The sequence below is a fragment of the Dromiciops gliroides genome, chromosome 5 (assembly GCF_019393635.1).
Source record: "Dromiciops gliroides isolate mDroGli1 chromosome 5, mDroGli1.pri, whole genome shotgun sequence".
Lineage (NCBI taxonomy): Eukaryota > Metazoa > Chordata > Mammalia > Microbiotheria > Microbiotheriidae > Dromiciops > Dromiciops gliroides.
In genome coordinates, this window is record NC_057865.1 from 93,349,284 (window position 1) to 93,421,372 (window position 72,089).

At 38.8% G+C, this 72,089-nt stretch overlaps 2 protein-coding genes across 9 annotated transcripts; both read left to right on the forward strand.

Annotated features, from left to right (window-relative positions):
- Positions 1 to 3,820: 3,820 nt before the first annotated feature.
- LOC122729951 (GTPase IMAP family member 4-like) lies at positions 3,821 to 13,268 on the forward strand. 3 transcript variants are annotated; one of them, XM_043969102.1, is made up of 4 exons: positions 3,821 to 4,044; positions 4,865 to 4,959; positions 8,298 to 8,370; positions 11,039 to 13,268. In XM_043969102.1, exons 3-4 carry the CDS (start codon positions 8,313 to 8,315, stop codon positions 11,968 to 11,970), a joined length of 990 nt encoding a protein of 329 aa, XP_043825037.1. In that variant the 5' UTR covers positions 3,821 to 4,044; positions 4,865 to 4,959; positions 8,298 to 8,312; the 3' UTR covers positions 11,971 to 13,268. The 3 variants fall into 3 exon arrangements, with proteins under 3 accessions (XP_043825037.1, XP_043825036.1, XP_043825038.1); XM_043969101.1 differs by lacking the exon at positions 4,865 to 4,959 and having other exon boundaries at positions 3,823 to 4,044; XM_043969103.1 differs by lacking the exons at positions 3,821 to 4,044; positions 4,865 to 4,959 and adding an exon at positions 6,019 to 6,110.
- Positions 13,269 to 30,028: 16,760 nt separating this feature from the next.
- On the forward strand, positions 30,029 to 56,503 carry LOC122727431 (GTPase IMAP family member 4-like). Of its 6 annotated transcripts, none has more exons than XR_006353140.1 (4): positions 30,040 to 30,105; positions 36,671 to 36,743; positions 43,453 to 43,530; positions 56,118 to 56,503. XR_006353140.1 is itself a non-coding variant. In XM_043964960.1 (3 exons), the coding sequence occupies exons 2-3, from the start codon at positions 36,686 to 36,688 to the stop codon at positions 41,563 to 41,565; spliced, it is 990 nt and encodes a 329-aa protein (XP_043820895.1). In that variant the 5' UTR covers positions 30,029 to 30,105; positions 36,671 to 36,685; the 3' UTR covers positions 41,566 to 42,488. The 6 variants fall into 6 exon arrangements, 2 of the variants coding, with proteins under 2 accessions (XP_043820895.1, XP_043820896.1); XR_006353141.1 differs by lacking the exon at positions 56,118 to 56,503 and adding an exon at positions 48,335 to 48,540; XR_006353142.1 differs by having other exon boundaries at positions 30,066 to 30,133.
- Positions 56,504 to 72,089: the final 15,586 nt, after the last annotated feature.

Sequence of the window (72,089 nt, forward strand, 5' to 3'; positions counted from 1 at the left end):
ATATTGAATTTTATTATATTGGCTCAGCTGACCTGGAAAATAGATCCAGGAGAGATAATCTGAAAATTATTGGACTACCATATCAAATTATTGGACTAACCATGATCAAGGAAAGAGCTTAGACATCATCCACAAAATTGTCAGGGAAAATTGCCTTTTTATTCTGGAAGCAGAAGGTAAAATAGAAATTTAAAGAATCTACCAATCACCTCCTGAAAGAGATCCCAAAATGAAAATTTCCAGGAATAATATAGCCAAATTCCAGAGCTCCCAGGTCAAGGAGAAAATATTGCAAGCAACCAGAAAGAAACAATTCAAGTATTCTGGAGCCACAGTCAGGATAACACAAGATTTATCAGCTTCTACATTAAAGGACTGTAGGGCATGGAATATGATATTCTGGAGGGCAAAGGAATTGGGATTACAACCAAGAATCGCCTATCCAGAAAAACTGATCATAATCTTTCAGGGGAAAAAATGGGACTTCAATAAAAAAGAGGGCTTTCAGGTATTCGTGATGAAAAGACCTGAACTGAATAGAAAATTTGACTTTCAAATACAAGACCCTAGAGAAGCATAAAAAGGTAAACAGGAAAAAGAAATTAAGAGGGATGTTAAAAGATTAAACTGTTTACATTCCTACATGGGAAGATGATACATCTAAATCATAAGACCTTTTTTTTTTTTTGTGGTGCAATGAGGGTTAAGTGACTTACCCAAGGTCACATAGCTAGTAAGTGTGAAGTGTCTGAGACCCAATTTGAACTCAGGTCCTCCTGAATCCAGGTCTGGTACTTTATCCACTGCACCACCTAGCTGCCCCCTCCCCCCTTTTTTCTCATAAGAACTTTCTTAGTATTAAGGTAGATGATAGAAATAAGTTTAGACAGAGGGCATAGGTAGGAATTGATTATGAAGGGATGATATCTGTAAAGCATTTATTTTTTGTTTGTCTTTTTTTGGTGGGTTGGTTGGAATTGTTTGACATGCCCAGGGTGAGTGTCTTGTGTCTGAGGCTAGATTTGTGCTCAAGTCCTCCTGGGTCTAGGGTGGATGCTCTGTCCACTGTCACCTAGCTGTCTGATGATTACATCTTTAGGGTAAAATTGAGAGGTGAGAGGATTGCCCTGGGGGAGGGGGATGAGGAAAAAAAAAAGAAACATGTGATTAATTGAAAGCCGTGGTAAAAAAGAGACTGACATCCTCTTTTGAGAAATTATCAAGGAGCTAGCTATAGAAATAAAAAGAATCTATTTATCACCTACAGAAAGTGATCCCAGCAACAAAATGATCCAAGAAAATGCTGAAGGACTTATTTTTTTCTTTTCTTTCTTTTTAAAAATTTTTTTTCCAGTTACATGTAAAACATGTAGTTTTCAACATTGATTTTTATAAGATTTAAATTTCCAAATTTTTCTCTCTCCCTCCCTTTCCTCCCCCCTCCACAAGACAGCAACCAATCTGATATAGATTATATATATACAATCCATAAATACTCTTTTTTATTTTTTAGTCTGTGTTCAGTCAATATCAGTTCTTTCTCTGGAGGTGGATAGTATGCTTCATCATTAGACCTTTGGGATTGTCTTGGATCATTGTATTGTTGAGAGTAGTTAAGTCATTCACAATTGCTCATAGAACAATACTGGTGTCACTGTGCACAATGTCCTCCTGATTCTGCTCACTTCACTATACATCAGTTCATATGAGTCTTTCCAGGTTTTTCTGAAGTCATCCTGCTTGTCATTTCTTATAGCACAGTAACATTCCATTACAATCATATACCACAGCTTGTTCAGTCATTTCCCAATTGATGGACATTCCTTTTGCTTTCCAATTCTTAGCCACCACAAAGAGTTGCTATAAATATTTTTTTGTACACTTTTTTCCCTTTTCTATTTTTCACAGTTACTATTGTTAACTCTTTCCCTCCATCCTATTCTCTCCACATATTTACTCTATTTTCTATCTTCTTTCACCCTATCCTTCCTCAAAAATGTTTTGCTTCTGACTGCCCCTGCCCCCACTCTGCCCTCCCTTCTTGCACCCCTCCCTCCTTATCCACTTCTCCTACTTTCCTGCAAGGTTAGATAGATTACTCCACCCAATTGGTCTTGTATGTTATTCCCTCCTTGAGCCAATTCTGATGAGATTAAGGTCTTTGAGCCTATTCAGATGAGTGTTAGGCTCATTTATTTCCCTGCTTCTCCCCCATTTCTTCCTCCACTTCATAAGTCCTTTCCTGTTTCTTTCATGTGGGATTTCACTCCATTCTACCTTTCTCCTCATAAAGTTTTTCTTACATGTAATTGGGGGAAAGAAATTACTAAATAAAAAGAAGTGAAAAAAACAAAAGAGTTTTTAAAGTACAGAGGGAGATGGGGAGGTGGGGAGGGGGGAAATACCATGAATGTTACTCTCACTAGAATTGACTTCAAGAGAAAGTAACATATAAACTCAATTGGGTATAGAAATCTATCTTACCCTACAGGAACTTAGGAGGGGAAGGGGATAAAAGAAGTGGTGGACTGATAGAAGGGAGGGAAGATTTGGGGAGGCAGTAGTCAGAAGCAAAATCCTTTTGATATTAGACAAGGTGGAAGGTAAAAGAGAGAGTAGGAAAACTAGGGTTGGCATAGGATGGAGGAAAATAGTAATTCTAACTGTGAAAAAAAATTTTACAGCAAGTTTCCCTGATAAAGGCCCCATTTTTTCAAATATATATATAGAACTGAGTTGGGGCAGTTAGGTGGTGCAGTGGATGAAGAACTGGCCCTGGATTCAGGAGGACCTGAGTTCAAATCCAGCCTCAGACACATGACACTTACTAGCTGTGTGACCCTGGGCAAGTCACTTAACCCTCATTGCCCTGCCCCCTTGCCCCCCCCCAAAAGGATGTATTTCCTAAATGATAGATGGTCAAAGCATATGAACAGGTATTTTTCACACAAAGTAATCAAAGGTATTTATAGCTATGAAAAACGTGCTCTAAGTCACTATTGATTAGAAAAATGCAAATTGAAACATCTCTGATGTACTAACCCACTCTTATTAGATCAGATAATATGACAGAAAAGGAAAATAACAATTTCTGGAGGGGATGTGGGAAAAATGAGGCATTGTTTGTAGAGTTGTGAACAGATTCAATCATTCTGGAGAGAAATTTGGAACTATATCCAATAGCCTATAAAATCATGTATACTCTTTGGCCTAGCAATACTACTACTAGGTTTATATCCCAAAGAGATTTTTTTTAAAAGGAAAAGGACCTATATATGCCAAAATTTTTTATAGCAGCTTTTTTAGTGGTATAAAAGAAATGTATATTGAGGGGATGTCCATCAATTTGGGAATGGCTAAGCAAATTGGTATGTGATTGTGATGGAATACTCTTGTATCATCAGAAATGATGAGCAGGATGCTCACAGAAAAATATGGACAGACTTAACACAAGCTGAAGCCTCTTTGTCCTTAGTTTTGCCTCCTTAATTCGGGTGAAAGCCCAAATGAAGAATTCTCCTTTCAATAGGATAGGGCAAGAGAAGAGGGAAAGGTCGCTTATCAGAAGATTTTAGTGGGAGGGGGAAAAGGAGCTTAAAAATCATGGTGAGGGAGCAAGCAGGAAAATGGTACAAAGGTACAAAGTGAGACAGAGAGGGAAAGAGAGCGGTCAAAGGTCTATTTAGTTCACAGATCTAATAATCGAGAATTGGTTACATCTTAGTCCAGAGGAGTGTTTTGTGCCTGGTAAATATCTCTTTCTCCTGCTTCCTAAACTCAGGAACCCACTTGGCTCAAAGCGGGTCATTAGGCAGGAGCACACCCAGTCAGATGACTTAAACATCTCTTTCTCTTTATCCACCCATTTTCAGGAAATGGGAGGTTCTTAAATCAGACAGCTTTCATTTTCTATCTGCTTTCTGTAGCTCATACACACTCAGGCTCCAGGCACTCCACACCAATATTGACTTTAAAGTTCAGCTCTGTGAATAGGAGAGAGAAGGCCGTTCATTTTGGTAAAGCGACAGTGCCCGGATTCGCCAGGTGAGGGGGGGGGGTGGCAGCACTTCTGCGGGAGGGTGGGCTCCCTCCACTATCCAGGGAGCAGAACTGCCCCTCTCAGACAGTCAGCTTTGTTTCTCTGCTTCCTTATCTTTGGCTCCTGCTGTATGTTGTCAAGGCCTTGTGATGGCTGAGTCCCTACTCCCTCCCAGGGGCTCAAGGTCACCTCCTAGAGGACAGTCCCTTCTCAGGTGAATGATTGTCCTTTTGTGATTTGTCAATTTTATGAGTGAGGCCTGTTCTTGAGGGGAGGTGGATGAGAGAAGAGGAAACCAGCACTTGATCAGAAAATCTGAAGGAAGGAACCAATCAACCCCTGTCTATAGAGCCAGGTCAGGGTCATTACTGATTTAAGGTTTGGGTCACTAGTAAAGAAACAGGGAAACATAGACAAAGCTATGACCCCAAAATGGGCAGCCAGCCTCACCCTCAATCAGAGAAGGTGGTGTCCTCATGTGTTGTAGTTGAAAGACAAGCCTCAGTTTCCCCAAAATGTCCCCCCTTGCTTTTTCCTGTCCAAAGTACTTGTTCTGAATATCTAATGCTATCATACATTCATTTCTTTGGGGTAAGCATTAGTTTCTCCAGGTGTCCTCTTGCTACATTCTCTTCCTATAGGAACATTCACTTATCCTTTACCAAAGGAATGTATGATAAGAGGTTTGCTTGGGGTCCTTTAGACCCCAAGATGTAACATTGCAAACCATCTGCTATGTTATGAATTAGGACTGTCTTAGATTCTTTCTAGCTGTGGTGGTATTCAGGAGATTGTTTCAATAACCTATCTCTATCCTTCCCCCAGAGACCGGTGGGAGCCCTGGGATTAGGTAAAGCCTGTTCTGCCCAAGGCCAAGGGAAAAGCTGAGAGCACCTGCTCTGATTTGCTCACCAAATTTGGTATGGTAGACTAATCTCTGGTTTAAGGCAAATTCATTCCTTCAGTCCCTGATTTACTCTTCTACTGTTTTGGCATATTAAGGGTTAAATTCAAACAAAATGAGGGCTGTTTCCTCTTTAGTTTTTTTTTTTTTTTAAGTGATACATGCCTTCATTCCCTAATTAGTTTTTCCTTGAAATACAAAACCAGGCTGTATATAGGCTGGCAGCTTAGAGGCTTCTAGGTGAACTTATTACCTTCTTTCAATTGCCCTTTTTTCATAGATCTTTATATTTGTAAACAAACAGCCTGCTAGCCACAACTACTTTGTTCATTCTATCTTTTATACAAAAGCAGAAAAAGCAAAAAAAAAAAAAAGACACACACCACATGAATATAATCTATTTGGCAGCATGGGACTGAACTAGATGTTTCTTAAGGCTGCCTTCAGCCCAAAGGGCATTACCACTGCTCTCTGAAAACCCCAACACTTTTCCCAGGTGAAAAGAGTGTTTTTTTCTACTCTTAATAGAAAAGAAGGAAGGAATTTTGTAACTTCAAATTTACTTATAATGGCTTTTTAGCAACTAAGTTTTCCTCAGTAACCAGTCTTCCTTGATTACACATGGCCTCTAGCCAAAGAATTTCAAACCAAGGAAAATATTTTTAATCTGTGCTGAAACACAGCAAACTATTTAACACTTTTTAAAAAGTGACCCTGTAAACTGAGGCAAGCCTCTCTTAAATGGAATTTAGATCTCTCATTCCCCAAAGGGAAAGATCAGAGAATGCAAACACCAGTTCTCTAGAGAATGGGCAAAGGTCAGTTCTTGAATTTTAAACCCACTTCTTCCCAAAAGGGAAGGAAAACCAGAGAAGGACAATGCCTGTAAAGTTAAAGACAGGTGTTTATTAAGCAGGGAAGAAAATAAAAATTTAACATGCTGAAATGGTACTATCCAGCCTATGCTGAATAGGACACCAGGTAATAGATTGTGTGGGTTTATATACATTTTAAACAAAGGCAGTTAAAGATTTTTTTGGGGGGGGGTGAGGTAGACTTAGGCAGGGGATTCCATTCTCAAGGGGAAGGGGAGTGAGGAATTCCATGGCTTGAGAAGATAGCCTATAATACAAAAATCAGAGAGCATCCTTGGTGATATGCATCCAGGTAAGTTTTTAGTATGATATTTTTGTGTCCATTTTCAAGAGTGTTGAATGTAGCCATCAGAGGGGCTACCTGTCTCTGATGTCATGGTTGAAGTCAGGCCCCAAACTTCTGGTATTGTGAAGCTTCTTCTAGTTGCACATAGAACCCACTGTTTTAACCAGATATCATTACTCTGTAGTCCTCTCTATGGACCTTCGATTATTATACAAAACAATTTATGTAACAGTTTACAAGATTGTGCCTTCCATGAGATTTCCTCCCTATTGAAATATATTTAAACCCTGCCACATCTGATCTTTTGGACACCCTACTGCTTTGGTCCTACAATGGTGCCTGGGAATGAAATTCCCATGCCTCAGTTAAAGACCCTAGTTTCTGATACTCTGGTAGTTCTTTTTATTTCAGGTTTCCAAGAGGAATCTTGGTTTTTACCTTGTCCTGGTAAATAAGTCAAATGTGATTTATTAGCACACCAATGCAGTAAGCGGCAAAGATTACAAACTGCCACAGTTTTTATAGACAGGAGTAAACAACTTCCACATAAAGGCAAAAAAAAAAAAAGTTGATTGTATATGTATAAGGAAATGGGTTTTATGTTACCTCAGCTTTTCCCCATGTCTGAGTATGCATACCCAAGATTTATTGACAGATTGCCATTTCCTGCAGACTGGCTGCCCATAATGCACATAGGTCAAGAAAGGTTTAAACATGGAGTCGCTTAGGTTAAATTTGCGCACTCACAAAACCTTACTCCCCCAAAGACCAAAGTCAAAACATGAGCATTGGAAACCTACTCTTAAATTCCCAAAGTTTTAATAGGGTTTTGATATGTTATAGGATGAATACCTCCTCTCTGAGTTCCTGTTATGGGTAACTACTGCCAAAAGTATATTTACCATAATGCAGAAATTATGCAGGTAAAAACCTGGGTTTTATTATTATGTTCAAGCATAGGTTCAGGCCTCAAAGAATTCCTGAACCCCAATTAGGACTCTAAGAAGCTTTCTCTGTCAGAGTGACAGAGAAATACTTTTATTTAACATATTATAATTCTGTACATTCTTCTTGGGTCATAAAAGTTAAAGAGAAGATAGATTCATAATCTCATACTTGCTTCAGTGCTATGAAAGTTGAAAAAACTTAGTTACACATTACAATTCGAAGTGTTTTGACCTTAGAATACTGTACTATCTATAAGCAATGAGTGTCATTTCATATTTAGTCTGACCCAAAAGAGGGAAATGAAAGGCAGTGTGGAATTGTGGGTAGAGATCTGTCTTCAGAAATGGAGTACGAGGGAAAAAGGAGACAAGGAATGCTGGCAGAAGGATACAAGACCCGTCTCTGACTATGTGATCCTGGGCAAGTCACTTAACTTTTCAGTGCCTCAGGAACATTTCTTTTTTTTTTTTAGTGAGGCAATTGGGGGTAAGTGACTTGCCCAGGGTCACACAGCTAGTAAGTATTAAGGGTCTGAGGCCGGATTTGAACTCAGGTCCTCCTGAATCCAGGGCCAGTGCTCTATCCACTGCGCCACCTAGCTGCCCCTGTAATGTATTTTTCAAATGTCTGTTGACTGTCTCCCCATGACTGTCTCCCTATGTCTCAAATGTCTCACCGTGTCCAAATGTCTGTCTGACTCTTCCCACAGCTGTGGGAAATGTGGAAAGTGTGACTCAGCAGCAGAGAAACAGCAAAAAGTTTTGTAGTAAAAGAAGGTGCCCTTGGTTTTCTAGGAAAACAGGAGTAAAAGGGAGGGATTGTTTATAGGCTGGCATTCCTAGTTTCTGGGCAGGCAGCAAAAATGATTCCATGTCTTAGGTATGACAAGAATGTAAATACAGGGTACACTAACACCCCCAGTGATGGTTTTTAAAAGAGGGTGATTGGGATAAAAGCACAGACCTGAGAAGATGACAGTGGATTGATTCTATTTAACCCGAATAGCAAAAATTCTTTTTGTCATTACTTAATTCCGGGCATAACCTATTTAATGTCTTATATAAAGGAACCAAAATTGTTAAATATGTATTTAGTTTATTCTCCTTTAAGTAGTCAATCAAAGGCTATATTCCTACACAAAACAAAACAAAACTGAGGCTAGCAGAGTCTCCTGGCCCTGAATCAGAGTTTCTTTTCACTTTAGCACAATTGACAATGACTTGGGTTATAATTCTTTTTCTACAGAAGTTGCACTCTCTAATGGCAGAAGCCTATGGTGGAGAAATTTTTGACAACATGAGCAAAGAGATGAGCTATGGTAAGCAGACACGCAGGACTTTCCTGGAGAGGGTTGGAGTGGGAGGTGACTGAGATCAGATGAGGTTCTTATTTTCTTTTGGTTACTGGGATTTTGACCCTTTCTAAGTAGGAAAAATCTGTGCTGAGCCGTCTTCTCCATTTGCATGACCTTCTCTCAGTTTTTCTTATTTATTTTCTTCTATATTCTCTCATTCTTTCTTTAATTCATTCTTTTTTCCCCCATTTGTGTGTTTATCCAGTCCCCTGGATATCCCAACAACTAACAGGAAGGGAGGGGGTAAGAGTCTCTTTACTTCCTCCTATAATGGACTCTTCTGGACAAGGTTGGCCATAGCCAGGACATCCAAGGTTGCCACTCTGTGTCTATCCTAATCCATTCATTCTGACAGGATACTGGGCTTGTGTAGTGTAATGCGGGAAGAAGATATAAGAAAGTGACTGATACTGTGACCAATACATCCTTTGTGGGAAAATGTTCCCTCGTTGTTTGAGGATAGGGCTATAATTAGGTTAGCTCAGCTGATGACATTCTGGAGGTAGCCTTCCCTCTTATACATAACCCCACACATCAATCCTCCCATAGTGTTAACCCCTGAAGGGGAAAGAAGGGCAGTGGAAATACCAACAGTGTTAAGCTGAGGGCCAATAGAGGATAGGAGAGGAGAGCAATGGGATGGGTCACCACATCCACCTAATTAGGTTGTCCTGTGTGCTGGTACCCTCCAATTTTCATTTATTATTATTTCATTTATTATATATTTAATTTATTACTTGTTAGCTGTTTTCTTCCCAGAGGAAAAAATTCCTCATTTTGTCTGTTCTGAGGGCTTAATAATTTAATTTCCATAACACCCAGAGGTCCACTAACCAAGGTTACTACTATTTACAAACTTAGATTCTCCTGCAAATTGCAGACAGCTCTTTATCCCTGAGTAGATTCTTAGAGCATCTGTTGCTCACTAGCCCTAACCATCTCTTCTCATTTTAATTCACTTTTCCTTTTGGCTTTTGCCAACCAATAAAAGCCCTCATCAATACCTAGTCATTGAACCAATGTTGGATGTAATGTTCCAGAATCTGGCTTTTTTTTTTTAGGTTTTTGTCATGCTTACTCAGGTTTGCTTAGATATGGCTTCTTTATGAAAGTATTTTCCACTCATGCATGCAATTATTCATGCATACACACATAATAGTTAATTTTTATATTAGGCTTTCAAGGTGTGCAAAGCACTTTTCACAGGTTTTCTCAATTGGTCTTTATAGCACTCCTTTGAGGTAGGTAATATTAGTCACAATTTGACTGAAAATTAAGGCTAAAAGAGGATAGATGACTTGTGTAGTACCACAAAGCTAGGAAGTAACTGAGGAAAGATTCAATTTCAGATCTTACTGACTCCAGGTCCAGAATTCTATCTATCATATCACTTAGCTGCCTCTCTACAGAAACTACTTCTGGGTATATATCTGTTCCAATTAACAAAGGATTCATGGTATGTATAAAACCATAACCCTAGGTACCAGGCATGTAAGACAAGTATCTAAAGGATGGTAGAGACAAAGAGCACTATATAAGTTCTGAGGACAAAAAGTTCACCATGGGCTGGGGTCATTTGGGAAAACTTTAAGGAAGGGCTAAGCCCTGAAAGGGGTCGAAATTCTATAGAAATAAAGAATACTCTGGCATTCCTTGTGTGGAGAATGGAGTAAACAAAGGCTCAGCAATGAGAATGCTGGCAGTGATTCTTAGTAACAGTGAAGAGACCAACCTGAGTAGCATATGGAAGATGATCTATGAAAGAGTGAGTTATAAGATTAGAAAAGTAGACTGGGGCGGAATGGTGGAGAGCCTAGAATGTCAGCCTAAGTACTGAGTATTTATCCCTTATAATAAAGTGCCATGAGAAGCCACCTAAAATTGTAGAAGATGGAAGTGATATGATGGATATAGTGTTTTGGGAAGATGAATCTAAATAGTGAATGGAAACAGAGATTAGAGGTGGGAGGGCACTGAGTTGTCTAATCCAACCTCCTCATTTTACATGTGAGGAAACCAGTGCTCATATAAGTGAGGTGACTTCCCAAAGATCACACAGGTGATAAGAAGCAAAGCCAGCGTTAGAACCCAGGTACTCTGATTCTCAATCCAGGACTTTTTCCATGGCATCACCCTCCCTCTGTAGATTGAGAAAAAAAGATTAGACCCCATTTATAATAATATTGTAGTAATCCAGGTCTAAAGTAGGGTATAAGAAATGTGAATAAAAAGTTAAGGAGAGAAGAAAGAAACATATAAGTTCATTGACAAGACTATATATTATTTATGTATGTAACTCTCTTCAGGCCTTGCCCATAGCAGACACTCAATAAAGAGTTTTGTTAAATTGAATTAAAGACAACAGGGGTTGTAAAGATAAATAAGGTTAGTTCTAGAAGTATTTGAGTGATATAGGATGGACAGACCAAAAAAAAAAAAAAAGACTTAATACTAGGTGCCAACCATCAGTAAGGTGACTTTCTCAGCCAGAGAAGGACCCAATGCCAGAGTACATGTGATGAAGGCTGAAGCTAAGAGCAGAGACATGGCTAGACTGAGCTGGAAGGGGAACTGAAAGGATCACAGTTGAAGGTAGAGCTTAACCATGTCACTCTCATTACCCACATCTCAGGTGATGGAAACCAAGAGCCCAGCAAAAAGCAACTGAGACTTGTCCTGGTGGGTAAAACAGGAGCTGGGAAAAGTGCAACAGGAAACAGCATCCTTGGGGAAAGAGTATTTGAGTCAAAACTAGCACCAAAGTCAGTGACCAAGAATTGTAAGAAAAGAAGCAGATTGTGGAATGAGAAAGAAATCGTAGTTGTGGATACTCCTGGGATTTTTGACACTGATGTGTCTGATGTGGACACTTCAAGGGAGATCAATCGCTGCCTCATTATGTCCTCCCCTGGGCCTCATGCCATCATCCTGGTGGTCCCACTTAGTCGTTACACCAAGGAGGAGCAAGATGCAGTAAAGAAGATCTTGGGAATTTTTGGTTCCAAAGCCAAGAAATATGTCATCCTTTTATTCACCCGGAAGGATGATTTGGAAGGTACTGATTTGAATCAATACTTATGTGAAACTACAGATGGAGCTTTGAAAGACCTGATAGACCAGTTTGATGGAAGGTACTGTGCATTCAACAACCGGGCAACTGGAAGGGAACAGGAGGCCCAGGTAACAGAGCTCCTGAGCTTGGTTGAGCAAGTGGTACAGAGGAATGGAGACTCTTGCTACACAAATGAGATGTATCAACTTGCTGAGGAGAAGATTCAGCAAAAAACTGAAGCATTGAGAAGATCCTATAGGCAAGACCTGGAAAGACTGAAAAAGGAAATTAGACAACAATATGAACAGGAAATCAGAAACTTGAAGGATGAATTGGAGAAGGCAGAAAGAGAAAAGAAAATGTATAAGGCTCTGGCAGAAAAAGACACTTTCTATGAAAACAAGCAAAGAGATGCCAGAGATGAGGTTGTGAGCCAAGGTTTTTACTTTGAAATCATCATGAAAATCGTAGGAGTAGCTTCTGAGGTCATTAAACTTATATTTAAGGATTAAGGAGCTTAGTAAAAATTATCTTAGGCTTTCTTTTACTCTTGCAGCTTCTTTTTTTCTCTGTGGGCTATTGTTGAATACTCAAGCATCACATGTCCATCCATCCTATTATTTAAAAGCAAATATTTTAATCTGAAAAGAAAGGAAGAAATTATTTTCTCATTTTCAGAAAAGGAAATTCTAAGTCTTTCTGAAATGGAACCTTCCCCTACATGATCCAGAGTAGGAAAAAAGGAACAAAAGTCAAACATGTAGTAGGGTTTCAATATCTCTCCACCCTCTCCTCTCTAGAAAGGGAATGGATTCTCTTTTGTTGGCTCTTATTTCCATTTCATTTATTATTTTTCTCAAGGACCATATAATAGCTAATAGCTAACATTTTTGCAGGACGTTAGGGTTTGCAAAACACTTTACACAATGTTACTTACAAACATGTAGTTATATATAAATCAATTGTCATTAGATTTGATCCTCATAACAACACTGTAAGATAGATACTATTATTATCAATATTTTTTCTATAAGGAACCAGTTTGAGAATCAAAATGTCTTTCTTATAACCACAGGGTTAGTAAGTATCTGAGGCATGATTTGAACTCGACTTCCTTTCTCCAAGTCTGACACTATACCACCTGCTTGCCAGTTTTACATTGGCCATCATGTCCTTGTTATTCATCTTGACCAAATGGTATTTGTGGAGGGATGAGATGAAACCCTATTATATTTGTTTCTTAATCGTAAACTGGAATTGCCCATAGGTTTTCTGCTTCATAATGATCCATTCTCTCTCCTGATCTGTTCATTGAAATTGTCAGAATTCTATATCTTTCACTGCATGTTGCTAGTCATTATGATGACAGTTCATTTATGTAGCTCTTTAATGTTTACAAAGCCTTTCCTCACAGCAAACCTTTGCAAATCATATTGTATGCATTAGTCCTATTTTACAGGTGAGAAAGTTTTCTCATAAATAATAACTGCTTTTTCCCATTGTCATAAAAGTTGTTAGTGTCAGGGTGAGACATAAACCTGGGTCTCTTCTAATCTCAAGTCGTATGTTCTTTTACTATACCAAATCAACTTTCCATTAAATAACTGTGTACCAAATGTCTCAGAATTCAATCTGTCTTGTGCTAATCATATTCAGAATATAATGATGGGGAAAGTGGAATGTCAGATCCATATTAACTCATAGACAGTGAAAGACTTTGACCCAACTGATGAGGCAGTGTTGTTTAATGTGTTCATTTCACCCTGCTAGGTGAAGTGCATGTTCTTAATAAAAGTTGACATTTCTGGTTTTTCTAGGCATTATTTATATTCTTCATAGACATGGTGAGTGGAGAGGGAAACAACATGACTATAGTCATTGGGCAAATGAAGGCAGGTTTCTTTTTAAAATTTACTTTAGGGGTGTGTGCGTATGTGTGAATTCATTTCTACCCCATTGTAGGGACCTGTTCTATTTAGTTCTTCATAATTTATTCCTAGATTTTCTTAAGTACTCTACTCTTTCATATCAAGAGAAACCAAATGCTTTGCCAAAAATGTAGATTGAGGGGCAGCTAGGTGGCACAGTGGATAAAGCACCAGCCCTGGATTCACGAGGACCTGAGTTCAAATCTGTCCTCAGACACTTGACACTTACTAGCTGTGTGACCCTGGGCAAGTCACTTAACCCTCATTGCCTGCCGTACCACCCCCCCCAAAGTAGATGGATGTATGTGGAATGGGGCAAAAGATGTCACCTTTGCACTTCACCACCTTGCTTCACATATAGATACTCCTCAGATCAGCAAGATACATGGCACGAGTATAGAAATAGATAGGCTTGCTTGGAGAATGATCACTATCACTTTCATACAATCATCCAACTTGGGTCCTTGCTTCCCAGAAGAGCTTTGTTTGTTTCCAAAATCCATGTAGTTTACATCTTCCTGATGGAGAGAGAGAACCTTCAAGATCAGAGAGAATTCTCTGTAAAGTTTTCTGAGATCCCTGATATCACTTCAAGTTCTCAACTGACCTCCCAGGGACATTTTCAACTTCAACTGATAACAAATTGTAGGGGTCTGATAATACACACCTTTACAACTCCCAAAAATGTCTTGGACAAAGTCCTTGATGTTACACTATGCAGTTAGAGTATGCTACCCATGTTATAACTACAGATAATTCTCTGTGTGAGCTACATACAATCCTTGGTTTAATGTCACCACAGTCTATATGCCTACCTGTTATACTTGCTTCAGGCCTGGAGATCAGGTCCCTTAAAGATACCCATTGACCTATCAGGGCTACCCAGAGATGCTACCCCTAGCCTTCCAGAGCCAGTAGGGGATCAGGAGAATAGCTCCAAAGTCTATATGTGCTACATATGGCACCTTGTCTCTGGAGGTGGATAGTATGCTTCATTAATCCTTTGGGTTTGTCTTGGATCATTGTATTACTGACAATAGCTAAGTCAGTTCTTCATCAAACAATATTGCTGTTACTGTGTATAACATTCTCCTGGTCCTGCTCACTTTACTTTATATCAATTCATGTAAGTCTTTCCAGGTTTTTCTGAAATCACTCTGCTTGGCATTTCTTATCGCACAATATTTTTCCACCCCAATCATAAACCACAGCTTGTTTAGCCATTTCTCAATTGATGGGAATCCCTTTGACATCCAAAGTTTAGCCACCACAAAAATAGCTGCTATAAATATTTTTGTACAAATGGGTCTTTTCCTTTTTTTGTGCCTTTGGGATAAAGACTTAGCAGTGGTACTGCTGGGTATAAGGGTATGCACAGTTTTATAGCCTTTTGGGCATAGTTCCAAATTTCCTTCCAGAATGACTGGATCACTTCACAACTCCACCAACAATGCATTAGTGTCCCAGTTTCCCCACATCCCCTCCAACATTTATTATTTTCTTATTTTGTCATATTATGTAATCTTATGTGTGGGGTGTGTATTTTTTAAAAATAAAAGTAGTAGTACAAAAATATTTATAGCAACGCTTTATGGTAGCTAAAAATTAGAAATTGAAATGATGCCCATCTATTGGGGAATTGCTGAATAAGCAGTGGTATACAATTGTGATGGAATATTATTTTACTATAAAAATGACAAGTTGGATGATTTTAGAAAACCCTGGAAACTCATTACATGATTCATTACACAAACTGAGACAAAGTGAAGCAAACAGAAAACAAGAGTACATTATTTACAGTAACAGTAATATTTTGTGATGATCAACTGTGAAAGACTTAGATATTATTAGCAATACAATGAGCCAAGACAATCCCAGAGACTCATCATGAAACATGCTTTCTGCCTCCAGAGAAAGAAGTGATGTTTTCTAGATGGAGACTGAAGCAAACTGTTTTTCACTTTTTAATTTTCCTTCATTCTTTTTTTTTCATTGAGTATTCTTATACAAAATGAGTAATATAGAAATGTTTTACATGAATGCATGTGTCTAACCTATACCAGAATGCTTGTCACCCCAGGGAAGAAGGAGGGAAGAAAGGATGGGATGGATAGAATTGGGAACATACAACTTAAAAAAATCAAACAAATATTAAGAATTGTTTTGACACGTAATGGGGGCGGTAAATATTATTAAAAAATAAAGGTAAATAACCAAAAATAAATTCTAATCTGACTGTTAAGTTGTTAAATGCAAAAGGCACCTAAAGTTGGGGGAACATAATCAGTAGGGGCTGGAGCTAATGGCGGAGAGACTAGACACTTCTTTAAAGGTACTAGAGAAATGTGGAGTTAGAGTAATGTATAGAGAGGCAGAGCCAAGATGGCGGAGAGGAAGCAGCAAGCTGCCTGAGCTCTCCTTCTGTTCCCTCAAAAAGAACATTAAATCAAGCCTCTGGAGGGATTCAGAAACTACAGAACCTGCAAGAAGACAGATAGACACAGTCCTCCAACCAGAGATAATTTAGAAGACTTCAGGAAAAGGTCGGTCTGACTCGGGCAAAAGGGAGGCCCGGTGCAGGGCAGCAACCCAGCGCCGAGGGGGTTGGGGCAAATCGGCGGGAGCTGTGGGCCACGCCGAACAACTGAGGTTCCTGGAACCTGGTTCAAAAACCTGGTGGACAAGAAGGATGGTGGAAAACCTACCTGCACCGGCCGGGAGGGCCACGAACAGGTCAGGCGGGATCAGACACCGAGATTGGGCGCCTGGCTGGCCGAGTGCAGTCAGACAGGAAGTGCAGGGTGGGGGATCTCCACACACCTCAAAGGCCTCAGAGTAAAAAGCCAGTCACACAGCACCTACACCCCTGCACAAGAAGCCCCAAACAGGGACCCTGGTGCCCCCAGAGCAGACCTCAACTTACAAAATAAATAAATAAGCTGCAATAATGAGTAAGAAGCAAAAAAGAGCCCTCTCCATTGAGAGCTTCTGTATCAATAGGGAAGAAGCCAACACAAACACAGATGAGGACAAAAGCCTCAAATTGCCTACATCTGAAGCCTCACGAGGGAAGGTGAATTGGTCGCAAGAACAAAAAGCCTTCCTGGAAGAGCTCAAAAAGGATTTTAAAAATCAATTGCAAGAGGTAGAAGAAAAAATGGGGAGAGAAATGAAAGCAAAACAAGAAAACTATGAAAAAAGAATCAGCAGCTTGGAAAAGGAAGCACATAATTTCACTGAAGAAAACAAAGCCTTAAAAAATTCATTTGGCAAAATGGAAAAAAAGGTGCATAATCTCACTGAAGAAAACAATACCTTAAAAAATTCATCTGGCCAAATGGAAAAAAAGGTGCATAATCTCATTGAAGAAAACACTGCCTTAAAAAATTCACTAGGCTAAATGGAAAAAAAGGTGCATAATCTCACTGAAGAAAACAATGCCTTAAAAACTAAAATGGGACAGTTGGAAGATAAGGAATCCACGAGACACTGGGAATCAGTCAAGCAGAATCAAAAAAATGAAAAAATAGAAGAAAATGTGAAATACCTCATTGGAAAGACAACTGATCTGGAAAACAGATCGAGGACAGACAATTTGAGAATCATTGGACTGCCTGAAAGTCATGACCAGAAAAAGAATCTAGATACCATATTCCAGGAAATTATTAAGGAGAACTGCCCTGATATCATAGAATCAGAGGATAAAATCATCATTGAAAGAGTTCACCAATCACCTCCTGAAAGAGACCCCAAAAGGAAAACTCCAAGGAATATTGTAGCCAAATTCCAGAATTATCAGGTGAAGGAGAAAATACTCCAAGCAGCCAGAAAGAAGCAATTTAAATATCATGGAGCCACAGTCAGGATTGCTCAGGACCTGGCAGCTTCAACATTAAAGGACCGCAAGGCTTGGAATATGATATTCCAGAAGGCAAAGGAGCTTGGATTGCAGCCGAGAATCTATTACCCAGCAAAAATGTGCATTTTCTTTCAGGGGAAAAGATGGACATTTAATGACATTGGGGACTTTCAATCTTTCCTGGTGCAAAGACCAGAACTGAATAGAAAATTTGATCTCAACATACAAGACTCAAGAGAAGTTTAAAAAGGTAAACAGAGGGGGAACAAAAAAAGGTTACCCTATTAGGTTAAACTGTTTATATCCCTACACAGGAAGATAATACTCATAACTCTTAAGAACACTAAATGTATTTGGGCAGAGAGAAGGACTTTACATAGAGGGTATAAATATAAATTGTCTTTGATGTGATGATACAAAAAAGAATTAAGGGCTTAAAAAGGGAGTCTATGGGGAGGAGAGGAAAGGGGAGGTGGAATGGGATGAATTATATCATATGAAGAGGTAAAAAAAAACTTATTACAAAAGAGGGAAAGAAAGGAGGGGGAACATTGTTTCAACCCTATTCTCATTAGATTTGATTCAAAGAGGGAATAACATATACGTTCATTGGGATAAAGAAACTTAACTCATTCTTTAGGGAAGCAAAAGGGGAAGGGAAAGGGGGGGGCTGATAGAAAGGAGGACAAAAGCAAGGGAGAAAAGGGTAAAGAAAAGAGAGGGGGGTGACAAAAAGGGAGGGCAGATTGGGGGAGGCAGGGGTAAGAAGTAAAATGTTGGTGAGGGGGAATAGGGTGAAAGAAGGGGGGAAATGTACAAAGGGGGTAAACAGAATGGAGGGGAATAGACAGTCAGTAATAATAACTGTGAATGTGAATGGGATGAACTCTGCTATAAAATGGAAGTGAATTGCAGAGTGGATTAAAAACCAGAATCCTACAATATGCTGTTTACAAGAAACACATTTGAAGCAGAGAGATACACACAAAGTCAAGGTAAAAGGCTGGAGCAGAATATATATATTATGCCTCAGCTAAAGTAAAAAAAGCAGGGGTAGCAATCCTTATCTCAGACAAAGTGCAGGCAAAAATAGATCTCATTAAAAGAGATAAGGAAGGAAATTACATCTTGCTTAAAGGTACTATAGATAATGAAGTAATATCAATATTAAATATGTATGCACCAAGTGGTATAGCATCCAAGTTCTTAGAGGAGAAGTTAAATGAGTTACAAGAGGAATTAGACAGTACTATTATACTAGTGGGGGATCTGAATCTCCCCCTCTCAGAATTAGATAAATCTAGCCAAAAAATAAATAAGAAAGAAGTGAAAGAGGTGAATAGATTACTAGAAAAGTTAGACATGATAGATGTCTGGAGAAAATTGAATGGGGATAGAAAGGAATATACCTTTTTCTCAGCAGTACATGGCACATTTTCAAAAATTGACCATGTATTAGGGCACAAAAACATCATAGTCAAATGTAGAAAGGCAGAAATAGTAAATGCATCCTTTTCAGATCATGATGCAATAAAAATTACATGTAAGAAAGAGCCAGGGAAAAGTAGAATGAAAATCAATTGGAAACTAAATAATTTCATACTAAAGAATGAATGGGGGGGCAGGTAGGTGGCGCAGTGGATAGAGCACCGGCCCTGGAATCAGGAGTACCTGAGTTCAAATCCGGCCTCAGACACTTATACTTACTAGCTGTGTGACCCTGGGCAAGTCACTTAACCCCAATTGCCTCACTAAAAAAAAAAAAAAAAGAATGAATGGGCCAAACAAGAAATCATAGAAACAATCAATAACTTTATCCAAGAGAATGACAATAATGAGACAACATACCAAAATCTGTGGGATACAGCCAAAGCAGTGCTTAGGGGAAAATTTATAGCTCTAAATGCTTACATGAATAAAAAAGAGAAAGAGGAGATTAATGAATTGGGCATGCAACTTAAAAAGCTAGAAAAAGAACAAATTAGAAATCCCCAATTAGACACTAAATTAGAGATCCTGAAAATTAAAGGAGAAATTAATAAGATTGAGAGCAAAAAAACTATAGAATTAATCAATAAAACTAAGAGCTGGTTTTATGAAAAAAAAACAATGAAATAGATAAAATATTGGTTAATTTGATTAAAAAAAAGAAAGAAGAAAACCAAATTACCAGTATCAAAAATGAAAAGGGTGATGTTACCACCAATGAAGTGGAAATCAAATCAATAATTAGGAATTATTTTGCCCAACTGTATGCCAATAAATGTGACAATTTAAATGAAATGGATGAATATTTACAAAAATACAAACTGCCCAGGTTAACTGAAGAAGAAATAAAATCCTTAAATAAACCCATAGTAGAAACAGAAATTGAACAAGCCATTAATGAACTCCCTAAGAAAAAATCCCCAGGGCCAGATGGGTTTACGGGTGAATTTTACCAAACATTTAAAGAACTTTTAATTCCAATATTATACAAATTATTTGGAAAAACAGGTGAAGAAGGAGTTCTACCAAATTTGTTTTATGACACAAATATGATGGTGATACCAAAACCAGGCAAAGCAAAAACAGAGAAAGAAAATTATAGACCAATTTCCCTAATGAATATTGATGCTAAAATCTTAAATAAGATATTAGCAAGGAGATTACAGCAAGTGATCACCAGGATAATACACTATGACCAAGTGGGATTTATACCAGGAATGCAGGGCTGGTTCAATATTAGGAAAACTATTAACATAATCAACCACATCAATATGAAAACCAACCAAAATCAAATGATTATCTCAATAGATGCAGAGAAAGCTTTTGACAAAGTACAACACCCATTCCTAATAAAAACACTAGAGAGTTAGGAATAGGTGGAGCTTTCCTTAGAATAATAAACAGTATCTACCTAAAGGCATCAGCAAGTATTACATGCAATGGAGATAAATTAGAGGCCTTCCCAATAAGATCAGGGGTGAAACAGGGATGTCCATTATCACCCCTATTATTTAATATTGTCCTAGAAATGTTAGCTTCAGCAATCAGAGAAGAGAAAGGAATTAAAGGAATTAGGATAGGCAAGGAGGAAACAAAACTATCACTCTTTGCAGATGATATGATGGTATACTTAAGGAATCCTCGAGAATCAAGTCAAAAATTACTTGAAACAATTAACAACTTTAGTAAAGTAGCAGGATATAAAATAAATCCACACAAATCATCAGCATTTCTATACATGACCAACAAAGTCCAGCAGCAAGAGATAGAAAGAGAAATTCCATTTAAAGTAATGGTAGATAATATAAAATACTTGGGAGTCTACTTGCCAAGACAAACCCAGGAACTCTATGAACACAACTACCAAACACTCTTCACACAAATCAAATCAGATCTAAATAATTGGAAAGATATCAATTGCTCATGGATAGGCAGAGCTAATATAGTAAAAATGACAATACTGCCTAAATTAATCTACTTATTCAGTGCCATACCAATCAGACTACCTAAAAATTATTTTATAGAGCTAGAAAAAATAATAACAAAATTCATCTGGAAAAACAAAAAATCAAGAATATCCAGGGAAATAATGAAAAAAAATTCACAGGAAGGTGGGTTAGCGGTACCAAACCTGGAGCTTTACTATAAAGCGGCAGTCATCAAAACTATCTGGTACTGGCTAAAAAATAGAGTGGTAGATCAATGGAATAGGCTAGGCTCAGGAAATGCAGTAGTAAATGACACTAGTAATGTAGTGTTTGATAAACCCAAAGACTCCAGCTTCTGGGATAGGAACTCAGTATTTGACAAAAACTGCTGGGAAAACTGGAAGATAGTATGGTAGAAATTAGGCATAGACCAACATCTGACACCTTATACTAAAATAAGGTCAAAATGGATACACGATTTAGACATAAGAGGTGATACCATAGGTAGATTAGGAGAGAAAGGAATAGTCTACCTATCAGATCTTTGGAAAGGAAAACAGTTTATGACCAAACAAGAGATAGAGTATGTTATAAAATGCAAAATGGATGATTTTGATTATATTAAATTAAAAAATTTTTTGTACAAACAGAAGCAATGCATCCAAAATTAGAAGGGAGGCAGAAAGCTGGGAAACAATTTTTGAGGCCAGTACTTCTGATAAAGGCCTCATCTCTAAAATATATAGGGAACTAAATCAAATTTATAAGAATCCAAGTCATTCCCCAATTGAGAAATGGTCAAAGGATATGAACAGGCAGTTTTCTGATGAAGAAACCAAAGCTATCTATTCCCATATGAAAAAATGCTCTAAATCTCTAATGATTAGAGAGATGCAAATTAAAGCAACTCTGAGGTACCACCTGACACCTATCAGATTGGCTAAAATGACAAAAAAGGAAAATAATAAATGTTGGAGAAGCTGTGCGAAAATTGGAACACTAATTCATTGTTGGTGGAACTGTGAACTGATCCAACCATTCTGGAGAGCAATTTGGAATTATGCCCAAAGGTCAATAAAGCTGTGCATACCCTTTGACCCAGCAATCCCACTTTTAGGTCTTTTTCCCAAAGAAATCATGGAAAGGGGAAAGGGACCCACATGTACAAAAATATTTATAGCTACTCTTTACGTGGTGGCAAGGAATTGGAAGTTGAAGGGGTGCCCATCAATTGGGGAATGGCTGGACAAGTTTTGGTATATGAATACAATGGAATACTATTGTGCTGTAAGAAATGATGAGCAGGAGGAGTTCAGAGAAACCTGGAGGGTCTTATGTGAGCTGATGATGAGTGAGATGAGCAGAACCAGAAGAACATTGTACACAGTATCATCAACATTGAGTGTTGATCTACTGTGATGGACTATATTCTTCTCACCAATGCAATGGTACAGAAGAGTTCCAGGGAACTCATGATAGAAGAGGATCTCCAAATCCAAGGAAAAAAAAAAAGAACTGTGGAGTATAGATGCTGAATGAACCATACTATTTCTTTTGTTTTGGGTGCTGTTGTTTTTTTTTTTTCTATTTTGAGGTTTTGCATCATTGCTCTGATTTTTTCTCTTATAACAGGACTAATGCAGAAATAGGATTAATGTTATTATGTGTATATATATATATGTGTGTATCTATATCTATATCTATATCTATATAGATATATAGATATAACCTATATCAGATTACCTGCTGTCTAGGGGAAGGGGGAGAGAGGGGAGGGAGGGAGAAAAATCTGAAATTGTAAAGCTTGTATAAACAAAAGTTGAGAACTATCTTTACATGTAAAGGAAAAAATAAAGTACCTTATATGTAAAATAAAAAAAAATATTAAAAAAAAAGAGTAATGTATAACATGCTTGGCCTTCAGGGAATAGGAGTTAGTCTTCTAGTCATAATTACTTGAGACAGTTCAGAATATCATGGGAGGGGGGAATCACTGCTGTACTTATAACTTTGCATAGTGTGGGTACCTTTATTATCTGCTCTGATTCTAACAGTAGTCAGCTCAGTAAAGAGAAAAGAATAATGGATTTGGGACCAAAAGATCTGGGGTTGAATCTTTACTCTCCAGTTTATTACACTTACACTGAGGCCTCTTTTATAAAATGAGGGAGTTGGGCAAAATTTTCTTTATGGTGGCTTTTGACTTAATCCTATTATCCCTATGATAGGCAGAGCAGAGAATACTGTCTGCGTATCAATAACTAGGTTGGTGTGCTTGGGGCTTTACCCGACAGCATAAAAATTTAGAAGGCACATTTAACCATTAAGCTCCTTCCATGACATAGAAGTCATCATAGCAACTAACATTCTTTCTGTTCAACAGAATTTGTCTTTGTTACTTATATTATTTTCATTGCAAAAATTATAAAGTTAGGGGGAACTAGGTGGCACAGCAGATAAAGCACCAGCCCTGGATTCAGGAGGACCTGAGTTCAAATACAGCCTCAGACACTTGACACTAACTGGCTGTGTGACCCTGGTCAAGTTACTTAACCCCCATTGCCTTGCCAAAAAAAAAAGAATTATAAAGTTAATTTAAGAATGTATCATTCTGGGGGTAGCTAGGTGGCACAGTGGATAAAGCACTGGCCCTGAATTCAGAAGGACCTGAGTTCAAATCCAATCTCAGACACATGTCACTTACTAGCTGTGTGACCCTGGGCAAGTCACTTAACCCTCATTGCCCTGTACCCCCCCAAAATGCATTCTTAGCTTCCCTTAGTCTCATTCATGTTACTTGTTTTGCAAGTCAAAATAATTAGCAATATCTCTAATTATCCTTGTTTTCACACATCAGGAAACAGATCCAACAAAGTTAAATGATGTGCCAAAAGTCATTGATAAAGTCAGGATTAGAATTCAAGGCCCCTTCCCAGTCTTATAATTTTTTGCACTATGTCATATTCTCTAAAATTTGGGAAGGGGGTCTGAGTGTTAGTAGTCTGGAATCAGCTAGTCTTCTATGCATAATTACCTGGGACAGCTCAGAATCTTATGTTGGGGGCTATTGCTCCCCTTTCCTCCTCCATATTGCCTCCCCCTTCCCATTCTCTCATTTCCAGCATTCCAACCACTTATTCTACTTTGTATTTTTAGAGTCCATGGACTGTTCCTCTTTGCTTTCGTACCAACCCCTGTCTTTCCCTGGTTTTAATTCCCTGCAGCCAGAGTGAGAATTCCAGAGAAGTAACAACCAGAGAAGAGTGTGTGTGTGTTCTCTGTTTACATGAAGGTCTTGGCTTCTACCTCTCCCTAGATTACTCTTGGCACAGAATAGCTTTCGTTTTCTTCTCAGTCAAATGATTTCTTTTATAACAGAGTATTAAGCAACAGTCCCTGAGAGGAAAAAGAAAGATGCTGATTCAGGACAGCAGAGGACAGTGGGTCAGTTGTTTTTCTGATGAGATATCACATTATCTTAAATTTTTTATTCTTTTGATTATTTTAGTATTTCCTGGTCTCTCATGGAGTCTTTTGTTTCCACTTGCCCAATTCTAATTTCAAAGGAATTATTTTCTTCAGTAAAATTTTGTGCCTTTTTCCCATTTGGTTACTTCCATGTTTATTTTTCAGGAATTCTTCTCTTCAGTGAACATCTGTGTCTCTTTTACTATTAACCCAATTCTGTTTTGTAAGATGTTATTTTCTTCCATATTTTTGTGACTTTTTTTATTAAGATGTTAATTCTCTCTCTCTCTCTCTCTCTCTCTCTCTCTCTCTCTCTCTCTCTCTCTCTCTCTCTCTGGTGAGGCAATTGGGCTTAAGTGACTTGCCCAGGGTCACACACCTAGTAAGTGTCAAGTGTCTGAGGCTGGATTTGAACTCAGGTCCTCCTAAATTCAGGGCCGGTGCTCTATCCACTATACCACCTAGCTGCTCCTAATTCTCTTTTCATAATTTTCTTATATCACTTTCATTTCTTTACCCCAATTTTCCCTCTACCACTATCTCTTTAACTGCCCTGAGAAATTTTGGGGGGTTGGATTCAATTAGCATGTATCTTTGAGGCTTTGTAGCTGTTTTCATATTGTTGTCTTCTTTTGAGTTTATGTCTTTGTCTTCCCTGCTGTAGTAGCTTTTATAATCCAATTTTTTATTGTTGTTGTTTGCTCATTTTTCTAGCCTATTGCTTGCCTATAACTTTATGTTACAGTTGGGCTCTGCTGACTTCAGGCTAGGGAGGCACTGTCCCAAACTTGAGGCTTTTTCATGCTGCTGTTTTCAGAAATAGTTCTAGGGGTCTGCAAGATTTTTGTACTACCAAAGTGTTGTGATCCAGGGAGAGGCGTGGTCACTTTTCTTCTGATCTGTGTTTGGGTCATTACCAAGGAAGGACCCCTGGTTTCCTGCAGATGCATATACCAGCACTCCTGTTTGCTTTGAAACTGTGAACAAAAGTCCTCCTCACTTGTGACTAACCACTAGTGCTCTTCTCCACACTAGAATCACCACTCAGAACTTGTGTGGGCAATAGAGTAGCCAATTGTCACCATGTATAGTGCCAACAAAGGGCTCCTTGAAGTCTCTTTCTGACCAGTTATCTGATTCCCTTACCATCTCTGGACTGAGAGCTCCTGAAGTTACTACTACTGCCCTGAATTCAAATTATTCCATTCAAAATAAACTTCCTGAAGCAAAAAAAACCCTAACCCAGTAGACCTTATTGGTTGTCACATTGCCCTTAGGTTTAAACAAGCTAATGATTATACCAAACAAACATTGCCAGCTCACCAGAATACACAGTGACTACACAGCCTGTATTCCCCTCTGTTTTTCCTTCTCTAACTAGAAGTGGTAGCAGAGAATGACAGATACATGGATATGTTTCACCTCTCTGCAACTGTAATTGATCATGGAGGTATAGCTGCCAATGCCACTCTTACCAAACAACAACAAAAAACAAAGATCTGACACACTAATTAAGAATCACCCTACTGAAGCTTTCGATTAGTTGACTGATTCTAGCTGCCACAGTTCAAACAAAAAGGTTTTAGTCTCCTGCTGTGTTTTCAGTTCTCCTTTTCAAGTTCCTATGCTAGATTCCTTTCTTAGGTTCCTTTCTCTTCAACAGTGTACCTTGTTGTCTCTTGACTCTCAGTGACTCACATTTTAATTAGAAAGGTAACTACTCTCCAGAATTCTACTATGAGAATGGCTGAAAAAGGCCATGGTATGTGATTGTGATGGTATATTGCTGTGCTATAAGAAATGACAAGCAGGATAGTTTCAGAAAAACCTGGGAAGATTTATATGAACTGATGCAAAGTGAAGTGAGCAAAACCAGAACAATGTACACAGTAACTACAATATGCTCTGATGATCAACTATGAATGATTTAGCTTCTCTCAGGAATACAGTGATACAAGGTAATTTTGAAGGACTTAAAAGATGAGAAATACTATCCATCTTAAGAAAGAACTTATGGAGTCTGCATGCAGATTGAAACATGCTTTCTTACTTTTTAAAATTTTTTTTGGCTTTTTATTTTTGATCTGTGTTCTCTTTTGCTACATGGCTAACATGGAAATATGTTTTGAATGACTGCACATGTATAATCTATACTAAAGTGCTTGACTTCTGAAGGAGGGGAGAAAAGGAGGAAGAGAAGAAATTTGGAAATAAAAATTTTTAAAAATATTGAAATTATTTTTACATGTAATTGAAAAAATAAAATAAAAACATTCCTTAAAAATAAACCCCCCCAAATTCCTTTATGAAACAAATAAAAAAAACATACCTGTGTTCAAATGTTTATGACTTTTTTTTGAGGTTGATCCTCTTTAGCCATAAAACAAATGCAAATGAGTTAAGGTATGAAAAATCCTTGTACCTCTAAGTCCTTAGCATGGTCCAACATTTCATTTTCTGATCTTTCAATTTTTTTCATATTCACATCCTTCCATTTTTAAAGAAATGTCTTTTTTCTCCAATTTTTAAAACATTCAGTTGTTCATATACAAGCAGGTCATCATTTTACATCGTTTACCTTGTCAGTCAGTTAATAAACATTTGTTAAATACTTGCTACATGCCAGACATTGTACTAAGAATTGTGGATCCAAAGAAAAGAGCTTACATTCTAATGAAGAAAGAAATGAGTAAGTAACTAGGTACATACAAGGTAGACACAGAGTAGATGGAAGGTAAGCAGATAGAGGCTGAGGAAAGCTTTCCTGCTGAAGGTGGGGTTTGAACTGAGTCTGGAAGGAAACTAAGAGGCAGAGACAAGGGAGGGGTCTGGAGTTAAGGAGAGAAGTCAGGTGTGGGGGATAGCCAGTAAAAAGGCATGGAGATGGTAGCTAGATTGTCTTCTTTTTGGGAACAGCAAATAGTCCAGATTAGCTGGATCTTTGAGTTCATGGAGTAAAGTATGAGAAGATTTGGAAAGGTAGGGCCAAATTTGGAAGAGCTTTCAGTGTCCAGCAGAAGAGTTTAGATTTGAACTACAGGTAATAGGAAGCTCTTGGGGTACATCCCCAGCAGGGGCTGGGGAAGGGGTGACATGCTCAGATTTCCAATTTAGAAAAACTATCTTGGAAACTGAGTGGAAGATGCATTGAACTGAAGAGAAACTTTTGCCAGGGACACCAGTCAGATGGTTCTAGTCCAAGGGAGAGGTGATGGGGACCTGAACTGGAGTGGTGGCTGTAGGAGTAGGAAGGACATCAAGAGAGATATCTTGACAGTAGAAACAGTAAAATTTGACAACAGATTGGATATGTGAGGTGAGGGGAAAGTGAGGAGTCCAGAAAAACACTGAGGAAGATGGTGGTGCCTTCAAGAATTTTATGGAAGTTCATAAGAGGGGAGTGTTGGGAGAGGGGGCAATGAGTAGAATGAATTATGATTTCAATATGTTGAGTTTGAAATGCTTATGAGACATCCAGTTTGAGATGTCCAAGAGGCAGTGGGCGATTCATAACTAGAGCTCAGAAGAGAAACTAAAGCTGCATATAAGGCCCTCAGAATCACCTGTGGAGAGAAAACAATTGACCAAGCACAGAAGCTGGCAAGATCACCAAGTGAGATGGTATAAAGCAAGAAAGAAAACAGCCCCAAGGGAAGAGCCTTAGAGGACTGTAATAATTATTAAATATGATGTAAATGTTTCAAACTCTTTATAACCCCATTTGGGGTTTTCTTGGAAGACATATTGGAGTGGTTTGCCATTTCCTTCTCTAGCTCATTTTATAGATGAGGAAACTGAGGCAAACAGGGTTAAGTGACTTGCCCAAGGTCACACAGCTAGTAAGTGTCTGAAGCCAGATTGGAAATCACAAAGATGATTCTTCTTGACTCCAGACTCAGTACTCTATCCACTGGCTCCCCTAGCTTCCCCATGACATAAATGAAGAAATAGGAAAGGAAATTGAAAGGAAGGTAACAGATAAGAGAAGAACCAGGAGAGAAGAGTGTCATAAAAACCTAGAGAGCTGATCTAGGAGAAGGTGATCAATAGTGTCAAATGCTTCAGATGAAGTTTGGGGAAAAGGTCATTGGGTATGACAATTAAGAAATAATCGGTAGGGACAGTTAGGTGGCGCAGTGGATAAAACACTGGCCCTGGATTCAGGAGGACCTGAGTTCAAATCCAGCCTTAGACACTTGACACTTACTAGCTGTGTGACCCTGGGCAAGTCACTTAACTCTAATTGCCCTGCAAAAACCCCAAAACAAACAAAGAAGAAATAATTGGTAACTGGAGAGGATCATATCAGTTGAATAATGAGGTCAGAAGCCATATTGGAGAGGGCAGAGCAGAGAGGGAGAGGAGAGGAAGTAGAGTCACAGACTATAGATTGTAGATAGTTTTCGAAAAGAATCTAGTCATATAGGGTAGGAGATATATAGGATGATTGCTAACAGGGGTGGTAGGAACTAGGGAGGATTGTGAGTCTTTATATTTTTCTAACAATTCATTTTCTGCCCAAAGCTATTCAAATTCCATCTGAAAGCTATGTTTCTTTGCATACATGTAAAGAAGGGCTGGTCAACAAGTCCAGTTCCTATGAGCATTAACAGAGTGCAGCTGGTTCAAATCCTCATGTGGAAAAGGTAGGGGACTCTGCTTTGGGAGAGTTGAGATGATGTACAATGGGAATGCCTTTGAAAGATTTAGGAGTTTGCATAGATGTTCTTTTACTGGTTCTTCAGTTTAATAACCACAAGGTCTATAGAAGTTTCTTCGAGTGGCTGCATTTGGACATGAATTTGGTGGATATTTTGACTGCGGAGAGTTTATTAGTTGTGTGAACCCACTGTCTTCCCAGAGGCCAAGGAGTCATAGGGGAGAGTATGTACCTGAGGTGATGGCGGAAGTGTTTATTTTTCTGTTCTTTTCAAATCTTCAGTGCAGTGGTTAAAGCACCAGCCCTGGATTCAGGAGGACCTGAATTCAAATTTGACCTCAGACACTTGACACTTACTAGCTGTGTGATCTTGGGCAAGTCACTTAATCTTCATTGCCCCACCCAAAAAACTCCACAAACCACCACCACCAACAACAACAAAAACCCAAAAGAAAAAAAAATCTTCAAAGTAAATATCCCTTTATATAAAGCTAATTGATGTCAAGCAGTTGAATAGAATTGTGGCTTCATTCACTAGTGCCTAAAGGGGAGAAGAAGTACACAAGGAAGAAGAGATGAAAGTAATGGCCTGATGCTGCAGCACAGAGGAAGTATCCCTCAGGAAATTTGGCAGTCTGGCTCTAGGAAAGTGGTTTTACTAGTTTTGCTTTTGCTTTTCAGAAATTCTTTTTCTACTCATTTAGGCATCAACAGGTATGTCTGCAACAGAAGCAACATCTTATGTCCTTCAAGAGTTGTTTTAAATCTCTTCTTTACGCAAAAATACCTTAACTTAAATTTTCATCATGTGAAAAGAGCCTTAAAGGGGCAGTGTAGCTTACAGGGCAAGAGAAAGGGGAAAGCTCACTTATCGGAAGAGTTTAGGAGGGGAAGGAGGAGCTTGAAAATCATGGCCAGGTGAACAAGGAGAAAAATGGTCCAAAGGGAGGTTAAGTATCAAGGGAAACAGAGAAAGACAGAGAGTGAGCAAAGGTCTAGTTAATCCATAGATCTAATAAGTAAGAGTTAGCTGTATGTTAGTCCAGAGGAGTGTTTTGTGCTCAGTAAAAATCTCTTTCTTCTGGTTCCTCAGCTCAGGGATCCTTTTGGATCAAAGAGGCTCAGCAGGCAGGAGCATTCCCAGTCAGGTAACCTGAGACATCTCTTTCTCTTTATCTCCCTAGTGTCAGCAAATGGGCAGACAACTTGAAATTTCCATGTGCTTCCAGCTATTTATACCCACCCAGGCACACTACACACAACACTGACCCCAAAGCTCGGTTCTGTGAGGAGGAGGCAGCAGGCTGCTCATTCTGGTAAGGCCACAGTGCCCAAATTGGCCAGGTGAGGGATTGGTGGCACCTCTTCCAGAGGGTGGGCTCCCTGCTCTGTCCAGGGAACAGACCTGCCCTTCTTAGTGTGCTTTATTTCTCTGCTTGCTTAAAACCTTAGCTTTGGCTCCTGCTGATTCAGGGTGAAGTACGTGTGTGATGGCTCATTTCTCACTCCCTCCAAGAGCCCCAGGGTTGGCTCCTAGAGGAGACTTCTCAGGTTAATGATTGTCCTTTCACACTTTCCCAAATATGAGTGAGGTCTGCTCTTGAGGGGAGGTGGGTGAGAGAAGAGGAAACCAGCACTCGATCAGCAAATCTGAAGGAAGGAACAAACCAATCTCCTGCCTAGAGTCAGGTCAGGGATGTTACTGAGTTACAGTTTGGGTCACTAATAAAGGAACAGGGATCATAGACAAAAGCATGAGCCCCAAATGGGCAGCCAGCCTAGCCCTTAATCAGAGAAGGTGGCGTCCTCAGTGCTGTAGTGAAAGACAAGCCTCCGTTTCTCAAAAGTGTCTCCCCTTACCTTTCCTGCCTTAAATACCTGTCCTGAATATCCATCTCCCAATTCGATATTAATTTCTTTGGGGTAAGCACTGCTTTCTCTTGGTGGCCTCTTGCTACATTCTCCTCCTCCAGGAAGGGAGATAGATAGATAGAGAGGGGAGGGGGAAGAGAGAAGGAGGGCATGGCATCATTGGATCATGGAGGGAAAAATCTTCTGCTTATTTGAAAGGGCCCCAGCTGCACAGTTTATCAGTCTGGGCAGACTGGCCAGAGCCAGGCTTGGCTTGAAGGGTACAGAAAGTTGAATAGAGTTCAGTTGCAAAAGATCACTGTTATGTTAGTTGGGGGGTGGGGAGGCTTCATCTCTGGAAAATAGGGCAACTCAAGAAAACAAGGCCTGGGGCAGCTAGGTGGCGCAGTGGATAGAACACCGGCCCTGGAGTCAGGAGGACCTGAGTTCAAATCCGGCTTCAGACACTTAACACTTACTAGCTGTGTGACCCTGGGCAAGTCACTTAACCCCAATTGCCTCACTAAAAAAAAAAAAGAAAGAAAAGAAAAAGAAAACAAGGCCTGGGGGCCCCTTCATAGTTTAGTTTTAGGCCGCTTCTGGCTAACAAAGTCTGCCCACTGACCTTATCCCCTAGTCAGAATCTCCTGTAGAATCAACAGAATAAGTGAACTTCAGTAAGGGAGAGGTTGCATAAGTGTCTTTGGTAATATCTCTCTCCTGGAACAGGGGCAGTTAGAAACCACCTATCATAGCAGAGATTCCCAGGAATTTACCTTGGGCATATGGGAAAATTAGAAATTGCTAGTCAGAACAGGGTAGGGGTCCCAGAGTTTCCCAGGGATTGCCACAGGCCAGGGGCTTCTAGAGAGTGAACAACTATTGTCTTTTTAAAATCTCTCCTTTTATGTGGATCTGTAAATTTGTAAAGGAAGAATCAGATGTCACACCTACTTTGTTCTTTCTATCTTTTAGACAAAAACTGAAAAATGCCACATGAATGTAATCTATTTGGCTGCATGGGACTGGACTGGATGTCCCTTAATGCTGCCTTCAGCCCAAAGAACATTGCTGCTGCTCTCTGTGAACCCCCAAACCATTTTTTGAAAATGAATGATTTTCTACTCTCTTAATAAAGAAGGAAATAACACTTTTCCCAAAAGAAAGAAGGGATTTTATGATTTCAAATGTGCATATAATGGCTTCTTAGCAACGGAGGTTTTCTTAGTAACCAGCCTTCCTTGGTTACCCATGGCCTCTAGCCAAAAGATTTCAATCCAAGGAAAATATTTTTAACTTATGCTGAAAAACAGCAGGCTATTTTAACACATTTAAAAATTGACCACATACTTCAGAGATAACATATTTGGATTCAGTAAGGGCAATATGTAATAATGCCTACATTATGGGCAGATATGTTTAAAATTTAAAGATTCCTTTATTTATTTCTTTTCTCCTTGTCTTCCATTTGAACAGTGTGGAGAAGGGTAGACAGTAAGAAGCTAGTTACATTTCTTAGATCACACAGCTAGTGAGTGAGGCTAGGAATGGAAGTAAGGATTTCTGACTCAGTCATTATTGTTTTTTCCCCCAAGACGAAATAATTGGTAGATGTACTCTGATAGCTAGTAGCACCATGCAAGAATATAAAATTACTCACAACTAAATTAGAAAGTGATCTTTGTACATTCAGGTAAGTTTTTAATCCAATATCGTTGTATTCATTTTCAAGAGTTTTGAATGATCAGAGAGGCTACCTATTCCTGACTCTATGGTTGAAGTAGGTACAAGTTGGCTGGGGCCAGTCTTGTGAAACTCCCCTTTGCTGTTTATCAGGCTATGCCTTCCATGCGGCAACCCTTCCTGTTGAAATGTATTTAAATCCTGCCATATCTGACCCTCTTGGACACCCTAGTACTTTGGTCCTGCCTGGGGCCCTGAATTGCAATTCCCTTGCCTCAATGAAAGACCCTAGTTTTTGCTCTTCTGGTAGCCCTCTTTATTTCAGGTTGACAAGAAGAATCTTGGTTTGGATCTTTTCTTGGCCAGTTAGGCAAACTCAGGAAATAAGGCAAAGATCATTTATTAGCACAGCAATGAAGTAAGGAGCACTGATTATAAACTGCCATAGCTTTTATAAACAGGAGTAAACATCGTTCACATAAGGACAAAAAATAAAAATATTGTTTGATATATGTACTGTGGAAATTTATTTTGATTTGGGGACCCTACCTTTGGGCAGAGATTGAAAAGCCTTAGGCCCTCAGGGTCTCTTCTGTGTGGGAGGGGCTGGTGCCCCCCCCCACTCTGCTTTAGCTGAGCCAGAAAGCCCTGTGGGCTGTGCAAGGCGCTGGGTCAGACAGCTGGGGGGAAGAAGCCCCCAGCTCCCTCCACCCTGAGCAGAGGTATCTGAGTGATGCTGGGCTCTGGTGTGGCCTGTGCTGGGGCTTGTGCTGGGGCGCGTGAGGCTCGAGCACAGCCCCCCCCCCCCTGCCCCCAGCTGCAGCCCTGGCTGGCAGATTAGCCTCGTCTGTGTGGGGGCGCAGGAAGCCCCGAGATTTGAGTAGAGAGAAGAAAAGGTATATATAGACCTGGGGGTTGGACTCAGGGGGGCAGACAAGGACAGAGCGGTTCAGACGGACAAGATGGAGTGACTGAAGGGGGGACGAGCCGAACAGCAAGGCAGGACTAGGGGCAAGGAGGAAAGGCCGGCGGACAAGATTAAGGGAGGCAGACAAGATTAGAGGGGCGGCAAAGGCGGCAGAGGGCAGACTGACAGAGCAGACAGACAGAAGGTCCTTGAGAAAGAAACACAGGGGTTCAGCAGTGGCAGTAAGGAGAGGAAAGTTAGAAGCAGGGGGATTTACAAAGTGAAAGGAGTTCAGAGTTAGAATAAAGTACCTGAGTGCCCTAAGGCAAGTGGCAGCTAAGGCCCTTATTGTATTAAAGAAGTTCCAAAGAGACACAGTGGAAAGAGAAGCACTGCAACACAGTCAGGTTGTACATTATATTTCTCTGTATTCTTAATTTTCAATAGTATCTCATAAATAAACTCTGCTTTGATTATTTAGTTAAGACATTTCTTAATATTTTGCTTATCAATTTGGGAGTGGACAGTATGGTGGAACTTTATAAATGGCCCATATTAAATTAAACGCAGTCAGATAGCCAGTCAATCACAAGTCCCAGATTAAGTACCCCAGTCAGATTAGCCCCCCAAATTAGGCTCGTCAGTAAAAATATTTCACAGTATGAAGGAATGAGTTTTATGTCAACTCGGCTTTTCCCCAAGTCTAAGTATGAATACCCAAGACTTATTTACAGATTGCCATTTCCTGCAGACTGGCATACCCCAAGGTCAAGTAAGGTTTAAACTTGGAGTCAGTTAGGTTAATTTTGCAAACTCATAAAACTTTACTCTCGAAAAGGCCAAAATCAAAACATGGGCATTAGAAACCTACTGAAATTCCCAAAGTTTTAATAGGATCATGATGTGTTATGGGAGAAATCTTTCCTCTCTGATTTTCTGTTATGGTTTATGACTGCCAAATGTGTATTTACTCCATTGCAGAAATTATATAGGTAAAAGTCTGTTTTATTATTATGCTCAAGCATAGGTTCAGGCCTCAAAGAATTCCTGAACATCAATTAGGACTGTAAGAAACCTCCTTATCGACAAAATTATGTCAGAGTGACAGAGAAATAATTCTTTTGCATATTCCAATTCTTTATATTCCTCTCAAGCCATAAAAATTATAGAAAGGTTAGATTCATAATCTCGTACTTTCTTCAAAGTTACTAAAGTTGAACAAACTTAAGTTACTCATCACAAGTCTGAGGGTTTTGGTCTTAGAACACTGCATTATCTATAAGCAATGAGTGTCATTTTATATTTAGCCTCACCCAAAAGAGGGAAATGAAAGACAGTGTGGAATAGTGGGTAGAGAGCTTGCCTCAGAGATGGGGTACAAGGGAACAAGGAGAGAAGAAATTTTGGTAGAAAGATACAAGACCAATTTCTAGCATATACTGATCACGTGACCCTAGGGAAGTCACTTACCTTCTCAGTACCTCAGGAAAATTTCTACAGTTTACATGTTGCAAAGCAGGTACTGACTTGCACTGGTAGAAGGAGTTTCCTCAACAGGAATTCTCTAAGCTAATGAAAACTACTGATCATGTATAAATAATTAATAACAATAATAACAACATCGATGATGATGATGATGATGACAATAATAATGATGGGAAGTTCCAGACAAATTAAGACCAGAATTCTTTCCTTTGATAGAGATTTCAACTGTGACAAAATTATTTTCTACTATTTTTTTGGCAAGGCATTCGGGGTTAAGTGACTTGCCCAGGGTCACATAGGACAAAATTATTTTCATAACTATTTTCTACAGAAAAGACAGCAAGAAATTCACAGAACAGATCAGAGAGCAATTAGAAAAACACAGCACTAGTTTATTTGTCCCAAGAACAAGCAGGCACGTACATGCAGAGAATCTTTCCAAAGAAAGAGTTTAAAGACTTTTATAAATAAAGGTATATAAACTTTCTCTGCTCACTGGTTACAGACATCAGGTTAGGTCTTTATTGGCAAATCAATCAGATCCAGATTAACTTTTTGGTTTTCCAGGCTCATTAGTACAGGATATTATCAGATCTATTAGCATGATACAAATGAGTTTAACAGTTTAACTTGAAAGCAGACAATATAACAAGAGTATATGAAGTACAAATAAGTATGATAGCTCAAATTTGAAAACAAACAATATGATGAGAGATACAAAAGGGGTTGTCAAAGATGTTTTTACAAGGATGGCTCCAGTAGACAAAGGTATTTGTTAGAGAGCCATAAAATCTACCAATTATCCTGGGGAAAGAATCAGTAGCTAGGGTCTTATCTGCCAGCTATACACTCTGAGACATTTGGAGAGAAAAATGATATATAACACCCAAATGACTCTGGGGTTTGCTTGACACTCATTTGTATATTATCTGGGTTCACTTTGATCTCATTAATCTAAGGTTTCATAAAATTTTTTTGGATAATAAGGCAGTTCCATCAAATACAGATGGTCTAAATATTCATCAACCATTTCATTTATATCTAGATTATTAAATTTTGCATAACACAACAAAGAGTCAAAGTACTGAGGGTTTTCAAATCTCAGTTAAGCCCTCCTAGATTGGGGGCAGGGGGCACCAGAGGCAGGGCACTCAGGGCAGCCCAGAAGCTCAGCAGAAGCTCTTGGTAGGCAAACCCCAACCCTTGGGCAGGTGCAGATGAGAGAATGGAAGGAGACCAGGACATGGTCTGGAGGAGGTGGCTGAATGTCAGCTGGTAGCTACAGGCTGTTGTGCCATAAGGGAGGAGACCAGATGGGTCATGGCTGGTGAAGCACTTGTGGTCTTTTTTAGAAGTGGCTGCCCTTGGTTGGTGTCATTACAACAGGGGTGGGGGAAGGCAAAGAACAAGTGGCTCCCTTGGGAAACATTTGGAGAGAGGACTATAAATTATCAGGCTAAGAGAACCATAACCCCAAACTGTGCATCTAATCTCTGCTACTTAGTCTCCCTCATTGTAATCTCTCCCTTCTCCAATCCATCTTCCATCCTGTTGTCAAATTGATTTCCCTAAAGCATAGGTCTGATTAGGTCACTCCCTTACTCAGTAACCACTGTTGGCTCCCTACTGCCTCAGCAATCAAATATGAAACCCTCTGTTTAGCATATAAAGCCTTTTGCTACCTGGCCCTAACCTACCTCTCCTATGATATATGGAGTATGCCCCTTCATGCATTTCCAGGCCAGTTAAATTTATCTTTATGCTAATGATCACCCCTAACCCTCCACCCCCCATCTCCAGTTCAGGACCCAGGGAAGGCAAGTGATTTGGCCAAGTTCATCAGGCCAGTTAAAGGCAGGGATGTGGACCAGAACCAACATCTCCTGACCCTGAATTAGAGTCTCTTTTCACTTCAACACAATTGACAATGACTTCAGTTATTTTTTTTTCTACAGAAGTTGCACACTCCAATGGCAGAAGCTTATGGTGGACAAGTTTTTGGCAACATGAGTGAGGAGACAAGCCATGGTGAGCAGACCCACAGGATTCCCTGGACAGAGTTGGAGGGGGAGATGACTGAGATCAGATGAGCTTCTCATTTTCCTTTGCCTACAGGGCTTTTGGTCTTTTTCTAAGTAGGCAAAAGCTTCTCTGAGCAGCATTCTCCATTTGCCTGGCCTTCTCTCAGTTTCTCTTCTTTCTTGCTCTTCCTCTATACTCCCTCCTTCTTTCTTTAATTCATTCTTTTCTTTCCTCCTGTATGTTTACCCAGTTCCCTAGATGTCACAACAACTAACAGGAAAGGAGGGAGTAAGAGTCTCTTTACTTCTGTAGGGGTCAAATTTAATATGTGGAGAGTTAATTGGGTGGCTTGCTGTAATATTGGGGTTCAGAAAATAATGAGGGACCTTTAGGTCCAAAACATCCTCCCCTCTGAACTGCCTTTTTAGATACTTCTCCCAGGCCAATAAGAAAGTAGCTTACCAGCATCTTTTCCACAAATGAATCAGGTTTTATTAATGGGAATAAATTACACAGCAAAAGTGAAATTAGTAAAGTCAAGGACAAGGGAATAGAGAAAAAGAAAAATGGATAATCCCCCTAACTCTAACAAAAGCCTATACAATCCCCAAACTCGCATCCAGCTCAGCTAATTCAAAGAGCCGGGCTTGTTTTATTAACTCACCACCTGAGGTCCATACTTTCAATGGGAGACAGCTGTGCAGCCAAGGCCCACAGAACAAAACTGCCAGGAAAAACCTGTCTTGTCCGCCCCCAGAAACTCACCCGACCAGAAAAGACAGAGCTCCCCTCAGTGAATGTTTACTATCTCTCCCCCAAAAGGGAGGTCCTTCAAACTGCCTGTGGAGAATGGTTCCCCTGCTGACATCAGCAGCATACGTCACTCAGGGCAGGCCAGGTGTGGTCCATATCTAATCATTCCTAGCTGGCGTCTGCCAAATTCCATTATTTTACCACACTTCCTCCACCCTATAATGGGCTCTGCTGGACAAGGTTGGCCTTAACCAGGACATCTGGGGTTGCTACTCTGTGTCTAACCTATCCATTCATTCTGACAGGATGCTGGGCTTGTGTAGTATGATGTGGAGAGCAGAAATAAGAATGTGGCTGATACTGTGACCAATAAATCCTTTGTGGGAAAATGTTCCCTGGTTGTTTGAGGGCAAGGGTATAACTAGACTGGGTCAACTGCTGACATTCAGAGGGCAACCTTCCCTCATACATAACCCCATGCCTCAGTTCTCCACTCGTGTCCATCCCTGAGGGGAAAGAAGGGCAGTGGAAATGTTAACAGTGTTAGGCTAAGGCAATGGGATCACCCACCCCTTCTACCTAATTAGATTGCCTTGTGTGCTACCCTCCAACTCCCATTATTACCTGTGAAGGGGCAGCTAGGTAGTGTAATGAATAGAGCACTGGCCCTGAATTTGGGAGGACTGGATTTCACATCTGATCTCAGACACTTACTAGCTGTGTGACCCTGAGCAAGTCACTTAACTCCAATTGCTTTAAACATCTAGAGGTTAAGTTCTTGGGGGTGGGAGAGTGGGAAGGGAGGGAGGAAGAGAAGTCGGAACACAGTTTTAAAAAATTGATGTCAAAATTTTTTACATGTAATTTGGAAAATAAAATTCAAAACAGAAAAAAAATAAACATCTAGCGGCTGGGGTCATTAGTGAAGACTTCAAGGTAGGATAAAACCCTGAAAGAGGTCAAAGTTCTAGACAAGTAAAGAACAATCTGACATTCCTTATGTGGAGTGAACAAAGGCTCAGCAATGAGAATGCTTACAGTGAGTCTTGCAAAAAGTGAAGAAACCCACTAGAGTGACATAGAGATATAATCCATGAAGGGTAGGTTTCAATTCTTCCATATCCTCTCCAACATTTGTTGCTTTCCCCTTTTCCCCCTAATGATCTTTGGGAATAGACTTAATAGTGGTATTACTAGGTCAAAGGGCATAGTTAGTTTAATAATCTTTGGGCATAATTCCAGATTGATCATGGTTAGATCAGTTCACAATTCAACTAATAATGAATTAGTGTCCCAGTTTTCTACATTGTTCACTCCAGATGGGACTAACTAAACTATCTATACCCTTTGAACTGACTATCTCACTACTAGGTCAATTTCCAAAGATGATTAGGGAAAAAGAAAAAGAGCCTATATATTCTAAAATGCTAAAATGTAGGTACTTTCTTTGTGGTAGAAAAGAAGTGGAAATTGCATGGATGCCCATTCATTGGCAAATGACTGAACAAGTTGTGGTATATGGTGGACATACAATGCTACCATCCTATAAGAATGATCAGCTCAATGATCTTAGAAAACCATTGAAACAAGTGCATGAAATAATGAAGAATGAAATGAACAGAACCAGAACATTGTATACAGTAATAGCAATATTGTTTTAAGTACAATTTTGACCAAATAACTTATTTTTATTATCATAAATAACCAAATGAATTATAAGACATATGAAGAAAGATGCTATCTCCTTCCAGAGAAAGAACTGATAAATAGAAGTATGTATAGAATAATTGTACACACACATATAAATATACATAAATATGTGTATAGACATATACGCACATATATGTATACATGTTTGTGGATAATGGTAGCCATCTTTAGGGTAGGAGGGAGGGAAAAATTTACATGATAATTTTATTGTATATTTGAAGAGGAATCTTTTTTTTTATTTTGTGGAAATGCTTGTTCTATTCCATAAATTATTGTTCTAGTGCATAGATTACAAATAAAATATTTTTAAAAGGAAAAAAAGGGAGTGGGTTATAAGATTATGAAAGTAAAGGGGGGCTGGACTGTGGAGAGCCTAGAATGTGAGGTTAGAGTGTTGAGTATTTAGTCCATATGATAAAGTATCCTGAGAAGCCACTGAAGGGTGTGGAAGATGGAAGTGATATGATCAATATGGTGTTTTAGAAAGATGAATCTGAGAGGTGGAAGGGCCCTGAGTCATCTAATCCAACCTCCTCATTTTACATATGAGGAAATCAGTGCTCGAATAAGTGAGGTTGCTTTCCTAAGATTACACAGGTAATAAGAAGCAAAGTCAGGGGTAGCTAGGTGGCTCGGAGGACAGAGCACCGACCCTGGAGTCAGGAGAACCTGAGTTCAAATCTGGCCTCAGACACTTGACACTTACTAGCTGTGTGACCTTGGGCAAGTCACTTAACCCCAATTGCCTCACCAAAAAAAGAAGAAGAAGAAGAAGAAGAAGAAGAAGAAGAAGAAGAAGAAGAAGAAGAAGAAGAAGAAGAAGAAGAAGAAGAAGAAGAAGAAGAAGAAGCAAAGCCAGCTTTAGAACCCAGGTCCTCTGATTCCCATTCCAGGACTTTTTCCATGGCACCACTCTGTCTCTGTGGATTAAGAGATATTAGACACCATTTATAGGAATACTATAGTAATCCAGGTCTGAAGTATGGTGTTAGGAATGGAAATAAAAATAAGGGCAGAGGAGAAAAACATGTAAGTTCATTGACAACATGGTCTGTGTATTATTTAGAACTCTCTTCAGGCTCAGTGCAGTGACTTGCACATTGTAACCACTCAATAAAGGTATTGTTAAACTGAATTAAAGACAAGAAGGGTTGAGAAAATAAATAAGCTTAGTTCTAGAAGTATTTGAGGGCTACAGGATGGGCAGACAATAAAAGAGGTCATATTAAGTGCCAGCCATCAGTAAAGTTAATATATTTCTGAGTCAGAGAGTTACAGCTTCTTACTACTGAAGGACCTAATGCCAATGGGTGTGTGACTCTGGGACTGAAGCCAAGAGCAGAGACCAGCCTAGACAAGATTGGAAGGGGAATTGAAAAGATTACAGCTGAAGGTAGAGCTTAACCATGTCACTCTCATTATCCACATCTCAGGTGATGGAAACCAAGAGCCCAGCAAAAAGCAACTGAGATTTGTCCTGGTGGGTAAAACAGGAGCTGGGAAAAGTGCAACAGGAAACAGCATCCTTGGGGAAAGAGTATTTGAGTCAAGACTAGCACCAAAGTCAGTGACCAAGAGCAGTATGAAAAGAAGCAGATTGTGGAATGAGAAAGAAATCGTAGTTGTGGATACTCCTGGAATTTTTGACACTGATGTGTCTGATGTGGACACTTCAAGGGAAATCAATCGCTGCCTCATTATGTCCTCCCCTGGGCCTCATGCCATCATCCTGGTGGTCCCACTTAGTCGTTACACCAAGGAGGAGCAAGATGCAGTAAAGAAGATCCTGGGAATTTTTGGTTCCAAAGCCAAGAAATATGTCATCCTTTTATTCACCCGGAAGGATGATTTAGAAGGTACTGATTTGAATCAATACTTATGTGAAACTACAGATGGAGCTTTGAAAGACCTGATAGACCAGTTTGATGGAAGGTACTGTGCATTCAACAACCGGGCAACTGGAAGGGAACAGGAGGCCCAGGTAACAGAGCTCCTGAGCTTGGTTGAGCAAGTGGTACAGAGGAATGGAGACTCTTGCTACACAAATGAGATGTATCAACTTGCTGAGGAGAAGATTCAGCAAAAAACTGAAGCATTGAGAAGATCCTATAGGCAAGACCTGGAAAGAATAAAAGAGGAAATAAGTCATAAATATGAAGATGACATGAGGTACTTAAAGAATAATCTGGAGCAGAAAGAAAGAGAAGAAAAAATGTATAGGGATTTTGCAAGTAAGGAAACTTTCTATGCAAATAAGCAAAGAGATGCCAGAGATGAGGTTGTGAATCATACTGAATTCCTTAGAGAAATCCGGAAAATCTTTAAAATAGTTTTTGACTTTATGAGACTTCTATTTAAAGATTAAGGAACTTGGTAAATGTACCTTCTGCTTTCTGCTACCTTCCCACCTTCTTTCTCTGTTGATTATTGATGAATATTCAAACATCACATGCACATCCTACTACTCATGTCTTCAAGGATGAAGCCATTTGCAAACCTTTGGTCATAAGAACTATCCTATTCTTTTATAACTAATATTTTAATATGAAAAAAAGGGAAAGATTATTTTATTGTATAAATCCAGAATAGGAAATTCTAACATTTTCTGAACTGGAAATTTTCCCTCTAAGATGCAGAGTAGGAAAAAAGGAACAAAAGTCAAGCTTGTAGTAGCGTTTCAATATTTCTTCACCCCTTCTTCTCTAGAAAGGGAATAGATTCTCTGTGTGTTGGCTCTTATTTGCATTTCAACTGTTATCTTTATAAAGGCCCATATGATAGCTAATGGCTAATATTTTTGTAGGACTTTAGTGTTTGCAAAACACTATACATAATGTTACTTACAAACACATAGTTACATACAAATCATGTTATTTGATTTGATCCTCATAAAAACACTGTAAGATAGATACTATTATTATCAACATTTAACCTAAAAGGAACCAGTCTAAGAATCAAAGTGCCTTCCTTACAACCACAGGGTAAGTAAGTGTCTGAATCTGGATTTGGATTCAAGACTTCTCTCCAAGTCTGACACTCTCCCCACTATACCACTTACTTGCCCGTTTCACATTGGCCATTATGTCCTTGCTATTCATATTTTTTTAAGTAATAAACATTTTTATTTATAGTTTTGAGTTCAATTTTTATCTTTCCTTCCACATTCTCCTCCCCCCCTTTGAGGTGGGGAGCAATCAGATTTGGGTTATACATGTACAATTATGTAAAACATTACCATATTACTCATTTAGTACAAGAAAGCTTGAATAAAAGAAAAAAATGAAAGAATGTGAAAAATAGCATGTTTCTGTCTGTGTTCCATCAATATCAGTTCTTTCTTTGAAGGTGGATAGTATGTTTCATTATTAATCCTTTGGGAATGTCTTAGATCATTGTATTTCTGAGAAGAGTTAAGTCTTTCACAGTTCTTCATCAAACAATGTTGCTCTGTACACAACCATCTCTTCATTCTGCTCACTTTAATATACATCAAGTCCTAAAAATCTTTCCAGGTCTTTCTGAAATAATCCTGCTTATCATTTCTTATAGTACAATAGTATTTCATCACCATCATATACCACAGCTTGTTTAGCCATTCCCCAATTGACGGGTGTTCCTTTGATCTCCAATTCTTAGCCACCACAAAAAGACTTGCTATGCATCGTAATCAAATGGTATTTTTGGAGGAAGGAGATGCAATCCTGTTATATTTGTTTCTTAATCCTAAAATGAAAATTCCCATAGGTTTTCTGCTTCATAACAATCCATTCTCTCTCCTGGCCTGTTCATTGAAATTGTCATAATTCTATATCATTGACTGCATGTTACTAGTCATTATGATGACTAGCCTTTCCCAAACCAAATCTCTGCAATCATATTGCAGTTATTAGTCCTATTTTACAGGTGAGAAAACCGCAACTCAGAAGAACTGGTTTTTCACATTGTCATAAAAGTTGCCAGTATCAGGGAGAACCTGGGACTCTTCAGATCTCATGTCCAGTGCTCTTTTTACTATACCATATCACCTCTTCTATTAAATAACTTTACAAAACGTCTCAGAATTCAATCTATCTTGTGCCAATCATATTCAGAGTATGATGATGAGGAAAGTGGAATGCCAAATCCCTATTAACTCATAGACAGTGAAAGTTTATGATTCAACTCATGAGACAATGTGGTCTAATGAGGTCATTTCACCCTGTTCTGTGAAGTGCATGTTCTTAATAAAAGTTGACATTTCTGGTTTTTGTAGGCATTATTTATGTTTTGTATTGAGATGGAGAGAGGAAAGGGAAGAATACCACCACTAATTCCTGGTAAACTAAGAGAGGTTTGTTTTTTTTTAATTTTAAATTCAGATTGTATTCTCAATGTGTTTTCATGTCTATGTGCATGTGTGTGAAGATGGGCTTTGGTTTCTATACCATTGTAGGGATCTGTTTGTTCTATGAAGCTCTTCCCAATTTGTTTCCAGATCTTCTATGGAACCATTCCCAATAAATTACCCCACTTCCCAAATACTCTACTCTCTCATATCAGGACAACCCAAACACTTTACCAAATAAGTAGGTGAATATGTGTAGAGTTGGGTAAAAGGTATCACCTTTGCACTTCCCCACCTTTTTCTACACATAGACCCTTCTTTCTTGTCCTTAAATTAGCAAGACATGTAGTATAAGTATAGAAATAGGTGGGCTTGTTTGGAGAATGGTCACTGTCACTTTAATACAATCACCTAAGTTGGTTTCTTCCCTCCCAAAAGAGCTTTGTTTGTTGACAGATATCCGTGCAGGTTACATCTTCCTGGTTGAGTGAGAGAGGCTTTAAGTTCAGAGAAAATGCTCTGTAAAGTTTTCTCAAATCTCTGATGTCACTTCAAGTTCTCAGTTGACCTTCTAGGGACATTTCCAACTTCTACTGATGAAAAGAAGCTTTAGGGATCTGATAATGTATCCCCTTAAAACTCTTAAAAATGCCGTGGACAAAGTCCTTGATGCTACAGGACCTAGAACATGCTACCCATGTTCTAACAATAGATGACTACATACAACCCTTGGCTCAATGTAGTCACAGTCTATATGCCTACCTACTTATGCCTTGATTCAGGCCTAGAGATCAGAAGCCTCAATCTATCAGGGCTACCCCTAGATGATGAGGGGATAAATAGCAGCCTTACTCTAGAACCCCAGCCTGCCAGTGCAAGTAGGGAATTGGGAGAGTAGCTCCAGAAACTATATGTGCTGCACGTGGCACCTTTTCTGAAATAAAACATGGGGCCCTTTGACTTCATGGGGAATAACTAAAGAGATTCTCTGCTCAGGACTTTTGTTATTATTTATAGACCATTGTTTTTAAGATTCCCCCCTCTTCTCTTTGAGGTCACCATTGCACAAGTCAGTTTTGTAGATTCAACATAAATTTCTTTGCCAAACTTTTGTATGTTTGAATGTTTATTACCAATATGTATTATATGATTGTAGAAAGCATAAGTATCATTGCTGATAGAAGGAAAATGAATTTATGTCCCTATAATATTAATGTCTAGAAGTTTACCTAAATCCTATTATGATGATAGCTCAGAAATGCTCATATTTTTCTTTTGACTTTTAAAGAGAACCTAGAGGGGCAGCTAGGTGGTGCAGTGGATAAAGCACCAGCCCTGGATTCAGGAGGACCTGAGTTCAAATCTGGCCTCAGACACTTGACACTTACTAGCTGTGTGACCCTGGGCAAGTCACTTAAGCCTCATTGCCCCACAAAAAAACAAAACAAACAAACAAACCAAAAAAACAAATAAAGAGAACCTAGAATACTTTCCTTAATATGACCTGAGTCCAAACATTTTGTCTGAGTTTCTTGTGGACTGCAGATCTGTAGGATAAAGGTTGCCTGCCAACCTAGAAAGCCTGAGTAATTAACTCTAAGTGCTCAATTCCTTTTTAGGTACCCCACACTTCTTTGAGGGTGTTTTAAAGTATATTTTCTTTAAGATAACCTGCTTGTACTAGTGAGAACTGAATTAGAAATTCTATTTGGATTTTCCAAGGGCAGGGATACATTGGAGAAAATTTTGGTATACAGATTCAGAGAAAATTAGCTTGAACCTGCAAGAGGATTGCCTGTGTTACAGTGTTGTAAGATGGACATTGGAGAGGAGTGAGTTAACTCTCAAAGTCCCACAACATGTTAGTACTTTTTTTTGGCTGTTTTTTTTGGTAATATCTAGAATTTTATTTTTCCTAATTACATGTAAAAACAATTTTCAATGTCCATTTTTTAAAACTTTGTGTTCCAAATTTTCTTCCTCCCTCCCACCCCCTTAAAAATACAAACAATTCAATATAAGTTATACATGTGTAGTCATGCAAAACATTTCCATATTAGTCAGGTTGTGAAAGAAAACAGATAAAAATACTTAAGAAAATAAACTAAAGAAAGTTATGCTTCAATCTGCACTCAGACACCATCAGCTCTTCCTTTAGAGATGGATTGCATTCCTCATCAGAAGTCTTTTAGAGTTACACTGGACCGCTGCATTGCTGAGAAGAGCCAAGTCATTCACAACCGATCATCCTACAACATTGCTGTTACTTTGTATACAGTATATTTCACTTTGCATCAGCTTATGTAAGTCTCTCCAGGTTTTCCTGAGGGTATCCTGCTCATCATTTCCTAAAGCACAACAGTGTTCCATCATAATCCCATCCCACAATTTGTTTAGCCATCCCCCAATCAGTGGACATCTCCTTAATTTTGAATTCTTTGCACCAGAAAAGGGCTGCCTTAAATATTCCTTGGACATATAGGTCCTTTAACTTTTTGTTTTTTATCTCTTTTTGGATACTGACCTAGTAGTGGCACTTTTAGGTCAAAGAGTATGCATGGTTCCATAGCCCCCTTGGTCAGACCTCCAAATTGCTCTACAGAATGTTTGAATCAGTTCACAACTCCACCAACAGTGCATTAATGTCTCATTTCCCCCCATATTCCCTACAACATTTGTCATTTTGCTCTGGTGTCCTATTTTCAGAGATACTTTTAGGGATTTGTAAGTTTTTAGTTCTTCCAAAGTAGCATGATTTAAGGAGAGGTATGTTTACTACTCTAGTGGCTTGTGCTCTGGTCTGCAAGAAACCACAGACCTGCTTTTCTGCCCTGGAGCTATGAAGAGTCCCACTCCACTGTGGTCACAAGCTCCAGTGTATGTGTGCTCCTCCCCGGCCTGGGATGGCCACTCAACACTGTGACCTGGCTGGTAGTATGGGCAAAACAACAGAGTCCTGCCTCAGTGCTACCAAAAAGAGATACCTGTCATCTTCTGGCCAATTGTTCAACCTCCTTACCATCTGTGGGCTTAGTTCCAGAAGCAGTTGCTACTGCTGTTGATTCAAAGGCTACCAAGGCCTGCTCCTGGTTTGTTGGGGCTGGGTCTGAGTCTTCACTAGCATGGCCTAAGCTGGGCTGTGCTCTACTCTCACCCTGGTACAAGAGACCTTTCCTAAATTATCTTTGGCTGGAAAATTATCTCACCCTGTCTTTTTTATGGGTTCTGTTGCTCCAGGAATTGTCTTATGACATTATTTGAAGTTATTGGGAGGGGTCTTGGGGAGAGCTCAGGCAAGTAACTGCCTTTCTTCCACCATCTTGGCTCTGCTCCATGAGCCAGTATTCTTGCAAGCAAAAAAACTACGGTGAATACCTGGGGAAGTTAGGGTTAACATTTTCCCCATAGGAATTGATCTGGGATCCAGCTGTGGGCCCTTTGGACCAAAGGAACATAAAAGTGATTTTGACACTTTGGCAGGGAGCTCCTGAGATACATCCACATGCAATATCCTTAATGATTGCTTTTTTAAACTTTCCCACAGGTTTTCACTTGTTTTTATCCTACGAACTACATCATTTAAAAATTATTATGAGAATTCTTTCTACCTGAGATTATTGGAATGATTTTAGGCAAAAGGTTTTGTTTAAATTCCTGGCTCTGAGTGGTCCATTTTATGAGATGTAGGATAGCAAACTCCACACATAGGAAAGATTTTGTTGTGCCTTGTAGAGGTATTACTGGGTTGAAGTTTAGTGACTCTTGGGTTATCATTTCTAATCATTCTTGAGGATGGCTAGCCAATTTCAAAATTCCATCAATAGTACATTACTCTGTCTATCTTCCCCAATCCCCTTAAACAATTGCCATTTTCATTGTTGCCAAGCCTGAGGAATGAGAAAGAAACTCAGAGTTCTTTAATTTATATTTCTCTTATTAGTAATTTGTAGCATTTCTCCCCCTATGGCTCTTGATAATTACATCCCTCTGTGAGTAGTTTTTTCATATCCATTAAATAGCTATCTATTGGGACATAGCATTTGTTCTTATATATATATATATATATATATATATATATATATATATATATATATATATATGGCATTTGGCATTTATATACATATATGGCATTTGGCATTTTATATATATATAAAAATTTTATATATATAAATTATATATATTTATATATATATATATTTTATATATATATATGGCATTTGGGGTTAAGTGACTTGCCCAGGGTCACACAGCTAAGTGTCTGAGGCTGGATTTGAACTCAGGTCCTCCTGATTCCAGGGCCAGTGCTCTATCCACTGCACCACCTAGCTGCCCCCATTCTTATGTATTTGAATCAATTTCCCTTATATCCTGGATGCCAGAGTTTTATCAGAGGAAAACGCTACAAAAATTTTCCCCCAGTTAACTACTTCCCTTCTAATTTTAACTCCACTGGTTTTAATTTTTTTGTACAATATGTGATTAATTTTGTGTTTTTGAAATTATTTATTATAACTTTTTAGATCCTTTCTATGCCTTTTTAGTCAAGAATTCTTCCCATATCCAAACTTGTGAATGCTATCTCCTCCTTGTTCCTCTAATTTGTTTATGATATTACTTGTTGCATCTAAATTATATATCCATTTGAAGTTTAGATATTATTTGATGTGAGATGTCCTAAAAATTAGGTTCCAACCTATTTTATTATTCAGATATCAAGTATATCTTTCATTATTTTAAGTTGTGCATTGTTTTGCTTGTTAGCTAGGTAAGTAAACTGGCTTTGCTACAGTCTTTTCACTTTCTTTTCTAGAAAAGAAACATAATGCTCCTTAGAAATGTAAGAGATGGGGCAGAGCCAAGATGGCAGAGGAAAGGCTATGACCCTTGGAGCTCCTGACACTGTGCATCCACATACCTTCAAAATAATGCCATAAAGGTGGCTAAGGAAAGGCAGTGAGCTCTCGAACTCATGACACAATCGCTCCAAAAAACATCCAAATAAGGTCATAGGAAAATGCCTGGAGTAGCAAAACTCACAGAAGAATGTGCTGAAATCATCTTCTAAACACAAACGGCTTGGAAGGTCAGAAGGAAGGAGCTTCTGTGCTGATACAGGAGTCAGGCCCAACCCCACAGTCTCCCTGACACAGATCCAGTCTCAGGAAGTCCTCACCAGAGAAGGAGACCCCCAGAGCCTCTGAATCAGCTGAAGCACCAGTGTTGTCTGGAACTAAGCTCACAGTCTGGTGAGTGGGATGAGCCCTGGGCAGGGGAGAGAATACAGGGGTCTATGCTGGTGCTAAGGCAGAACTTGGATTTTACACCCCTACCGAGAACCAGGTGGTAGGCTCGAGTATAAGTGGCTCAGGTTGGGGAGGGGCACAGGCTTGTCATAGCTAACAACCACAACAACACAAAGCTGGTTGATTGGCAAGTTGGTCTGGGGTCATCTAGGACCAGGAAACAGCCCAGCAAGGGAAGAACCTGATTCTCCTTAAATCATACCACCTGGGACTTCTTAAGCTTGGGATACTGCAGCCTGGAAACAGTGACCCACTTTAAGGAGCTAAAAGTCTAGTAAAAGAAAGACAAGATGAGCCAACAGAGAAAGGTGAGGACCATAGAAAGTTTCTTCAGTAACAAGGAAGACCAAGGGGCACCCTCAGAGGAAGATGTCAACATCAGGGCCCCTATATCTTCCAAGAAAATATGAATTTGGTCTCAGGCCATAGAGGAGCTCAAAAAGGACTTTGAAGATAAAGTTAGAGAGGTACAGGAAAAATGGAAAGAGAAATGAGGGTGATGCAGGAAAGACATGAGAAAAAAGTCAACAGCTTGAAAATTCAAATTGGCCAAATGGAAAGGAGGTACAAAAGCTCTCTGATGAAAATAATTGCCTAAGAATGAGGATTGAACAAATGGAAGCCAGTGACTTTATGAGAAACTGAGACACAATAAAGCAAATCCAAATGAATAAAAAATAGAGGGCAATGTGAAATATCTTCTGGGAAAATCTGCCAACTTGGAATATAGGTCTAGGAGAGATAATTTGAAAATTATTGGTCTACCTCAAAACCATGATCAAGGAAAGAGCTTAGACACCATCTTCCAAGATATTCTCAGGGAAAATTGCCCTGAAATTCTAGAAGAAGAAGCTAAAATAGAAATTGAAAGAATCCACCAATCACCTCCAGAAAGAGATCCCAAAAAGAAAACTCCTAGGAATATTATAGCCAAATTCCAGAGCCCTCAGGTCAAGGAGAAAATATTGCAAGCTGCCTGAAAGAATTCAAGTACTGTGGAGCCCCAGTCAGGATAGCACAAGATCTAGCAGCTTCTACATTAAAGGACTGGAGGGCATGGAATATGATATTCCAAAGGGACAAAGGAAATGGGATTAAAACCAAGAATCACCTACCCAGCCAAAACTCAGCATATCTTTCAGTGGAAAAAATGAGACTTTAATGAAAAAGAAGACTTTCAGATATTTGTGATGAAAAGACCTGAACTGAATGGCAAATTTGACTTTCAAATACAAGACCCTAGAGAACCATAAAAAAAAAATTGGAGCTGGTGGACATATCTGGAGTCATACAGTGGGCGACTATCTTGTGTCTGAGGCCAGGTTTTGGCTGGGATCCCCCTGGGTCCAGGGTGATAATTTGTCCAATGTGTCACTTAGCTAGATGATAACATCTTTAGGTTAAATTGAGGGGTGAAGGAATTCAATGGGGGAGAGGGAAGGGCAGAAGTGAAATCCTACATGAAATTTACAGGAAAAGGCTTATGGAGTAGGGGAAGAGATGGGAGGGGAGCAGGGCAGTACATGAATTTTACACTCATCAGGAAAAGGCTCAAATATCTTAAACTCATCAGAGCTGCCTCAAGGAGGGACTAATAGACACACCCAAGTGGGTGGAGTAATCTATTTAATCTGGGCAGCAAATGAGCCTAACACTCATCAAAATTGGCCCAAAGACCTCAATCTCATTAGAATTGGCTCAAGGAGGGAATAATGTACACACTCAATTGGGTGGAGTAATCTCTATAACCCTGCAGAAAAATAGGAGGGAAAGGGATAAAGACAGAGGGGAAAAAGAAGGAAGGGCATGAGTGGGGGAGGGGACAGACAGAAGCAAATCCTTTGAAGAGTGATAGGATGAAAGAAGATGGATAATAGAATAAATATCATGGGGAAGGGAATAGGATAGAAGGGAAACAGTTAACAATAGTAATCATGAAAAAGAGAAAAGGGGGGAAATGGTACAAAAAATATTTATAGCAACTCTTGGTGGAGGCTATGAATTGAGAATCAAGGAATGTCCATCAATTGAGGAATGATGGAAAAAGCTGTGTTATATGATTGTAGTGGAATGGACTTGTGCTACAGGAAATGACAAACAGGATGATCCCCCAAAAACCTTGAAAAACTAATGAACATCGATGTATAGTGAAGTGAGCAGAGCTGGGAGGACATTGTGCATAGTGACAGCAGTATTATTCAGTGAGTAATTGTGAATGACTTAACTACTCTCAGCAGTGCAATGATCCAAGACAATCCCAAGGAACTAATGAGGAAGCTTACTATGCACCTCTATAGAAGGAACTGATAAAAAGAACACTTGTGGATTGTACATATATAACCTGATCGTGATATCGTGGAGGGGGGAGGAAAGGGAGGGAGGGAGGGAGAAAAATTTAGAACTCTAAATCTTATGAAAATGAATGTTGAAAACTACCCTTACATGTAAAATGGAAAATAAAAAGTAAATGTTTAAAAAAATAAAAAATGAATAATGCCATAAGATAATTCTTGGAGCAGCAGAAACCACAAAAGAAGAGACAGAAAACCATTTTCCAGCCAAAGGCTTCTTAAAAGGGGGACAGGGAAGGTCTGTAGAACTGGCCTGAGAGAGGAGCACAGGGCAAGGCAGGCCATACCTCCATAGCCTCAGGAAACCATTAGTGTCAGCAACTACTTTAGAAAACTTGGCTTCAGGACTGTCGAGGGGGTCCAGTGGTTGGCCCTGGGGGAAATATCTGTGGTCTCTGCTAGAGCTAAGGTGGAGCACCCATATTCTGAACCAGGAAGCAAACCCCCAATGGGGGGGGGGGCACAGGCACACCAAACTTCTGATCATAGAGAATCAGATTTCAATTAGATTTCTGCTTCCAAGGTTAAAGAGTTAGTGGGCCCATGGTTACTTACAGGCCAGGTGGGCTGAGAATTAAGCCTCTCATATAAATCGTATTCCCTGGGACCCCTGGCTCTGAGACAGTACATCCTGGAAGCAGGGCCTCCATTGTAAGAAGGAGTTAAAGCCAAAAAACTAGGCCAGAAAGATAAGTAGGCAGAGAAAGCAGCAGACCATCAAAAATTTATTTGGCAACAAGGTAGATCAATAATACACCCTCAGAAGAAAACAACAAAGTCAAAGCTCCTGCATCCAAAGTTTCCAAGAAAAATATGAATTGGTCTCAGGCCATAGAGCCACTCAGAAAGGACTTTGAAGATAAAGAAGAGAGACAGAGGGAAAAATTCGGAGAGGTAGAGGAAAAATGGAAAGAGAAATGAGAGTGATGCAAGAGGGTCATGAAAAAAGTCAACAGCTTGAAAAGCAAACTTGGCCAAATGTATAAAGAAGGCACAGAAGCTCTCTGATGAAAATCATTGCTTAAGAATAAAGATAGAGCTAATAGAAGCTAATCACTTTATAAGAAATCAAGACACAATAAGCCAAATCCAAATAAATAATGAAATACAGGATAATGTGAAATATCTCCTTGGAAAATTCAGCTACCTGGAAAGTAATTCCAGGGGAGATAATTTAAAGTCATTGAACTACCTGAAAACAATGACCAAAAAAGTAGCTTAGGCATCATCTTCAAGAAATTGTCAGGAAAATTGGCCTGATATTCTAGAAGCAGAAGGTAAATAGAAATTGAAAGAATCCACCAAACACTTCTAGAAAAAGATCCCAAAAGGAAAACTTCCAGGAATATTATAGCCAAATTCCAGAGATCCCAGGTCAAGAATGAATATTCCAAACAGTTAGAAAATAAGAATTCAAATACTGTGGAGCTACAGTTAGGATAACACAAGATCTAGCAGTTTCTATATTAAAGGATGGGAATCTATGGAATATGATATTCCAGAAGTCAAAGGAACTAGAATTACAACCAAAATCACCTACCCAGCAAAACTGAGTATCATCTTTCAGGGGAAAAATGGGACTTCAGTGAAAAAGAAGACTTTTCAGGCATTCATGATGAAAAGACCTGAACTGAATAGAAATTTGACTTTCAAATACAAGACCCTGGAGAAGCATAAAAAGGTAAACAGGAAAAAGAAAGCATGAGGATATTAAAAGGTTAAACTGTTTACATTCCTACATGGGAAGATAATACTTCTAACTCTTAAGAAGTTTCTCAGTATTAGGGCACTGAAAGTAATATACTTAGACAGAGGGCACAGGTGTGAATTGAATAAGAAGGATGATATCTGTAAAGCATTTATTTTTTGATATCCTTGCCTTTTGAGGAACATGCAGGGTGGGGTGGCTTATGTCTGGGAGCAGATTTGAGCTCAGTGGCCTCCTGGGTCCAGGGATGGTGCTGTGTCCTCTGTGTCACCTAGCTGGACCCATGATGACATCTTAAAATAAAGTTAAGGGGTAAAGGAATGCATTGGAAGAAAGGGAGAGGTGGAATATGGGAAAGTAACACATCAAAGAAACAAGAAAAAGCTTATGGATTGGAGGGGAAGTGGGGGAGGTTGCAAGGGAATGACGTGAACCTTATTTCTCATCAAAATTGGCTCAAAGACGGAATAACATGCACACTCAAGTGGGTATGGGAATATATTTTGCCCTGACAAAAAGTGGGAGGGGAAGAGGCTAAGGGGGGAGAGAGGCAAAGGAAGGGAGGGCAGATTGAGGGAGGGCACAGTAAAAAGCAAAACACTTTTGAGGAGGATAGGGTGAAATAGAAAATATAGTAAATATCAAGGGTAGGAATAGGATGGGGTGTATTATAGTTAGCAATACTAATGTGAAAGAAATGATGAGCAGGATGCTATCAGAAGGATGTATGAAAAGTGCAAACCATCAACAGAGAAAGAACTGATGGTATCTGAATACAGATTGAATTATAATTTTATTTGTTAGTTCCTCTTTCTAAAGTTATTGTGTCTGTTTTCTTTCACAACTTAATGTGAAGAGTTTTGTGTGACTACACATGTATAACTTATATTGATTTACTTGATTTCTTAGGGAGGGGTGAGGAGGGAGGGAGCAAGAAAATTTAGAACACAAAATTTTTAAAAATGAATGTAAAAAAATTTGTTTTTTTACATGTAACTTGGGGAAAATTCTAAATAAATACCTAATTAAAAAAAAAGTTGCAGTATTAAAAAAAAATCAAAGAAATGTAAGAAAAACACCACTTTATTCAATTCTTGTAGAATTGCCCCTACTTTCTGTATTTCTGTTTCTTGAGCTTAGATCCTCAGTTTTCTGGTCACTCTTGTTCGCTAGCTTGTATGTGTAAATCAGCAAGCCCAATCATCAAAATGATTTACTGTTACCTAGGCACAATCACTAGTGGTTATTGTACCCGATTTCATGCATAGCCTGCTACATATGTCATTTTCCTGTTTTTTATCATCTTAGCCAATCAAATAGGTGGAACCCCAGAGTTGTTTTAATTTTTATTTCTTTAATTATTAATGACTCATAGCATATTTTCATGTGGCTATTGATACCTAAGATTTGTCCTATGAAAACTGCTTTTTCCTAGCTTTCACCATTTCTCAATTGGAAAAGGGCTCTTGTTTTTATAAATTTCACTCAGTTCTCTATATATCTTTAGAAATGGATTCTCCAATTGAGAAATGGTCAAAGGATATGAACAGGCACTTTTCAGATGAAGAAATCAAAGCTATCTGCTGACATATGGAAAAATGCTCTAAATCACTATTGATTAGAGAAATGCAAATTAAAACAACTCTGAGGTACCACCTCACACACATCAGATTGGCTAATATGGAAAAAAAAAGTCAATAATAAATGTTGGAGAAGCTGTGGAAAAAATTGGAACACTAATGCATTGTCAGTGGAATTGTGAACTGATTCAACCATTCTGGAGAGCAGTTTGGAACTATATCCAAAGGACTATAATGCTGTGCATACCCCTTTGATCAAGCAATAACACTATTAGGTCTAGTTCCCAAAGAGATCATAAAAAGCAAAAAGGACTCACATGTACAAAAATACTTATAGCTGCACTTTTCATGGTGGCAAAGAATTGGAAATTGGGGGGGACGCCATCGATTGACTAAACAAGTTCTGGTATATGAATGTAAAGGAATATTATTACGCTGTAAGAAATGATAAGCAGGCAGATTTCAGAAAAAACTTGGAAAGACTTACATGAATTGATGCTGAGTGAAATGAGCAGAACCTTGGAAAACATTGTACACAGTATCAACAACATTGTTTGATAATCAAACTATGATAGACTTAACTCTTCTTAGCAATACCATGTTCCAAATTTATTCCAAAGGGACTCATGATGGAAAATGCTCTCCACATCCAGAAAAAAAAGCTTGTGGAATTTGGATGCAGATTGAACCATGCAATTTCTACTTTTTTTGTTTGCTTTTTTTGAGGTTTTTCACTTTTGTTCTGATTCTTAATTCACAACATGTCTAATGCAGAAATATGTTTAATGTGACTGTACATCTATCACCTATATCAGATTGCTTGCTGTTTTGGGGAGGAGGAAGGGAAAGAAGGAAGGTAGAAAAATTTGAAACTAGAAATCTTATAAAAACAAATGTTTGAAACTATCGTGACATGTACTGGATAATAATAAAATGCTTTTGTGATTAAAAAATAAAGGAGAAAAGATTAAAAAAAGAAATGAAATCTTGATCAAAGAAACTGTCTGCAAAGATTTTTCTCTCCATTCTCCTGCTTTTCCTGTTAATTCTAGTTGTATTGGTTTTGTTTCTGCCAAAATCTTTAACTTTATATAATCAAATTATTTATTGTACATCCTATGAACCTCTCTAACTCTTCTTTTGTTGTTAACTCTTTCTAAAGATTAACAAATATTCCCTCCATAGTCCGCTGATTTGCTTATATCCCTCTTTATGTCTAAAGCATGTATCATTTTCAGTTTTATCTTGATGTAGGATGAGAGATGTTGGTTTATACTAGTTTTCTGCCAGACTACTTTAAAGTTTTACCAATAGTTTTTGTCTAACACCAAATTATTGCCTGAATAGTTGGTATCATTGGATTTATTAAACCCTAGGTTAGTATGCTTACTTACTTCTGTATCTTGCATATCTAAGCTATTCTACCAATCAGCCTCGTTATTTCTTATGCAATAGCAAATTACTTTGATGATTAGAGATTTGTAGTATATTTAATGTCTGGTACTGTGTGGAAATCCTGTTGAAATTTTACAGTAATATAGGAGTTGGTAAAATCATAGAAAGAACTATATATTGTTCTATAGAATATTATTCCAAGATACACTTTCAGTCAATAATCCATCATTTTTTTAAATATTATTTTCTCCAACAGATTGTCTGAATATTATTCTTGTGGGGAAAAGTGGAGCTGGGAAGAGTGCAACAGGAAATAGTATCCTTGAGAAAAATGTATTTCTTCCAAACTGTCACCAAAACCTGTAACTGAGACAGTACAGAAAAGTAGCCGGACTTGGGAAAGATGGACACTGGTCGTTGTGGATACTCCTCCCATCTTGATGAACCGAGACTTGATAAAGAAGTGGGAAAGGAGCTTCTGCATTCTAATAATGGTGATTCAATTGGGCTGTTACACAGAAGAGGACAGGAACATCTTCAGAGATGTGAAAAGGGTCTTAATAAGCCCTATAAGAAATGGTTTTCCTATTTACAAGGAAAGAAGATTTAGGGGGTGGGAGTCTGAGTGATTATGTGGAGAATTCAGACAATAAGCATCCTTAAGAAGCTCATTAAAAAACATAAGATTCCATACTGTGCTTTCAATACAAAACTGCTGAAGAGAAAGAGAAGCAAAGTCCATTGGATGACTTGATGAAAAAATTATGGATCTCAAATGTGTTAAATTTGACCACAAAACACAATGAGATCAGCCATTTCTACCTTCTGTATCCTCCTTTCTGTTCTTTTTCCCCTCCTATCCCTGCATCTAGTTCCTTACTGCCACTGCCCTGACAGCCCAAGGCTTCTGCTTATGGTCCCTCTCCAGGAAAGGGAAGTCTTTGTATGGCACAGAGAGTTCTTGAAAATACCAAGGACATCAATAATTATAGTCCAGAGTTATGTGCCAATTTCTGTGCCTCCCTGTGGGTTTCTATGTGAGAACTGAGAAAGCATGAGGTGACCTTTCTGAGGATTTTGAAGGTCACACTGGCATCCCAGAAGTTGCATCTATTCAGACTACTTTAAGTCATGTCAATGAATGGACTCGAATGTGACCAGCTAAGTAGCTTGGAGTTGTGTGTGGGGACTGCCCCTCTTCCTGTTCGACAGGAGGCTTCCAGGGAAACTGAGTTACGCTCTTTCTCTTTTTGGAAGCATAAGTGGCTAGGTAAAGGGCTGTTTCTCTCTCTCCAGGCATAGATCTGATATAGGGTTTTTTTCTATCTTTTCAGAGACATGTGCTCTATCGATACTAACTTCTAATAGACTTTAATAAAAGCTTAAAGCCTAAACTGTTGCTTGAAGCTCCTGAATTTATAATTAAATCCTAACTAGTTTCCTACCACTGGTGGGGGGGGCAGGTAAGGACACACACATTAGATTTTAATTATCACGTCTATAAAATTGGTCTTCAGCCTCTTCTACAGACATTGCATGAATTAGTGCAAGGTCATGACTTAGATTTAAGTATGGAATCAGATGTTCTGATTCTCCCTGATCATGCCTTTGATTGAAATAACTGGTATTTGATTATTCCTGCTCCTTTTTCTCATGAATAATTAATATGATTATTCTTGGTACTATCTTATATTTTTTTAGTAAATATTTTTATGTGCAAGAATTCAAGGTGTTATGGTACTGGTTTCATTTAAATGGAAGGAAGGAAAGAAGAAAAAAATGAATAAAAGGATAAGTGAACAAAGGAATAAAGCAAGGACACAAACATTTATTAAGCATTTACTATGTGCCAGGCACTCACAACAAAAAGAAAATAGTCCTTCCGCTCAAAAAGATTGCATTCTAATGCAAGAAGACAACATTCCAAAGGGAGCTGAAAAGGGAAGAAAAGAAGGTTCTCTGTCCATGAGAATTAGATCTGGCAGGAGAATGAAGTCTGGGCAGGGCCCTGCCCAAAATAAATTTATTAGCAAGGGCTATCAGTTTCCAAATAAAGTGTGAGGGAATTGAGGATTACTGGGGCAGCAAGTGGAAGTGGCTAATTGTGAGAATTGAAGTGAACCACAATGAATCCATCTTGTGACTCAATTCTGGAGCTTGCTCATTTCCCTTTCTAATCAATTATGGGTATAGTCCAATTATTGTCTTGTGAGAAAACTTATTCAGTTGTGGGCATTGGGAGAAAACCTTATTTCATTATTTGAACCTAGCCCCGTATGGCTGGTAAGTTATACCACCTCTACCTGCTGTTTAGAGACCCTTAACTAAGCAACTAGATAATGCTGACAAGAAACCCAATTAGATTAAAAGATGGAAGCAGGGGGCAGCTGGGTGGTGCAGTGGATGGAGTGCTGGCTCTGGATTCAGGAGGTCCTGAGTTCAGGTCTGGCCTTGGACACTTGACACTTGCTGGCTGTGTGACCTTGGGCAAGTCACTTAACCCTCATTGCCCTACCCCCCCCCCCTCTCCAAAAAAGATGGAAGCAAAGAATTTTCTCACAGTTATTCATCTCAAGCAACTCATATGTTTTATCTAAAACTGGCCCCATACTGATCAATCAGCTATATTTCAATGTTCCTTTGATTACTTATAGCCACTCGGGGGCAGCGGGACAAATCCTTTTCTGATTTCAGAGATTACAATTGTTTGTTCTGCTCTCCCAACTTGGAGAATCCCTAATCTTCCCTCCAATTACAAATCATATTCAAATGTTTAATGTTTCCTTTTAATTAATTGGTCTTATTTAATTAATTGTTTTTAATATATAAAAGTCTGTTTTTCCTTGCATTTGGTATCTAGGCCTAAGCTAAGGAGGTCTGGTCCTGGTTTGTTGAGTATATATAGACAGAGGATATAGGTATCAGTTGGACATGATGGGATGATATAAAAAAATAATATTAAGAAGTGAGAAAGAGAAATGCACTGAGAGAAAGGGAAAGGGAGGATTGAATGGGTAAATTATCTCACATAAAGGAGGAAAGAAAAAGCTCATACAGTGGAGGGGAAGATGGGGAAAGTAGGGAGAGTGAGTGAACCTTACTTTTATCAGAATTGTCTTAAAGAGGGAAAAACAGATGACTCCAATTGGATATAGAAATCTATCTTACTTTACAGGAAAGTAGGAATAGAAGGGAGAAGAGATTGGGGGAGGCAATAGTCAGAAGCAAAAAACCTTTTGTGAAAGGAAAGAGAGAATGGAATAAATAGAGAGGGGGGATAGGATGGAGAGAAATACAGTTAGCAATCATAACTGTGAAAAAAATTAAAGCAATTTCCCTGATAAAGGCCTCATTTCTCAAACATATAAAGAACTAAGTGAAATTTATAAAAAAGAAGAGCCATTCCTTAATTATCCATAAGCAGAAAATATGAATAGTTTTTCAGATGGGTAATCAAAGCTATCTATAGTCAATATGAAAAAATGCTCTAAGTCACCAATTATGGAAAAATGCAAATTAAACAGTTCTGAGGTACTTCATCATACCCCATTAGATTGGCTAATAGGAAAGAAAGAAAAAATGACAAATATTGGAGGGGATGTGGGAAAATGAGACTCTAAAGCACTGTTTGTTTGTTTTTTGGGGGCAATGAGTGTTAAGTGACTTGCCCAGTGTCACACAGCTAGTATGTGTCAAGTGTCTGAGACTAGGTTTGAACTCAGGTCTTCCTGAATCCAGGGCCAGTGCTTTATCCACTGCATCACCTAGCTGCCCCTGTAATGCACTGTTGGTGGAATTGTGAACTGATTCAACTATTCTGCAGAACAATTTGAAACTATGCTCAAAGGTCTATAAAACTATGCATACCCTTTTACCTAGCAAATCCAGTACTTGGTCTGCATCCAAGAAGAGATTAAAAAAAAAAAAAGGAAAAGGGGCCTCTATGTAAAAAAAAATATTTATAGCAATACTTTTCTGGTGGCAAACAATTGGAAATTGAGAGGATTCCCATTAATTGGATAATGGCTGAGCAAATTGTGTTATGCTATTATGATGGAATACTATTGTGCTATTAAGAAATGATGAGCAAGATGCTCTCAGAAAAACCTGGGAAGACTTGAATGAGCTGATGCAAAGTGAAATGTGAGTGAGTTAACAACATTGTAAGATGAATAGCTGTGAATGACTTAGCTGTTATTCTCAGTAATACAATGACCTGAGACAACTCTGTAGGACTTAGGATGAAAAATGTTATCAATCTCCGGAGAAAGAACTGATGGTGTCTGGATACAGATTGAAATGCACTTTTTTACTTTCTTTATTTTTCTTGAGGTTTTTTTGTCTATGTTTTCTTTCACAGCATGACTAATATGGACATATGTTTTGTATGACTACACATGTATAATATCAAATTGCTTCCTTCTTAAGGCAGGAGGTCAAGAGGGAGAAAGGGAGAGAATTTGGGACTCAGGTTTCAAAAATGAATATTAAAAATTGTTTTACAAGTAATTAGGGAAATAAAATACTAAATAAAATTTAAAACAAAACCTGAAAAATGGAAATTAAAACAACATTTTAGCTCTTGTCTTTTTAATCAGGAATTATTGAAAGTCCTCTATTTCATTAAATATCCATTTTCCTTCCTGAAGGATTATAATCAATTTTGCTGGGTAGATGATTCTTGGTTGTAATCATAGCTCCTTAGCCCTTTGAAATATCATATTCTAAGTCTTCTGTTTTTTTTTTTTATAGCAACTATTAAATCTTGTGTTATCTTGACTGTGGCTCTGTGTTATTTGAATTGTTTCTTTCTGGTTCCTTATATTATTTTCTCATTGATGTGGGACGTATGAAATTTGGCTTTAATATTCTTGGAAGTTTTCATTTTTGGGTCCTCTTCGAGGGGGTGATTGGTGGATTCTTTAAATTTCTATTATATCTTCTGGTTCTAGATTTTCAAGGGAGTTTTCCTAATAATTTCTTGAAATACGGTGTCTAGGCTCTCTTTTTGTGTGCAGGGCTTTCAGATAGATCAATAATTATTTTTTTTTGTTCAGTATTTTATTATTTTCCAGTTACATATAAGGATAGTTTTCAACATTTGTTTTCATAAGATTTTCAGTTCTAAATTTTTCTCCCACCCTCCTTCCCCTCCCTCCTCCACAAGACAGAAAGCAATCTAATATAGGTTTATATTTGTGCAATCACATTAAACATATTTCTACATTAATCATATTGTGACAAAAGGTCAGAGCACAAGGAAAACACCTCAAAAAAGAAGAAAAAAACAGCCCCAAAGTAGAAACAGTAGAGTTCAATCTGCATTCATAAACCACAGTTATTTTTTCTGGATATTGAGAACATTTTCTATTATGAAGTTCTTTGAAATTGTTTTGGACAATTGCATCGCTAAAAAAGAGCCAAGTCTATAACCATTGTTCATCATACAATGTTGCCAATACTATATACAATGTTCTCCTGGTTATGCTCCTTTCAGTCAGCTCAGTTCATGTAAGTCCTTCTAGGTTTCTCTGAACTCCTCCTACTCATCATTCCTTTTCACATTGATTTTTAAAAATTTTAAGTTATAAATCTTTTTCTTCCCTCCCTCCTCATGCCACCCAATGAAATCCAGCAATTCAATATAATTCATACATGTGCAGTTATGCAAAACATCTTCTCATTAGTCAGGTTGTGAAAGAAAATAGACAAAATAACTTTAGAAAGAGGAGCTAACAAACAAAATACTTCTATCTGTATTCAGATACCACCAGTTCTATCTCTGTTGATTGTTTGCATTTTTCATATGTCCTTCTGATAACATCTTGCTCATCACTTCTTTCACAGTACTATTGTTAACTGTATTACCCTCCATCTTAATCCCTCCCCTTGATATTTACCCTATTATCTATCTTCCTTCACCCTTCCCCTCCTTGAAAGTGTTTTGCTTTTTACTGCCCCTTCCCCCAATCTGCTTTTCCTTCCATTGCACCCCCCATCCCCTTTCCCTCCCACTTTCCCACAGGCAAGGTATATTACTATGCCCTCTTGAGTTTGTATGTTATTACCTCTTTAAGCCAATTCTGATGAGAGTTAGTTTCACTCACTCCCCAGCTCCTTCCCCATCTTCCCCTCTACTCCATAAGCTTTTTCTTATTTCTTTTATGTGAACTACTTTTCCCCAATCCACCTCTCCCTTTCACTTTCATCCAGTGCCTTCTTCTTACCCCTTAACTTTATTTTAAAGATGTCATCATGGGTCAGCTAGGAGACAAAGTGGACAAAGCATCATCCCTGGACCAGGAGGCCCTGAGCCACATCCAGCCCAGACAGAAGCCACCCTACCCTGCCCTGCTCCCACAAAAAACATGGATAATAAAAAATAAGTGCTTTACAGATATCATCCCTTCATATTCAATTCATACCTGTGCCCTCTAAGTATATTCCTTTCATCTGCCCTAATACTGAGAAAGATCTTATGAGTTAGAAGTATTATCTTCCCATAAAGGAATGTAAACAGTTTAATTTTTTAATATCCCTCATGATTTCTTTTCCCTATTTACCCTTTTTATGCTTCTCTAGGGTCTTGTACTTGAAAATCAAATTTTCTATTGAGTTCAGGTCTTTTCATCATGAATGCCTGAAAGTATTCCTTTTCATTGAAGTCCCATTTTTCCCCTGAAAGATTATACTCAGTTTTGCTGGGTAGGTGATTCTTGGCTGTAGTCCCCCTTCCTTTGCCCTCTGGAATTTCATATTCCATGTCCTCTGGTCCTTTAATGTAGATGCTGCTAGAGCTTGTTATATCCTTACTGTAGCTCCAAAGTATTTGAATTCCCTTTTTTCTAGCTGCTTGCTTTTTTTCCTTGACCTGGGAGCTCTGAAATTTGGCAATAATATTCCTGGAGGTTTTCCTTTGGGGATCTCTTTCAGAAGGTGATCAGTGGATTTTTTGAATTTCTATTTTATCTTATGCTTCTAGAATATCAGGGCAATTTTCCCTGAAAATTCTTGGAAGATGATATCTAGGCTCTTTTTTGGATCATTGCTTTCAGGTAATCCAATGATTTTCAAATTATCTCTCCTGGATCTATTTTCCAGGTCAGCTGTTTTTCCCAAGGAGATACTTCATATTGCCCTCTATTCTTTTATTCAATTGGATTTGCTTTGCTGTGTCTTGGATTCTCATAAAGTCACTAGCTTCCATTTTTTCTATCCTAATTCTTAGGCGATTATTTTCTTCAGAGAGCTTTTTCTATCTCCTTTCCCATTTGACTTTTCAAACTGTTGACTTTTTTCTCATGACTCTCCTGCCTTGCTCTCATTTCTCTTTCATTCTTTCCTCATCTCTCTACATCTTCCTTCTATCTCTCCTACTTTCTCTTCAAAGTCCCTTTTGAGTGCTTCCATGGCCTGAGACCAATTCATATTTTCCTTGGAAGCTTTGGGTGTTGGATCTTTGATTTTGATATTATCTTCTTCTTCTGAGGGTTTATTCTGGTCTGCCTTTCCCCTAAAGAAGTTTTCAATGGTCTGCTGCTTTCTCTGCCCTGCTCATCTTGGCCACCTATTTATTGACCTCCTTCTTAAAGTGTAGTACTGCTTCTAGGAATACTATTTTTAGCTACAGCATGGGCTTCTTCTCAGCATACCTGGCCTGTGAGTAACCACAACCTCTTTCTCTTTGACCCAGAAACAGAAGTCTGATTGAAATCTTATTCTCTATGGTTGGAACTTGATGTGTCTGTGCCCCCTCCCCAACTGGGCCACCACTATTTGATTCAGCCCACTGGTTCAGAACCAGGGTGCTTTGCCCCAACTCCAGCAGAAACTGTAGTCACTTCCCCCCGGCCTACTGCCAAACCCCATCACTGGTCCATGAGCCAAGCATCAGAAGAAGTTGCTGGCACTGAAGACTCTGAGGTGCTTGAAGTGCTGTCTGTTCCTGGCTGGGTTCAGCACTGAACTGCTTAGCCCAGTCAGCAGGTGATCACAATTGCCATCTTTTGCTGAAAAATAGTGCCACTCTATTCTTATGTGCATTAGGCTGCTCTGGGTTTTTTTTTTATGGCATTATTTGGGAGTGAGTGGATGGGTTTATTTGGAGCTTGTGGGAGTCACAGCCTCTACTCCACCATCTTGGCTCTGCTCGCTACCTCAATAATTCTTAAAATAACTCCTGGACCTATTTTCCAGGTCAATTTTCCCCCCAAAGTTTTTCCCCCAAATTTCTTTTTTTTTCATTCTTTTGATTTTGTCTTATCTCTTTCTTTCTTTCTTTCTTTCTTTCTTTCTTTCTTTCTTTCTTTCTTTCTTTCTTTCTTTCTTTCTTTCTTTCTTTCTTCCTTCCTTCCTTCCTTCCTTCCTTCCTTCCTTTCTTTCTTTCTTTCTTTCTTTCTTTCTTTCTTTCTTTTTTTTAGTGAGTCAATTGGGTTTAAGTGACTTGCCTAGGGTCACACAGCTAGTAAGTGTTAAGTGTCTGAGGCCAGATTTGAACTCAGGTACTCCTGACTCCAGGGCCAGTGCTCCATCCACTGCACCACCTAGCTACCCCATCTTATTGTTTCTTAATGTTTCACGGGGACATTATTCCACTTGTCCAATTCTAATTTTTGAGGCAAGTCACTTACCTCCCACCATTGCCCTGCAAAAAAAAAAATGAAAAAAGGGAATTAGAAGGGCTGTGGAAGGTGAGGTTTTGAAGGAACACAGAACAATAGAAGCAGAAATGAGAAGACAGAGCATTCTAGGCATGGTGGATGGCCAGTAAAAATGCCCAGCATCAGAAGATGGAATATCTTGTTCAAAGAAGAGAAAAGAGGCATTTTCACTGTATCATAAAGAATGGGGAGGGGGAGGAAAGATGGTGAGAGCAACTGTGAAATTTATGAAATTTCACTGGGCTTGAAAAAAATAAGAAAAGAAATACTCTATATTTGGATGAAAGTTCAAAGCTTCTCCAAGAAAGCAGTTTTTCAATTATAAAGTGGCAAAATGACCAAATTGCCTATGACAAATTGTTATATGTATTTTGTAAATTTATACATTAGTATATGGGCTTCTTTATATAAACAATTTCTTTTTATAGATGGAGATAGAGATATCTTAAGGATATCTGAATTGTTCTCCTTCCGTTGGATAGTTATATTATGTCAATTTCTAAAGATTTGATAGAAAAATAATAGTGCTAATATATAATGATTTCATGTTTGAGACATGCATTATATTCAGCATCTGATTTAGAAGCACACCAGTTCCTATGAGATGCTATTATTATGCCCATCTTATAGATGAAGGAGCTTAGGCTAAGAGGTTAAGTTACTTGTCTAGGGTAACATAAATAGTAAGTATCTAAAGCAAGCTTTAAACTCAGGACAAATTTGAATTCAGATTCCTAGTTCAGTCTTCTAGTTGCCATGCCTTTATTCCAAACTCCTAATACCTGGTTTGAAAGATTATATAGTACCACTTTTAAGACAAGAGTCTTCAAAATACCCAAGTACCCAAGACAAGAGTATAGAATATTGAGACCACTCACTCTGTGAAAAAAACCAACACACAAAACAACAGTTCAGATCACAAAATCTAGAAATATTTTAACGCAATTAAATTGTAAAACTGTGGTGTTTATTTACTGTTTTAAATGCATAATACTATCCCTTTAAGGCCCATTTCACATGATAAAAGGGGTGAAATGAGTTTTTTTCTTTCTTCTTCCTTTCTTTTCCCCCCAAGTATTTTAGGTGAACATTTTGATGCCTGAAAGCAGTAGGAAAAGAACTTTGGTTTAATAATTAAAAAAAAAAAGACCTAGTGAAACGTGAGTGAAGAAATAGAATTCAGATTGGAATTGAGAAATTTGGACAAAAAAACTAACTGTAATGTAAACATAAATATAAATACTTAACCCAAATTGTAAATGATATAGTACAATGCTTCATTTATATGTGAATAGTTTGATGGCTTAAAGAAACAGAGATGTCACATTTTTATTAAAAACTAGAGGTGTGGAACCAAGATGGAGGAGGAAGGACATTAAAACCATGGGGCTCTTGATGTAATTACTCCAAAAATAGCAGCAAAGGAGCCACTGGGGCAGAGAAACACACAGGGATTTGGGCTGAGAGTTTCTTCCAGCTATATATAGATTTCAGGGGGCCGTGCTGGGCCACGAATAAAGCCTAACCCCACAATCGGGCTAACACACCAGACACCCGCCCGAGGAATTTGCCCCAGTGCCTCTGAATTGGCTGCAGCACCTGTGTCTTCTGGAACTGAATGTGTGATTGGACTGAATGGCTGGCCCAGGGAGGGGATGATAAGTGTACGGGTACCAGTGGACTGGGGGGAAGGATTCGACTGTCCTACCCCAGCAGGCAACCAGGAAGAAATCCTGAGCGCTGAAGGCCCAGGTAGGGGAGGGAAGCAGGCAAGCTCATCAGAAGCTGAGAACCACACCACAGAAAGCTGTGCTGGTTGGTTGCTTAGTAAGTAGGCCTAGGGTTATCTCTGGACCTGAGAACAGGCCAGGTGAGATTGAAACCTGCCCCCCCTCAAACCAAAACACCTGGGACCCTCTGAAGCTGGGAACAGGAGAGAAGCCGAGAATCAGATCCCCACCTCCCCCCCTCCCCCCAGTGGAGAGTTTAAAATCAATGAAAACAAGGCCAGGCAGGCTGAGAAGAAGCCCAACCATACCCCGGGCCATGCTGTAGCTTGAACAGTGTGTCCTGGAAGCAGCGCCACACTTTAAGAAGGAGTTAAAAGCCAAGAAATAGTAAGCCAGGATGAGTAGGAAGAGAAAGCAGAAGACCATCGAAAACTTCTTTGGGGGAAAGGTAGACCACAATACATCCTCAGAAGAAGAAGATAATAACAGGGTCAAAGCTCCAACATCCAAAGCTTTCAAGAAAATATGAACTGGTCTCAGGCTATGGAAGCTCTCAAAAGGGACTTTGAAGAGAAAGTAGGAGAGATAGAAGGAAGATATAGAGAGATGGAAGAAAGAATGGAAAGGGAAATGAGAGTCATGTAGGAGAGTCATGAGAAAAAAGTCAAGAGTTTGAAAAGCCAAATGGAAAAGGAGATTAAAAAACTGTCTGCTGAAAAGAATTGCCTAAGAATTAGGATTGAACAAATGGAAGCTAGTGACCTTATGAGAAACCAAGGCACAGTAAGGCAAATCCAATTGAATGAAAAAATAGAGGTCAATGTGAAATATCTCCTTAAAAAAAACAGCTGACCTGGAAAATAAATTGAGGAGAGATAATTTGAAAATCATTGGACTACCTGAAAACCATGACCAAAACAAGAGCTTAGACACAATCCTCCAAGAGATTGTGAGGGATTGTGCCCTGATATTCTACAAGCAGAAGCTAAAATAGAAATTGAAAGAATCCACCGATCACCTCCTGAAAGAGATCCCAAAAGGAAAACCTCCAGGAATATTATAGCCAAATTCCAGAAACTCTCAGGTCAAGGAGAAAATACTGCAAGCAGCTAGAAAAAAGAATTCAAAAAACTGGAGCTCCAATAAGGATAAAGCAAGATCTAGCAGCTTCTACATTAAAAGACCAAAGGGCATGGAATATGATATTCCAGAGGGCAAAGGAACTGGGACTACAGTCAAAAATCACATACCCAACAAAACTGAGTATAATCTTTCAAAGGCAAAAATGGGATTTCAATGAGAAAGAGGTCTTTCAAGTATTTATGATGAAAAGACCTGAACTGAATAGAAAATTTGACTTTCAAATACAAGACCTTAGAGAAGCATAAAAAGGTAAACAGGAAAAAGGTTTCATGAGGGATATTAAAAAATAAAATCATTTAAATTCTTCCATGGGAAGATAATACTTCAAAACCATAAGAAACTATCTCAGTAAGAAACTCATAGAAGACACAGGTTTGAACTGAATATGAAGGGATGATATCTGTAAAGCATTCGTGTTTTGTTCTTTGTAGGGCAGACAGGGTGGGGTGTCTTATGTCTGGGGCTGGATTTGGGCTTGAGACCTCCTGGGTCCAGGGCTGGTGCTTTGTCCACTGTGCCACCTAACTAATCCATGATGACATCATTAAAATAGGGTTGAGTGTAGGAGGAATAAACTGGGGGAGAGAGAAGGAGAGAGATGGTCTGGGGAGAGGTAGTTCACATGAAGGAACAAGAAAAAAGCTTATGGAGGAGAGTAGAAGAGGGGGAAGGAGTTGGGAATTGAGTGAACCTTAATATCATCAGAATTGGCTCAAAGAAGGACTAACATACTGTGAGACTAAAATTGGATATTAGATCATAAATCTACCCTACTTAACGTTTCCCTTAATTATCTCCCCAGACTAGTAAATGGAAGAAGCTTCTGGTTTTCTAGATAGACCTTTTATTGTATGGTAGTCAAAAGGTGATGTTGATTAGAAGGATAGGAACGTAGAAATACAATACAAATCGTCTTAAGTCTAGGCTTAGTCTATATTCTGTATAAAACTTACCAAAACCCAAGGCCACCTTTGGGGAGAGAGACCGAGTCAAGCGCGTGCTGTTAACCGAGAGCCGGGCCGAGTCAAACTCCATTCCGCGTCTGTCTGTGCAGCACAGCCAGGAGACCAGTGGAGCAGGAAAAAGGCCCCTCTTCCGTTCTCTCCTTGCCTTTTAAGCTCGCACCCCAGAAGTCGAGTGCTCAGCAGGCAATCTGGCTTGTGTCGCAGGCAGACTGGTATGCGTAGCTCATGCTGTTGGTCTCCTCCCCAAAAGGGTGGTCTAAAAAAAACCTGGTGTCTCTCCATTATCTAACCGACTGTTAAAACTTTTTACCACATTCTCCCCTTTTGTTCCTCAAGAAACAAAATATTTCCTTGACGGAACAGTAAAAATAATATAATAACTATTGCTAACTAATAATATGTGAACAACAATATAGAAAAGGAAGAGAGGAAAGTAGAAATACAATACAAATTGTCTTAAGTCTAGGCTTAGTCTATATTCTGTATAAAACTCACCAAAACCCAAGGCCACCTTTGGGGAGAGAGACCGAGTCAAGCACGTGCTGTTAACCGAGAGCCGGGCCGAGTCAAACTCCAGTCCGCGTCTGTCTGTGCAGCGCAGCACAGCCAGGAGACCAGCGGAGCAGGAAAAAGGCCCCACTTCCGTTCTCTCCTTGCCTTTTAAGCTCGCACCCCGGAAGTCGAGTGCTCAGCAGGCAATCTGGCGTGCGTCACAGGCGGACTGGTGTGCATAGCTCATGCTGTTGGTCTCCTCCCCAAAAAGGGTGGTCCTAAAAAAAAAACTGGTTGTCTCTCCATTATCTAACCGACTGTTAAAACTTTTTACCACAATAATACTCAAGTAGGTATAGTAATATATTTTTGCTGTGAGGGGAGGGGGGAGGGAGAAAAGGGAAGGGGGAAAAAAGGGGAAGGAGGAAAGGGCAGATTGGGAGAGAGAGCAGTAAAAAGCAAACACTTTCAAGGAAGATGAAGATGTTCTGCATTACTGCACCAGTATGACAAATTGAATTGCTTGATCTCATAGGGAGGGTTGAGGAGGGAGGGAGAGGAAGAACAATTTAGAACAAAGAATTAGCTCAAGGACCCTGATCTCATTGAGTGGGCTCATGGAGGGGATAGCTTTCATACCCAATTGGGAGGAGCAATCTATTTAACCCTGCAGGAAAATAGGAGGGGAAGAAGATAAGGAAGGAAGGGTGAAAAAAGGGAGTGCAGAGTGAGGGAGAGGATAGCCAGAAGTAAAACACTGTTGAGGAGGACTAGGTAAAAAGAAGACATAGTAAGTGTCATGGGAAGGGAGTGGGATGGAGGGGAATAGTTATGATGATTGATTATAATGGCAAAATGTATGGTACCAACTTTGCTGGGCTTTTATGAAGAGAAATTCTCTGTCAACCTTAAGGTACTATATACAGGTATAATGAACAGGATACTATCAGAAAAACCTGGAAAGACCTACATGAACTGAAGCAGAGTGAAATGTACTGTATACAAAATAACAGCAATAGTGGGGCATTATCTGCTGGAAGCATGGGGTTATTTTCAGCAAGGCAATGATCCAATATAACCCTGAAGGACTTATGAAGATTGCAGCCCATCTGCAGAGAAAGAACTGATAGTATCTGAAACAGATGGAAACACATTAAAAAATTTTTTTCTTTTCCTCTTTGAGAATTCATTAATCTGAAGTTTTGCTTTTTTTTACTGTTTTCTCTCACAACTAGCTAATATGGGAATTTTTCCATGACTATTCATGTATAACTTATTTTGAATTGCTTGAGTTCTTGTGGGTGGGGGTGGGAATGGAGGGGGTAAGAGAAATTGGAATGCAAAGTTTTTAAAAAATTGATGTTAAAATTTTGTTTTTACATATATTTTGGAAAATAAAGTTCTATTCAGAATTGAAAAAAAAAACTAGAATAGAATGACTGTGAAGAAATATACCTCAGAGTCACAAAGTAAGAGAAAGGACTGTGTTGAAAATTTAGTAACTGCAGAGACTTGGGGGCCCTTGACTCATCAGCATATGATTGTTTTACAAATATAGAGAATAAACAAAAAAATGAAAAAGGACTTTGTGAAGATTGGGGAATAATGATTTTTTAAAAATAAAGTATTTTATTATTTTCCAGTTACATGTAGAGATAGTTTTCAACATTTGTTTTTATAAGATTTCCAATTTCAAAATTTTCTCCCTCCCTCCCCTCCCTTCCCCCCTCCCCTAGGCAGCAGGTAATCTGATATAGGTTTTATATATATATATATATATATATATATATATATATATATATATATATATATACATATACATATACATATACATATACATAATACATATACATATACATATATATATAAACATATTTCTGCATTAGTCATGTTCTAGAGAAGAATCAGAGCAAAAGGAAAAAAACCTCAAAAAAAGAAAAACAACAGCACCAAAAACAAAAGAAATAGTATGGTCCAATCAGCATCCATATTCCACAGTTCCTTTTTTTCTGGATTTGGAGAGCCTTTTCCATCATGAGTTCTTTGGAACTTTCTTGTACTGTGGATTGGTGAGAATCATCTAGTCTATCACAGTGATCAACACATAATGTTGATGATACTGTGTATAATGTTCTTCTGGTTCTGCTCTTCTCACTCATATCAGTTTATACAAGTCCTTCCAGGTTTCTCTGAAATCCTCCTGCTCATCGTTTTCTTACAGCACAATAGAATTCCATTACATTCATATACCACAACTTGTTCAGCATTCCCCAATTGATGGGCAATCCCTCAATTTCCAATTCCTTGCCACCACAAAAAGAGCAGCTATAAATACTTTGGTACATGTGGGTCCTTTTCCCTTTTCTATGATCTCCTTGGGAAAAAACCAAAAAATGGTATTGCTGGGTCAAAGGGTATGCACAACTTTATAGCCCTTTGGGCATAATTCCAAATTGCTCTCCAGAATGGTTGGATCAGTTCACAGCTCCACCAACAATGCATGAGTGTTCCAATTTTTCCACAGCTTTTCCAACATTTATTATTTTCCTTTTTGGTCATATCAGCCAATCTGATAGGTGTCAGGTGGTACCTCAGAGTTGCTTTAATTTGCATCTCTCTAATCAGTAGTGATGTAGAGCATTTTTTCATATGGGAATAGATAGCTTTGATTTCTTCATCAGAAAACTGCCTGTTCATATCCTTTGACCATTTCTCAATTGGGGAATGACTTGGATTCTTATCAATTTGATTTAGTTCCCTATATATTTTAGAAATGAGGCCTTTATCAGAAGTACTGGCCATAAAATTTTTTCCCCAGTTTTCTGCATCCCTTCTAATTTTGGATGCATTACTTCTGTTTGTACAAAACCTTTTTAATGTAATGTAATCAAAATCTTGCATTTTGCATTTCATAATATTCTCTATCTCTTGTTTGGTCATAAACTGTTCTCCTTTCCGAAGATCTGAAAGGTAGACTGGGGAATAATGACTTTTAAGGATTGTTGGTTTCTTAGGGAAATTAAGTGAAAGATGATTCACAGAGAGTGAGGAAGATCTGAATTAAGCCTTTGAAATATTTTGGAGGTAGGAGATGAAGATGAGGCTAAAAACTAAAGAACCTGTCAAAAAAGGAAAGAACAGGGTGCCAAAAGCAGTTTGTTGGAGCTGTTTGAAGTGGGTCAACTTTTCAGAAGTCTTTAGCTAATCTTTCCTGATTAGCTGAATAAAGATTGTAGTT

Bases quoted from the DNA above. Each gene is read 5' to 3' on its own strand.
- LOC122729951 (XM_043969102.1), top strand. From the start codon at position 8,313: ATGGCAGAAGCCTATGGTGGAGAAATTTTTGACAACATGAGCAAAGAG. The intron at 8,371-11,038 runs GTAAGCAGACAC...CCCACATCTCAG, and splicing joins GAGCAAAGAGATGAGCTATG to GTGATGGAAACCAAGAGCCC.
- LOC122727431 (XM_043964960.1), top strand. From the start codon at position 36,686: ATGGCAGAAGCTTATGGTGGACAAGTTTTTGGCAACATGAGTGAGGAG. The intron at 36,744-40,633 runs GTGAGCAGACCC...TCCACATCTCAG, and splicing joins GAGTGAGGAGACAAGCCATG to GTGATGGAAACCAAGAGCCC.